Genomic DNA, 60,000 nt, shown 5'->3' on the forward strand with positions numbered 1-60,000 from the left:
GTATTTCACAAGAGAAATGAAGCTTTAGATCAAATGGTTAAGCAAATGATTTGGTATTAGAGTGCTCTCACCGCAAATTACATGACGACAGAAAGCAGAAAGCTTCAGCTGTCATTTAAACTATTGTACTCAATGCAAATAGTATGTTAATGCCTGCATGAGATTGTTATTATTGGCGTTTAAAGAAAAGAGAGCCAAATTTTGATGAGTCTGCTCTTCAAACACTTACACTGTACGTTATAACAGAAGTGACAGTGTCTGACACTTGCAGAGTGCAGACCCCAAACTACATGTAACCGTAACTCACAGTTATTGAAAGCTAAACGTTTGATTTAAAATGGGTGCTTAGACTTAAATACTGTTTACAATCGCTATTTGTAGACAGTCTGCAGTTGTCATACACCTTAGAAATTATCAGCTTTATTATTACATGTACCAGCATTTTTTTTTTTTGAGACATGTGATATTGAGTGTTCTTATCTGGATGAAATTCTTATGACATCTTTTATCTGTAAGTAGCAGTAATAATTTTTGTTTGGAAATGTGACTGAGATTATGAATTATTTTTTCCAAGAAAACTGAAACTTTTCACTATATTTATTTGTTGATTAACAGTTCAAATGGGAGGTGGGTACAGCTGGGAATTGGTTCATTAAAAGATTGCTGGGAAGTTTGGACAGAGAGTTGGTTACAGAAAGTGCTGAGGCTAGGCAAGAAGATGCCTTCTTCTTGCAACATACAGTACAAACCACTACATGTATCATCTATGGAAGAGGAGTTGGAGAAAACCCTCAGATAAAAGAAAAGGTTGGTGCAATGAAAAAATTCCTTTGAGGCATGTTTCTGTAAAAGACCTGTAATGCAGTCAAACAGCTGAAAGTCTGAAAGACTTACAGAAGCTGATTGTTGCTTTTAAACAAGTGATGCATATAGATATTTACAAATAACTCGCATAAATTACACTTAAACAACTAATTCTTGACAGTCACTGCAATAAAATAATTATAAAGCACTGTCTGAGTTACAGGCCTGTGTACGTATAGACTAGTAATGCCTAGCGATTAGCAGAAGATGATGCTGCAGTTTCATTTATCCATTGTCTCACCCAATATCTGCTTTCAGTTTAAAATTTGAAATACTGTTAAATGAGATAATTATAAATACCTCATCACACATAATTTTTTTTGGAAAAGTGTTGAAGACAAAGAAAGCATCTGGCAATATATTTTCAAGATTTGTTCCATGAGTTCCACCACTATATGTGTACTTTTATCATTATGACAAAATTAATTTGATAGTTAACTGAGTTACTCAATGAATCAAGAACAATGTTACAGATATAATCTCGTGCAAGTACCGGTATTACATCTGGTTCCATTTATTTGGTACACCAAAATTGGTGGCTGATGTCTTTTGTTTCTCAGGATTAGGGATGTATTAGATTTGTGCTCTCTTCCTATTTTGTTAGAATATTGTCGAATGATCTTAATTTTGGAAGGGGTGATACTAATCATTATTCTCTTTAATTACTTTTAAGGATGATGAGTCAATCAATGGAGAGGTTCTAAAAACAACATTTGCAAGGATTGTTGCTTCTGGCACACTAATTGAACTAGAGACATTTACCTTGTGGCAGAAAGCAAGGTTTTGTTAAAACTTTCATTCGCTGTAATTGTTTTGCTGGGAGCATACTTAATTATCAGCTTAATCTCAAGGGTTTTTTTCTTGTTTTTGGAAACAAAAAGTTTTTAGTTTTTTCTTAACGTAAATTATCAGCCTAAGTTCTGTGTTTTTTTTTCTTTTTGAAAGCAATTCTGTTGGAGAAAAAAAGAACACATTGGTAAAGGTCAATGATGGCAAAATGTTTGCATCAGTTATCCTAAGGCATGTTCCATTTTTTACGTTTGACTTCTTTCTGTAAGAACTGACTTGTATTACATGTACATAAAACCCATTTTGTTATACTGAGTCACATTTATCCAAGTATGTTGTATGCTTTAGTTTTTGTAATTGAAGTTATTTTGCAGCCATTCATTGTTATAATCTGTAATCAAAACACAAACCACTCAATTTATCTTTGTTTAAGGCAAGAACACATTCAGCTGATTGCCATTTTATTATTGCCCAAATAATTAGAATAAAGATAGCTTTGATTTTTGTGATGTATTTGTATGTGTATACAGATTGTATTTATCATTCATATCGATGGGCATTCTTTGCAATCTTATGATTAAAATTACCAGTATTAGATGCTTCATTGTCAACCTGGTCTTTTCTTTACATAATATTTAAAAAATGAACTTTTCATGGTTTTATGAGAAATCTGACTATAAATGAAGGTACAGTAGATCTAGTGAGGGTGAATGTGTTCTGTAGAAAGAGTAAATATTACTCTGACAAGGGGAGTAAAGTTTAAGAGGGTAAATTTTACTCTTGAAAAGGAGTGGTTTTGTACCTTTTTGTCTCACCCCAGTTTTGGAGTTAATTTAACTCTGTCAAGGGTAAATTGAACTCCATTTAAAGAGTTCAATTCACTCCAATAGAAGGATAAAATTTACTCTTGTATTGGAGTGAATTTTACACCACAGGAGGGGTAAACAATACTGGAGTAAATTTTTACCCCAACAGAAGAGTAAAAGTTATAAGAGTACATTTTACTCCAAAAACGGAGTAAGCATTACCGGAGTGAATTTTACTCCAAAAATGGAGTGGTTTTGTACCTTTTTTTTTAACTCCCTTTTTGGAGTTAAATCTACTCCTTGAAAATAACAGTGAACCAATTATGGCTTAACGCTCTACCCAAAATCAATCATAACATGGTTGGAGCTTTTTTTGCGGACAACGTTGCTTGCCTTGAGATCATTGCGAAGGAAACCTTTTAAATGCATACGGCATAAGGCAGTAGTTTGGTGCGAGTCAGCTCGCCAACACTTTTCTCTGAACCGCCATCCTCCGGCTTGTATGCCTCAACTCGCATGCATGGCGGTTCAGAGAAAAGTGTCCCGTGAGCTGACTCACACCATACTCCTAAGGCAGAACAGATCTTTTCAAATATGGAAATACAGCCTGCTGGAGTCAGCACATTCGTCTCGGCTGCATGGTGAAGCGTTACAAAAGTACTTTTTTTCATAAAGCCAGTGAAATTGTGTCAGAAGACAAAGTGGTACGTGACTTTTTGTGACCACACCAAACATCATTGGTGGTCACCCAAAGCAGAAATTACTTTTGCTTCATGGAACAAATGTTTTCTTGCCTTTTCTCTTTTTCTTGGCCCTCTTAAGTTTGGATGTGAGTCATTTGCTTAATTACTAGTAATAGTTTTCACTACATCTGCCCGCGGTTTGAATATCATGTCAATTCTGTAGTGAATCTCACGAAGTAATTGTCTTTACATGGCATTTAAAGGTGACCTAGTACGAGTATGTCTTTTTTTGGGGACTGAGGCCTTGATAATTATCGCTAACATGCGAAAACCGAATTCAATAATTGTTTTATTATGCATATTCCTGAGCTGAGCTCCGCCATGACAAAACTTCTGCATGCATAAAACTATTCTCTGTAGGTATGACGTCAATTCTACATATATAAAATCTATTGTTTGTAGGTATGACGTAAGAAAAACAGAGCAAGCAAGAATTAGCTGCGTGCTTATAGCCAATCAAAATCGAGCTGGTGACACCAATGTATAATAATAATTTTTGTTGGTTCAATTAAACTTCCCTTACACCTGGCTGCATTCATTTTCAAAACAGGAACTTGAAGATCCCGGCGACGTCTACGAAAACTGGCCCTCAAAATATAATTTGGCAGTATAGTAATTCTTTCGCGATTTATTCCATATCGTTTACATCGTACATTGTGGTTGAAGTATTTTCTTTAAATATAAATTTGGTACTAGCGGTTTCAGAGTAAAAATAGAAAATGAAAGGTTTGTAAGCCCTGTTCCAAGGGTCTTTTCTGGACGACTTTTTGAGAATACATGAAAAATTTATAAAATATTATAGAGCATCATTTCGTTTAACTTCACCTGGTACGGGATAAACTTGACCTCGCAAGCGACCAGCTCCAAACTGGCTTCATGGCTCAGTTGGTACAGCAAGTGCAGTTTAATCGCACGGTCATGAGTTCGAATCCCTAGGGGCTGCCCACTATCAAACGTACTCCATGGCCCCTAATCTCATTTAAGCCTAAATGTTTTCGAGCTTCCTTTGCAATTGCTTTAGTTTCCTGCGATGGTCTTCCCAATTTTAAATTTCATGCCTCTTTACGAAATCGTCCACCTGATGGTCAGGTCCGAAGTTCCCAACTGTTTGCATGTGACGAGCGATGCCAGTTAGTGTTGTCTTTTCCCGTTTAGTTTTAATTTACGGACCACTAGAAAGCCTTTCGTTTTGCACTGAGAAATAGCGCTGTGTTAACTGAGGAAAAGGAGGGCTTTAATCAGTCACACATGGCTACTGGCGCGCTATAAATTAAAAGGGGTTGAATTTGCCCTTCATGTGATTTGGTTGTTATAGATTGTGTAGTTGAGTTGTAGTCAGTAGTACTTGAACCGAGCAGTTTTGCGCTGTAAAGAAATGGATGCAAAGTCGGCATCATCGGCCAGAGTGTATTGAGATTTTCCCCTTTTCCGCGCTAAGTACTTAGAGTTGGTAGTTCAACGTAACACCTAAAAACTATTAGATTTTATAATGAAGGACATGAGAGTGTAAGATAGAGCGCAGGGATGGCGCAGTGGTGAGAGTACTCGCCTCCCACCAATGTGGCCCTGCTTCCATTTTCAGACTCGGCGTCACATGTGGGATGAGTTTGTTGGTTCTCTATTCTGCACCGAGAGGTTTTTCTCCGGGTCCTCCGGTTTCCCCTTTCCTCAAAAAACCAACACTTGACTTGATTTTATTGTTAAATTCAGTTTACAATGTCCCAATTAGTGCTCCAGCGCTAGAACGACTACACACTTACAATAAGCCAAGTTCCTTTCCTTTTTCATATAAAACTCAAAAGTACTTTAACTTCGGAAAACGTATTATAAGACAAGCACGACAGTTTCGATTCGCTCACGAGTTCTAGTAATGTCTAGTAATACAAAATATACCTTTTTCTCTTTTTTAAATGTAATGTCCACCTCAGGTGATCCTGGAGAAAAACTCTTAACCGAAACAAATCTCAGCGAGCGGTCGACTTGAGCATCTCGAAGCAGCTTGCATATATGCAGCAAAATCATATAGATAGTTTTCGTTTGTTTTCAGCTGTTTTCTTTCCGCGAGATTACTTGTCATATTACCTTATAGTTCAGTTTTCAATTGTCACCAAAAGGTAAACAAGGAGTCGAAACAACCGCAAAAAATCGCTTATTCCTCACAGATTAAGATGGGTTGAACTGAATTAAAAAAAATTAAAATGATCCACGCTTAATGCCATGCTTTTTGTTAAAAGCCATAATTTTAATTGAAAACATGTTGTTGTCAGACAGACACACGGTACCGACCGAGGCATTATAGTATATCATTTTTATTTTTTGGAGAGGAAATGACAAAATGTCAGTGCAGAGTACTGTTTCGAGCAACGGTGAATATAATCTAGGGTCTTTCTTTTCCTCAATCTATCGTGCATAACGCTTTCAAATTTACCAATGAGAAATGGAAGTAAGTTTTTCTTGAAGTGGACTCAGTTTGAAACTGCCAACTCTGTTGCAACTCACTGCTCATAGTTAACGCCGCAAAATCAAAAATGGATGATACAATAGACTATTTTCGTGTTTTCAGTATTGGACTGGAACTAGCTTGCAATGGAGGCTAATGCGGGGGAATCTTTTCAAATGCAAATGCTTTTTAATTTATTCCCCCGCATTAGCCTCCATTGCAAGCTAGTTCCAGTCCAATACTGAGAATACGAATATGGTCTATTAAGTACCTTTCATTTTTCAGTCATTGATTTGGGCCGAGTAATTCGTTTGCGTCTGAAATGATTTTACGTCCTCTATTATCGAAGATGCTACCCTGTGCTTTAATCGTGTTTCTTTTTAAAAGGAGTTCTGTATTTGCATTAAAGCTTGAGAGAGGCCGGAAACAGCATGTCATAATTCCTTGATGAGACTTCTGGAGGCTAAAAAAAAACTATAAAACCAAGTGGCCTGACTGCCTTCAATAAGTAATTAGTATGCAGTATCAGCCAATAAATATTAATTAATATTTTGGCATTACGGGAGTTTGTTTTTTTAGCCGGCTCCAAGCCTTCATCGGGACCAGTTTTTAAGAGGTTTGATTGCGGGTTTGGAAAAGAGCTGGTTTGGAGATCATACCAGCGAAACATAATGTAAACTCAGGTACCTAAACGTCAAGCCAGGATCTCGAGCAATGATTCAGAGCAGGATTTGGGGCCAGGATCTAAGCCAGTATCCTGTGAAATCCAGGTCTAAGCAGTCATTTTAGTGAGTAGGTCTACAAGTTCCTTTTAGTGATTATTAGGTCTACGTGCCCATTTTAGTGATTACAATGCAGGTCTACGCACTCATGATAGTGATGAGGACTAAGCGCTCATTTTCGTGATTAGGTCTACGCTCCCATTTTAGTGATTAGATCTACGCGCCCATTTTAGTGATTGCGTTTAAGCACTCATTTTAGCGATTAGGTCTAAGTACTCGTTTTAGTGATTAGGATTAAACACTCATTTTAGTAATTAGGTCACTAGAATGAGGGTTGGAAATCTTGACGAAAGATCCTGGCTGGGATCCTGGCTTGAACTCCTAGCTTTACTATTAGGCAGTATCTCAATCCAAACCTCCAGTAGTTTATTGAAAAATGACACAACATCACACATTTTGAGTGATTAAGTTCTGAAACTGGCTTTGATTTGAATGCTTTAGAGGCTGTTTTAAATGTTTTAGCTACTGCACAAAATTCAGAGCCTTAAAAATTGATCTGATACAAGACAGGCGAAATTTGGCCTTTCCGAGTTTTGCTTGTGTTTTCTTTTGAACGATACACTTAGACAAAGATAACATTCACATTTTGCTTCAGTAAATGCCAATTTGAACAAGCAGGGCAGGTGGTTTCAGACAACCAGCAACACCCACCACGTTGCCAATTGGAAAAGTGTTGATGACAAGGCAGCTAATGTAAACCAGGAACAGCTTTGCAGAGGTGTTGTACAACATTCCAACCGCGACACACAATCCTCAAGATTTGAAATGCAGACTAGACACAACCCCACTAACTGGGCCCCTACATAGGGGACACGAAGTTGTTCAACACCTTGCAAGTTCCTAAAAGGATAATCTGGAACACAATCAGAATCGTGTATAAAACGTATTGCACTTGAACATTCTCGTTCAAACAGCAAAAAGTGATTAGACTATTTGTTGAACCTTGCAATGAGTCAAAGTGGGTCAAATGTCATTATTTAAAATTAGCTCATCAAAACGATTGTAGTGATTGTTACTAACCGAAATTTCATGAGCTTCCTCAGGTTAAAAACAATAACAATCCTCCTCTTGTATTTAAAGAGGAGCGCAAGCTACAAAGTTTCTAAGTTTACTGTGAAATGATTTTTGAATGATAGTCTTGTAAAATTTGGCAAATGTTCTAATGTTTTTCAACCAATCACTGAATGAACTTATGGAAAATTAAAGCGCGCGCCGTCAAAAATTCACTTGTTTTGATTTTATCTTTTCACGTATATTATTAACGTGTATTAACATGCATATTATGTGTATTATTAAACAAGCGCTTGTAATATTTCGAAGTGCAAATTTGTGAAAAATCCAGTCGTGCTTATTTACTCAAAATCACGTGATTTCCTATACTTACATATTTACCTATGGGTTAACAAGAAACTCAGTTTGTGAATGAAAACAATAGGCCACTTTGGAAAATACCATAATACTCTTTGTTTGTCCCACCAAATTTTGCATAAGCATTGTTTCCAGTTTCTCTTGGGACTTACAATGGTCCCAAGAGAAAACAAAAACAATGCTTATGTAAAATTTGGGGGAACAAACAAAGAGTATTATGGTATTTTCCAAAGTGGCCTATAGGATGCTCTCTCCGCTTAATTTCCAGCATCAAATACCGAAATTTCGTTGTGATAGAGTACTAGAGATATTTAGTAAGGTTTCTGACGTGACGTCAGCAAGGGAGTTCTGACGTGACATCACGTTGCGTGGCAACCAAGGAGTCGATAAATAGTTAGGATGCTGCGGGTGACTCGCTTTCAATTGAAAATGCTTGTCACTTTTTTTTTTCAGGTCACGATGCAGGGATCAGCGAAAAGGCCATCAAGCTGAGACCAATCGCGGTTATTAAAGGATGACCTGAAGGTCGATGCCTTTAAAGTTTCTTTACGGTGCTCGTAACATTCTTCGGTCTGTCACGCAATCTTTTAAAAGATCACGTGACGATTCAAGAGGTGGCTCCGCGTCTAAGAAAACTCGTTCCAAATCAGTCGACGTAGAAAAGATTGACCAGCGGCTGACACAAAGAGATTCCCACTTGAAGAACCAGCTCAAATGCAAATCAGGAATAGAAGCAGTTTTATTGGGCGAAAACGCTAAATTCCTATTGTCTGAGAACAGCTACAGTCTGTGACAAAATTCGTTGGAACAGTCCACGACTATACAGATCTGAAACTTTCGCAGCTCACTCTCCCCTCACAATGTTGTTTTAACGCCAGTTTCTGAGCCCAATTGTCAAAACAACATTGTAGGAGGGCAAGGTATTGTAAAGTGTTTCAACAATTTTGTCCGGGACTGTATTTTTGAGGAATTTCAGTTATGAAAAGAATTGGCGGGAAATATGCTACATTTTAGGAGAAGGAAACCCTTGATTTCTAGCGGCCTGGAGTGTGATGTTGCGCCACATTTGTGATAAATTCGACAATAAATGAAACATACAACATGTTCAGGTTTTTTTGAATTCGGTTGGTTGTTTCTCGTTAAAAAAAAAACGCCATTTCATAGAAGGTTGACTGTGGCTGAGCATGTTCTGCTTAGGAACGACCTTAACCAGGATGAATTTGCAGAGGCCGTTCGAGTTTTGTTCCGTGAAGGAAAATATCGTAATATCTTGTTAACGGTGGTTGCTGGTTGCGGCAAAACACTTTATAATTCCTCTAAACTCTGTTTTCGAACCGTTTTGTAATCCTGGTACGACCACGATCGCTTTGGTTGATACTGTAAGTACAGACAGCGATGAAGTGATTTTCTCAAATGACGTTCGTTGGTGTCCCTAAATTAACGCACGACACGATTTTTCACTTCTTTTGGCAGGTCACAAAGTGCATTTACCTAGACTCAAAACACATTCCGCACGGGATGTTGACTTTTCACCCGATTCTCCAATATTTTGCACCAGCAAGGAAGAGTTCACCTTTGTTAGATACGCGATCGCTGGTCGAAAGTCTTGTCATTCATTTCATGCGGCACAAATTTCCGAAAAGGAACAACAGTGTATTTCCCCATGCTCCCGTTTTATTCGGCCTTGATCTTCTCACAAAGTTAATTAGCGTGCATCTGTAATTCAACGAGTCACCAACGAGTCACCATTTTTAAGAAAGCTTTTTTGGTGAGAAATATGCACAATTGAACCACGATGATGAAACAGTCAGAAAGGGCAGTAAACACAGAAGGTGAATCGATTGTTTTGGACACTATAGGAGAGAAAATAGCCATTTTTGAGGCGAATGTGCATGGTGACGCTGTCAATGTACTGAGGAAAAGTATCCTGCTAAATTTAATTAATATAGTGGTGACTCGTGCACTCTAACACAATGTCGTTGTTTTCTTCTCTTGTTGGTTTTGTGTAGCGAAATTCGACTCGAAAAAATGTTAAGCGATATCAAATTAGCCTACAATGGAGCTGTTATGAAAAAACAGTCAGTAGAAAGCGTCTAATACTGTTACGTTTTTAAACTGCGTGTCACCATTTTGGTACAAAGTTGCTCACGCAATGAACTAAAGTAAACAAGTTTTTACACCACGTGTCATGAGTTTCTATCCTTGTGCGAAATTCCTGTTTTTGATAGCTATAACTTGTGTTTCCTGCATTTCCATGTCTCCTACCGACAGAAATTGTCGAAGAGTTATAAAATAAAAACTGTACTAACATAAAAAGTATTCTTTTAAATTTTCCGGGTCTTACGAAGTTCTATAGCTACTCGCGTAACATTGGGCCGGGTAAAACATACATGTATATGTGCAAACTAATTTTAAGCCGTAACAATATTTGACAGTTGGCGATGCATCGTCATTTTATGTAAAATACCGCATCAGTTAGTATTTTATACGACCTCCTGAAGGAAACTACATCAAGGTAAAAGGCAACATCCTTCGTCCATATATATTCAATATGTTGTCATCTCATTTTTAGAGCAAATCTTCATCTTTTTAGCACATCCAAGAAGTCGAAAGTCCTTTTCTGTTGATTGTAGGTAGTAATATCCTTTAGACGTTAGAAAGCGACAAACTTTTCTCACAGATACAGCAATTGTCAAAACCCCGCCTTCTTCGCTCTTGTGGGCCTCCCTTGCATTCTATAACATAACTTCCATGGGCGTCCTGAATTAAACAATGGCTGGATAGGTTTTCTCTTAACTGTTAAACCTTTGTATGTGCTTTCCGTTCCAGGAAAATCGTCATTGATTAATCTCCAAGCGCTTTTAGGAGAAATGTAGCGCATTTTAGCTACTTTACGAAGAGAAAACCTTTGAATGCGAGATAAAACAAATACGCTCGTGCCCTTGTCACGCTATCAGTGGCAGCAAGAAAAACCATATTTCAGATCATGACTCTCTTCTTAACTAAATCTAAACAATTTCGCTTATTTTATCATTGTCCATATATAACAAAAGAAATTCGAACACTGTACATCAAACTCAGTTACGAATAAAAAAGTTACGCAGCGCTATCGTACCGGTTATGAAGGCGACTGCAAAGTTGTGTCACTTATGACCCTGCCAGCACGTCCTATAAATAGTTTAAATTCCTCACAAATACAGTCTGTGACAAAATTCGTTGGAACAGTCCACGACTATACAGATCTGAAACTTTCGCAGCTCACTCTCCCCTCACAATGTTGTTTTAACGCCAGTTTCTGAGCCCAATTGTCAAAACAACATTGTAGGAGGGCAAGGTATTGTAAAGTGTTTCAACAATTTTGTCCGGGACTGTAGTTGTAAAACAACGGAGTAAATTGAGCAGCATATTTAAATAAAATTACTTCATCTCTTTTGTACAACATCTAAAGTTATCTTTTCTCAACTGAAAGTCATTTGCATTTATCCTGTGTTGTCTCGAATTTCTTGCTTTCATTTATTCTACGTATGAACATTTCAATTGCATCATGGAAACGTTTTATCGAGCAAAACGCTAATCTAGCTTGAGTTACTGTTCATTATATCAGGGACGTTAAGTAAGAAAGTTCTGGTTTAAGTAAGTAGCCATGGCGGTCGTTAACGAGAACGTCACAAAACAACAGTATCATTTTCTATTTTTACTCCGAAACCGCTCGTACTAATTTATTTTTAGGATTCTTCGCCAGCATTGTACGACTTGAACGAGATGGAATCATCGCCAAAGACTTACGATTTCGCAAAGTTAGATTTGAAGTGACGTTTTCGTCGACGCGACGTAGCCGTCGCAGATCTAAAGTCCCTACTTCACGGAACAAAACAATAGCTGTGCACAGTGGGACCCCGCCTCACGGCCATCACTTCGTTATTGCGACCACTTTTTTTTGGCCCGGCAAAACGGCCCTCCATTCTCTTATAGCAAAACTCTCTTTAATGCGGTCACCCGTTAATACGGCCAACGGCCACAATTTTAAATCGCAAACGGTAGAATCCTCTATAATTTCACCCCGTTAATGCTGCCACTCGCGCTAAATTTTAGAAACGACTGTGACACGGTAATCGAACAGCCGATTTACTTTACAAAGTACTGTCAGCAACACTCCTCCCTGTTTTCATCTCAAACATGATCTCGACACTACTGTTACACTCAGTAAGGCAAATCGCGAAGGGATTAAGTCATTGTGCTTTCATCAAAAGCGCGATGAATACTCAAGTCTTTCGGTTTGGTAATTTTGGCGGCTTCCGTTTTTTAGGAGGATAGTAAGCAGGGCCTGTTCTTGTTTTGATTTTAGGCTCAGAACGTGCGGTACACTTAACAATTTTAAGCGTTTTACCTACTGAGCGAAGTTTCAAGTATTTTATTCAATTACTACGTACATTCCCGTTGTTCGTTAAAGAGAAAAATGCTACGGCCCCATAGCCATGAATTTCACCCTACCCCGGTTATACGGCCATTTTTTTAGGCCGGTTGACAGGGTTCCACAGTACGTTTCTTTGGCGTTCTGTCGACGAAAGCGTTTCAACATTTCACAATCATTCCATCTTTTCCATGTTGTACAACATGGGCGGACTATCCTATAACTGGATTGATACGAACAGATTTTAAGTAAAAAGAGCTCGAATGAAAGATTCACAGCCGTATGCACACGTTGTCACAATTCTGAAATCTGATCACGTGCTCAGTACGGGAGAAAAATGTACAAAAATGCGTGTCGCACGTGCAGCGCAGTAATATTTTATCATTTAGCCAATAATGGCCGTGTTTTCACCAGCGGTTTTTAAGGTCGCTTAGCAACTGACAACCGGAAATCGGGTGAAAATAGTTGCTTTTTCAACTCGCTTAATGTTAAGCGAGACGGCAAAATTCAATGGCATTCTCATTAAATTTAAGCCACCAAACCAAGGTAGCTTAAGCGAAATGGCAATTACTTTCGGCCAATGAGGAGTGGCTTGCGATTGTTCAAATGGGAAATAGTACAGGCGTGCCATTATTATTATTATTATTATTATTATTGTATTGGCACGTGCTCCCTCCTCATTTAACCTAACCCGTGAAAACACGTATCATTTTAAAGTCGCTTAACGAAGTCTGCAAACAAACCAATTTAAGGAAGGTTAAGCGAGACAACGGCTGTTGTGAAAACCCAGCCATCATTACTGTTTTAGGGCGTTGTCGTTGTTGGTGGCGACATAAGTACCCAACGATAAACTTTTTATCCACGCCGTTCATACACAGTTTAATCCTGGAAAGTTGATACACACGCGCACACACACACCATGCCAAACGACTTGGAATGGCAAAAATGATTATTTTAAGAAGAGGCTCTCGTTATCTTCATTGCTATCTACTTAATCTCGCTGGTGTTTACAGGTCATCGAAGCCGACAGTAAGAACTGGAAACATTTTAAAGTGACGTTTTCGTCGCCGGCCGTCGCCGTAGTAGATCTTAAATTCCCTCATATTTTTAGGCGACGTTTTCGTGACCGTCACCCTTGATTGAGGTCCCTTTTAAGGTTTTGACGACAACGCGAGCGTACAAATGTGAACCTTCCATCCTCTATTTTTACTCTGAAACCGCTCGAACTAATTGATTTTTAGAATACTTCGCCCACATTGTACGACGTGAAGGAGATGGAAAAATCGCCAAAGACTTACTATATTGCAAAGTTATCTTTTGAGGTGACGTCTTCCGCGTCCCAAGCGTTGCGTGGCGGCTATGCACGTGACAGGTTGCGTTACTGCGTTGCGAATTACTACTGCGAAGGAGACGTTGTAACTGTCATAACTGTTCTCCTTTCTTACTTTCTTAAAATTATGGCAAGTATCTAGTATAGTTTATAAAGAGCTTGTAACTTGACAAAAATCTGTTAATGTCACCGCCTTAGATGAAGCCCGTTTTGTGGATGTCTCCCGGAAGTTAAAGTGGCTTGTCGTAGACATGTGCGACAACGGAAGAGTGACCATTTTACCAAACTCCGCGCGAAACCGCTTCTTGAAGTAGATCAACATCCAGGGGTTGACCGCGCTATTGGCGTGTCCACACCAGAAACTCACCAACATGAAGTAGTGGAAAAAGGGAAACTTTCTAAACGCCCATACACGATCGACGGCAAACATCACGTGACTGATATGTACTGGAAGCCAACACAGTGCAAACGCAATTACAATAGCAATAGACGTCTTGATCATTTGCCGTTTTGTTTTGTTCATACGTAGGCGCGCTTCGTCATGGCTTACAGACGCACCCGGAATTTTATGTGAACGCAGTTTTTGGCAAATACATCCGTAAAGAAAGCTCATGATAGCCAAAGGGAATACATAGATTATGGCTACAACATAGAGAAAAACACCTCTCATGACTGAGTTTATATCGCCAAACTGCGAAAATTCTTGGTGAATTACAAAGGATTGTCCCTTTGGATTGCGAACTTTAATTATGAGTAGCCAAGGGGACATGGCACACATCGAAAAAAGCCAGATACTCGGTACGAGGATTTTTTGGTTCCGAAAGCGCGGAAATTGTCGCAGGGAAAGTACGATGCTGAAAAAGGAGTCGAACGCAATAGTAGTCAAGGAATAGACGGACGCCATGACCGCAACGAAGAATGTAAAAACTACAAACTTGGCAAGAAATTCGCTGAAGGCTCCACCAAACCATCTGTTGTCCATGAGAATGGCCTGCAATTGAAGAGGCATGGCAAAGCAAGTTACTAGCAAATCAGCCACCGCGAGGTTCACGTACATAAAACTTGTTAAGCGTCTTGTTTCGATTTTTCTGTAGAGTATGTAGATCACAAAAATGTTCCCAGCCAATGCTATAGTTATGATAAAAGAATACAGGACAATTGCTGCTGTTTTGACTGGCGTCCCGGGGGTGTTGCCGGTGTCTGAAAGAGTAACTAAAAACAAAAGCCGGAAATAAAGAAGTGCTATATGTCAAATTGTATTAGGTTTAATGTCCCCGCCTGGAAATTTAGTTAAATTAGCCAATCCCAATGAACCTAGATAAACAACCGAACCGAACCAATCATAATGCAGAGAAAGTTCGTGCAGCAGGCCCAAAGGGCGGGAAAGTCACCATTGGTTTTGCAGTTTTTGGCGCGAGATTTTGAAAGCAATCGCAAGTCGCTGCAACAACGTCTATTCTTAGGCGGCTCTTTTGGCTTGTGAAATCAAACTAGAAAAAGTGATTGCAATGTGGACTCAAAGCAAATGCAGGCTAAGCAGGCGCCTTGCAAGGAAAACTCTCTCGACCGATTCACATATGGTTCGTCAATCGCACTGCTGCTAAACGCTGCCTTTAAAGCAGCTCTACAATAAGTCGACTCTCTTGGTCTGCGTTCTATAAAAAGAATTTAAGTAAACCAACTGCAATCAAGGATCGAAGAAAACGCAGCTGTGCGTAGGTGACTCAAACCGCTGGAAAAGTCACAAATCGTTTGTTTCCGATGAGCGGCGCGAGCCAAGCACGAGGATTTTTGGCCAACTACTTGGCGTTATGAAGAGACAAATGATTGGGACACTCATCTGAAAAACAATGATGTGCAAGTCTTGATAGTCACTTTATCCTCAGTGGAGACTCAGACAGGAAGGGGCCAAACAAATCACGGCAAAATCGGGACCGGCGAAAGATTACCCGTGATTTCTTTTTCCTGTCCCGTCTCGTCCCGGAGGAGGTCTATTGAAGGGGGTGACCAACTTACCATTTGCTTCTGAAGACATGGTTAGAAGTTAATATTACTGGAAACAGATGCAAAGAACAAAATGTTAATAAGCAAAAAGAATTTTGAAAATTAGCCATAAAGACCAGTGGGCAAATCAAGTAACAAAACGGCAAAAAGTGTTGCAGGACTGAATATTACGTGACACCTACGTGCAACTTCCTATAATCAAACACTCTTAACCCAATTTGTTTATCTGAACTTTGGTCAGTTTGGTGAAAAAAAAACTTAATAACAATAAAAATGATACTGCTTTTTTTTCTATAATCCGGCGTGGTTGCACTTTGCTCGAGGCCAAGAAAGCGAATTGTTTAAATTTCAACTCTGATTTAAATTGATGCAATGCAGACTTGTAATCCACGCTTAAGATATTATATTGCATCAGTAAAGACACTTTACTGCGATTTTCGTAATTTTTCGGAATCTTACCTTCAAGCGCGAAGCGCTAATTTGGCTTCCATCAATCAAATTTCCGAACAAAACCGAGATGATCAACTCCTTCTCCGGAAATTGAATTGGAGTTTTTGTTCAGTTCACCTGGGGTCCATGTTTCGTATACGACCGTTTTTCCTCAAATCTATTATGAGCCGAAAGTGAAGGTGTCCAGCTGTTAACCCAAAAATTTAATAAAGTACAACCTTTCGTTTTGCGTAAACAAAGTTGAATACACGTTCCCTTCATAATGAGGATGTCGTGTTCAATGGTACTGGGCGTTAATTTTTCATGATCACAAAAGATGGTTTTCGCAGTGACGTCATCAAATTCTAAAATTAAAACCGCAAAGTGATTTCGGAGTTTGGAGGTGACCTGGAAATGAATCTTTTTTCAAGTTTCGAGTTCCATGACGTCTTTCTTCTCGAAAATACAGCGTTATGAATTTCTCTACATTAGGAGATGTGTTCATACACATGTATTTTATCTTCTTGAGCGAAAAGTAAGCGCTTTCATCGCTAAATGAATACCAGATGTTCGTGTGGATTTCTGGCCACCATATTGGTGCACAGCGGTAATAACTCAGAAACAATGTACCGCACGGACCTGAGAATTGGTGAGGTCATAAATAAATGTGTTCCCTATAGACTGCAAAACAGTCGTATTTTTTGCGAACACAAGAGACGCAGTAAATATTCCAACTAAAGGTCTGGAGCGAGTGTAGAAACGGCGAGGGAGAATGGGGAGAGACGCGAAAAAATACGACTGTCCGCTATGCATATATTAAATTCGTTCAAAATTACCCGTTCTTCCAGCAACGGGAAATTCCCATTGGTTTAATTCTGACACAGCCTGTCATCAAATGTCTATCACACCTCATCAAAAAGATATAGACGCCGTATCAGTTTCACAGTAAAACAGTAACCTCGCGGGAAAATGGACGACGTGGACTTGGTATGAAGAATGCTCGCCTCTCAATAAGCAGTGTTCTCCACAAGTCACAAGTTTTAATATTTTAGGTTTATTTAACACAATTTCTAGTGTTCTCAATCACTGTCAAAAATCCCACGTTATCGAAATATTATAAATTTAAATTCATGCCTAGATGATCACTTCGGAATTTCCGGTGTCTGTCACGTTCTCTAATTGATCTGTTGTTCATAAAGATTTAGGAAACGAAACCGACAATTACTTAAGTTCACGCAATCAACGACTATAATTTTCAGTCTCCAACATTGGGATGCGCTTGCGAGCGATTTAGGATATGTTTTGAAATCGGAGCAAAAAAAAGCTGTGGAATCGCCTCTCAAAGGAAGAGATGATTTTGGTGTGCTGCCAACGGGCTTTGCAAAAAGCCTGATATTTCAGCTGTTTGTTTTGGCGAAAAACAGAGCCTCCAACTCGTCAAATGCATCTTCAGTCGAACGCCCGACAATTATTGTCATTTGTCCGCTCAAAAGCATTATGGAAGAGCAGATAACATCAAATAAGTTTAGCTTTTCTGCCGCTGAACTAACATTTCCAAACTGCGTTTTAAAACAACCGCACAATCTGCAATTGTCAGACGCTGTCGCTTCTTTTGGTTTTCTTCCTCTACGTGGGGCGGGTTTTTTCGGTGTTGACTCATTGAACAGAAAAAACAAACACCTTTCCTTTCCAAAACACCACTGAATCGAACGTACGAAACTTCGCGCCTTCCGAATAGCGAAGAGAAAACGACTGAACATGACAACACAACTAATTTCCCGCGAAAATAAGGATCAAATTTAAGATGTGGTTGGAGCTGTAAAACAATTCTGACACCTTAGTGACATTATTCGAACCCCTGCTTAGAACAAATTTGTTGTATGAAAAGCCGACAGTCGGTTTCTCGCCTCACACGCCCGTCGCGCGCTTCACACGCGAGGATCACGCTTACGGCGCTTCGCGCCTTCCGAAAATGAAAGAAAACGACTGTTTTGCAGTCTATGTTCCCTACAACATTCGAAGTTTTTGACTTATTTCATTGAGCGGTTTCGCTTTTATTTTTTTGTTGCGTAACAGTGAAAACGATCCATAAGGTAAGGTGCCTTTTACTTAAAATGTTAAATTTGCTCTAAGAATGGTAGTATTCGAAACACATTTTTCAGTCGTAAACTGAGAATATTAACTGTGAGTTTGGACAACTGTATGGGAATGTTTTAGGACAGTAAATCATGGTGAACCCCTTTTTTTAAAGCAAAATTCAACGTCAGAACTTGGATGAGCTTGTTGTCTCCGTTTTAGTTTTATGTACAAGTAGGCCAAATAAATTAAGAGATGAACGTACAAGATACCTTTGGAAAACTATCTGGTCCTTATGTGTTTATCAAACCGGCTCAATCTCGGTTTCGACCAAACAGATTTTACAAACTTTATCACGAACAATCCGCGATGGAAGATGGCTTCAAGGTCAACATGACTTAGTTTTAATCAGTCGTCTCGAAAATATTTAACATGATTAAATATATCCACTTGATGCTCGATTCCCGGGGGGTGGGGGACTCTCATATAAAAATGACGGGGTGCTCGTCGGGAATTTTGAAAAGAACCCCTTAGAGGTACCAAGATCCTATTTTGTGGGCGTGGCATGAAATTTTTCCACCCCTAAGAGGTACCAAATTATGGGTTTTAATTAGACAAAATTAAAAATTAGTTGATTGTCAAATGTCTCGTGTCATAATTCTTCTGCAAAGGTTGGTCAAGACAACATGAACATAGGCGTTGTTGCAATATTTCGGCTGGCCAACACCAGCCTTCTTCAGGTTTATTGAATGGATAAATGCTTGTTACAAGATCTTTATATTTACCGGAAATGACATAAAAAGGCTAGGTGACGTGTTATAAAAACGGAAATGCATAAAAAAGAGGAGAAAGAATAATACATGATAACAAGATGAAAAAAACAAAAGAAAATTTCATCTTGTTATCATGTATTATTCTTTCTCCTCTTTTTTATGCATTTCCGTTTTTATAACACATTACCTAGCCTTTTTATGTCATTTCCGGTAAATATAAAGATCTTGTAACAAGCATTTATCCATTCAATAAACCTGAAAGAAGGCTGGTGTTGGCCAGCCGAAATATTGCAACAACGCCTATGTTCATGTTGTCTTGAGCAACCTTTGCACTATATTTTCTATTTTTAAAGAGATCTATTGCAAAGGTCAGATTGTTTCTAAGATACCAATCGAACGCCGGGGGGGGGGGGGGGGATGAGCCACGACAGTGGTTGGGAGAGAAAGGAGGAAATTGCATAGCAGCCCTTGGAAAATTTCTTTAATAGGACAAAAACAAATTTAAAACTTCGAACATGTCTCTGGTAAAGGAAGTCGTTCTTTAATCCATAAGGGAGTTTTTTTCTTGGGAAATTCAACCCACGCATTTCATACATTTCACAAAAAATAGAAATGGACAAAAGATGGAAAGACAGAACGATCTAGAAAGACGATTGGTTCATTCAAGGTGTTTTACTTAAATAAATCCCTTTGACATTTTAAGAGTTCATTTAATTGTGACATTTTGTTTCGTTTCCTTGAAACTTGATTCACCTGGGACGGGAAACTCAATACTACTAATTTACGAACACCAAAAGTAACTTGACGTTGTCTAGAGATATCCAAGACCCAAAAAAAATGAAACTATACGGAGACTACAGAAAGCCGGGTAACGTTTTGAGGGTTAGCACTGGAACTCTTGATATACATGTAACCGAACTTTCGTGAAACGAACTCCCTTACGTTAGCAAGTGCCTGACCTCGTTATCATCCTAAAAATATCATATTTAACAGTCAGGCGAAAAATAACCAGAAGATCTGTATGTAACACGCCTGCGAAAAAACGTTGTTTAAGATGAATCACGTTCACAAGGAACCACAAAATGCTTTGGATAAAAAATGAGAGCTGATGACACGTACTTACCACTTTGAGAGAGTGTGATTTGACTGCTCTCGGAAAAAAACTACCAGTTTTCAAGAGATTCGAAGCGCCTTCTTGTACTAAACAGACACGTCCAAACGGGCAACTGAATCCTGCAAAAAGGAAAGACGTTGTGGTTAAATAGCAAATGATTAAACAGCGGTATGTCGTCTGTCTGTCAAGCCAAATTGTTTCTTGGAGAATTAAAACTGCAATGTCACGGGAACCATTAGACTTATTGATTTTCTTGAAAAATTCAATGACAGGAATTAACATCGAGTCTGTGAATTATATTCGAGAGTTTAATTGAGGCAACGTTAATCGAAGACAATTTTTTCCCATCTGACGTTCTGTATCACCCCCACCAGCATGCGATTAATTAAAGATCGCAATGAACGTTTCCGGATAGCGGCATGATAATATTATTAGGCTGTATTTTTATAGGTGAAGCACCCATGAGTACAGCATAACCCAGTGTTTTGTTAGAGTCAAGATAATATTATTAGGCTGTACTTTAGGTGGCGCACCCACGATTGCAGTATAACCCAGTGTTTTGTTAGAGTCAAGATAATATTATTAGGCTGTTTTTTAGGTGGCACACCCATGAGTACAGTATAACCCAGTCTTTCATTATAGCCAAGACAATATTATTAGGCTTTGATTCACTGAAGAGATCATAATTACTCCTGCGCTGTTTTCTACGAAGTTTAAAGGAGGTTGTGTCCCGCTATTCTAGTCAAACATCAAAACACTAAAGGACGTCTTTGCAATAATGAATACCGTAAAATAATGCTGCAGTTTTGTTGCCAATAGCCATTGAAGTGCACGGAATCCATTCTTTTTTGTTTGCAGCCGAGGATGGAGTGAAGGATGGAAATGGATTGAAACTTGAAAAAAGCTGGCCAGTTTTATTTTTAAGTTTGGAGACCGTATGTTCAGAAGTGGTCAAAAATTAAATATGAATAGATAGCTCTTTGTGCCATAAATATATTTCATATCTTGTCAGTGGGTTGTCAGGAATGTTGTATATGTGAGTTAAAGTAGTATTGAAGAGATATTTTTACCCATTTTAAACATAAAAACAGCAAATTTTGCATGACAGTGGCTCTTTAATTATTTTGAAGTTTTTGGGTATAGAAGATCTGCCTTAGTCAACTAATGCGATGACTAGGTGATGACTTAACTCAAAGTACATGGGTCCGAAATAACAACGATGTTTCCTTGAGAAAAGTTCGAAATGTGTCATGATTTGGGCATCTAAGAATTAGGAACTAGTTGTACTTGGAAAAATTGAAATGCCATTACCCGACTAAATTTGCGATATTGTTAAGTAAGTCTATCTGTATTTTTGTAGGAATATGCCACTCCACTGGTAACAATGCGATATTCTTCTGATGGGTAAACTATCTAAATGTATGTACATCTTGCGCATCTGTAGAAAGTTTGTCCACTCCCTGGAAGCTATGTATCATTTTTCTCAAAGCCTTTATCGTTTCTGCTTTTTTTTTTTTTTTCAACTTGTGCTATCTGTGTGGGGTTGTGCTAGCTGCAATAAGTACCTGAGTAGAAGTCAGTAATAAATTCCGGCGCAGGGCTCACATCGTTCATTTTTTAAAGGCTAGTAATAGAAACGTTTGTAAATGCATGATTTGCATCGCTGATGTCTTGTTCAGGCTTAAAGGCTAACATTTACCTGATCAAATATTAAAGTGGTGAAAGTGTAAAGGAATCGAACAGGAACTAACCAGGGAGAGAACATACAAGGCCATGGATTTCTTTCACTCCTGAAGTGGAAGTAAGCTAAAAACAAGTATATAAGTGTCATTTTTGTGATCGTAAAATTGTTGCAAGAATATGCATTAGAAATATTTTCTCTCTTTTTTTTTAATGTGCTCGCCTTTTATCCCGACGCGCGCAGTTTTTTTGAAACTCTGAACTCGCTTATTTCACACATGCCGGATTATTGAAGCATGAACCTGTTCTTGATGGTTAATTGTCTCATTATGATAATGCCCCTCAAATTATTAACCAAGAAGCGCTGAAAATCTTTTGGTGATTCCTTTTTCGTGGATTTGTTCCTTTTTATTGATTATTAACTAATCAATCACTTAAAGATATCTCTAAAACTGTGCATGGGTATCAATTCAATTTGCTACACGGTAGACCGATGCTAGTTAAAACGTGCACCGAATTTTAGGACAATTCGCACTTCCTTTCGCTGCTTACCTCGGAACGATGTACTTTGATTTCCGATCCTAAAATCTTACTTCAGAAATTGTATTCGTAAAAATCTCTGGGCTAGGTCTCTCCCAAGGCCTTTCGGTTAATGTAGTAGAATCTCTTACCAGTGTTCGGACTCTTCGATAAGATCCCATCGTTCAGAATATTAATACCCGGGAGGATACCGCCTTTAGCATTCGTTCCAATAAAAAAAATGTCACTGGCAAAGCTGTAACGGCATTCACTTCTCACTTCGGGGGCTAAATAGCGTTTAGTGCTGAATTAACCACAGGCTTTCCTAGTTTGAGCCCAAACCAATTATGGCTTAACGCTCTACCCAAAGTCGATCATAACATGGTTGGAGCTTTTTTTGCGGACAACGTTGCTTGCCTTGAGATCATTGCGAAGGAAACTTTTTAAATGCATGCGGCATAAGGCAGTAGTTTGGTGCGAGTCAGCTCGCCAACACTTTTCTCTGAACCGCCATCCTCCGGCTTGTATGCCTCAACTCGCATGCATGGCGGTTCAGAGAAAAGTGTCCCGTGAGCTGACTCACACCATACTCCTAAGGCAGAACAGATCTTTTCAAATATGGAAATACAGCCTGCTGGAGTCAGCACATTCGTCTCGGCTGCATGGTGAAGCGTTATAGAAGTACTCTTTTTCATAAAGCCAATGAAATTGTGTCAGAAGACAAAGTGGTACGTGACTTTTTGTGACCACACCAAACATCATTGGTGGTCACCCAAAGCAGAAATTACTTTTGCTTCATGGAATAAATGTTTTCTTGCCTTTTCTCTTGTTTTTGGCCCTCTAAAGTTTGGATGTGAGTCATTTGCTTAATTACTAGTAATAGTTTTCACTACATCTGCCCGCGGTTTGAATATCATGTCAATTCTGTAGTGAACCTCACGAAGTAATTGTTATTACATGGCATTTAAAGGTGACCTAGTACGAGTATGTCTTTTTTTGGGGACTGAGGCCTTGATAATTATCGCTAACATGCGAAAACCGAATTCAATAATTGTTTTATTATGCATATTCCTGAGCTGAGTTCCGCCATGACAAAACTTGTGCATGCATAAAACTATTGTCTGTAGGTATGACGTCAATTCTACATATATAAAATCTATTGTTTGTAGGTATGACGTAAGAGAAACAGAGCAAGCAAGAATTAGCTGCGTGCTTATAGCCAATCAAAATCGAGCTGGTGACACCAATATATAATAATAATTTTTGTTGGTTTAATTAAAACTTCCCTTACACCTGGCTGCATTCATTTTCAAAACAGGAACTTGAAGATCTCGGCGACGTCTACGAAAACTGGCCCTCAAAATATATTGGGCAGTATAGTAATTTTTCCGCGATTTATTCCATATCGTTTACATCGTACATTGTGGTTGAAGTATTTTCTTTAAATATAAATTTGGTACTAGCGGTTTCAGAGTAAAAATAGAAAATGAAAGGTTTGTAAGCCCTGTTCCAAGGGTATTTTCTGGACGACTTTTTGAGAATACATGAAAAATTTATAAAATATTATAAAGCATCATTTCGTTTAACTTCACCTGGTACGAGATAAACTTGACCTCGCAAGCGACCAGCTCCAAACTGGCTTCATGGCTCAGTTGGTACAGCAAGTGCAGTTTAATCGCACGGTCATGAGTTCGAATCCCTAGGGGCTGCCCACTATCAAACGTACTCCGCGGCCCCTAATCTCGTGTAAGCCTAAATGTTTTCGAGCTTCCTTTGCAATTGCTTTAGTTTCCTGCGATGGTCTTCCCAATTTTAAATTTCATGCCTCTTTACGAAATCGTCCACCTGATGGTCAGGTCCGAAGTTCCCAACTGTTTGCATGCATGTGGCGAACGATGTCAGTCAGTGTCGTCTTTTCCCGTTTAGTTTTAATTTACGGACCACTAGAAAGCCTTTCGTTTTGCACTGAGAAATAGCGCTGTGTTAACTGAGGAAAAGGAGGGCTTTACTCAGTCACACATGGCTACTGGCGCGCGCGCTATAAATTAAAAGGGGTTGAATTTGCTCTTCATGTGATTTGGTTGTTATAGATTGTGTAGTTGAGTTGTAGTCAGTAGAACTTGAACCGAACAGTTTTGCGCTGTAAAGAAATGGATGCAAAGTCGGCATCATCGGCGAGAGTGTATTGAGATTTTCCCCTTTTCCGCGCTAAGTACGTAGAGTTGGTAGTTCAACGTAACACCTAAAAACTATTAGATTTTATAATGAAAGACATGAGAGTGTAAAATAGAGCGCAGGAATGGTGCAGTGGTGAGAGGACTCGCCTCCCACCAATGTGGCCCTGCTTCCATTTTCAGACTCGGCGTCACATGTGGGATGAGTTTGTTGGTTCTCTATTCTGCACCGAGAGGTTTTTCTACGGGTCCTCCGGTTTCCCCTTTCCTCAAAAAACCAACATTTGACTTGATTTTATTGTTAAATTCAGTTTACAATGTCCCAATTAGTGCTCCAGCGCTAGAACGACTACACACTTATAATAAGTCAAGTTCCTTTCCTTTTTCATATAAAACTTAAAAGTACTTTAACTTCGGAAAACGTATTATAAGACAAGCACGACAGTTTCGATTCGCTCACGAGTTCTAGTAATCTCTAGTAATACAAAATATACCTTTTTCTCTCTTTGAAATGTAATGTCCACCTCAGGTGATCCTGGAGAAAAACTCTTAACCTAAACAAATCTCAGCGAGCGGTCGACTTGAGCATCTCGAAGCTGCTTCCATATATGCAGCAAAATCATATAGATAGTTTTCGTTTGTTTTCAGCTATTTTCTTTCCGCGAGATTACTTGTCATATTACCTTATAGTTCAGTTTTCAATTGTCACCAAAAGGTAAACAAGGAGTCGAAACAACCGCAAAAAATCGCTTATTCCTCACAGATTAAGATGGGTTGAACCGAATCAAAATAATTAAAATGATCCACGCTTAATGCCATGCTTTTTGTTAGAAGACATAATTTTAATTGAAAACAAGTTGTTGTCACACCGATACGGAACCGACCGAACCATTATAGTATATCATTTTTATTATTTGGAGAGGAAATGACAAAATGTCAGTGCAGAGTACTGTTTTGAGCAACGGTGAATATATATAATCTAGGGTCTTTCTTTTCCTCAATCTATCGTGCATAACGCTTTCAAATTTACCAATGAGAAATGGAAGTAAGTTTTTCTTGAAGTGGACTCAGTTTGAAACTGCCAACTCTGTTGCAACTCACTGCTCATAGTTAACGCCGGAAAATCAAAAATGGATGATACAATAGACTATATTCGTATTCTCAGTATTGGACTGGAACTAGCTTGCAATAGAGGCTAATGCGGGGGAATCTTTTCAAATGCAAATGCTTTTTAATTTGTTCCCCTGCATTAGCCTCCATTGCAAGCTAGTTCCATTCCAATACTGAGAATACGAATATGGTCTATTAAGGCCGAGGAGTACCTTTCATTTTTCAGTCATTGATTTGGGCCGAGTAATTCGTTTGCGTCTGAAATGATTTTACGTCCTCTATTTTCGAAGATGCTACCCTGTGCTTTAATCGTGTTTCTTTTTAAAAGAAGGAGCACTGTATTTGCATTAAAGCTTGAGAGAGAGGCCGGAAACAGCATGTCATAATTCCTTGATGAGACTTCTGGAGGCTAAAAAAAAATTATAAAACCAAGTGGCCTGACTGCCTTCAATAAGTAATTAGTATGCAGTATCAGCCAATAAATATTAATTAATATTTTGACATTACGGGAGTTTGTTTTTTTGGCCGGCTGCAAGCCTTTATCGGGACCAGTTTTAAGAGGTTTGAATGCGGGTTTGGAAAAGAGCTTGTTTGGAGTTCATACCGGCGAAACATAATGTAAACTCAGGTACCTAAACGTCAAGCCAGGATCTCGAGCAATGATTCAGAGCAGGATTTGGGGCCAGGATCCAAGCCAGTATCCTGTGAAATCCAGGTCTAAGCAGTCATTTTAGTGAGTAGGTCTACAAGTTCCTTTTAGTGATTATTAGGTCTACGTGCCCATTTTAGTGATTACAATGCAGGTCTACGCACTCATGATAGTGATGAGGACTAAGCGCTCATTTTCGTGATTAGGTCTACGCTCCCATTTTAGTGATTAGAACTACGCGCCTATTTTAGTGATTGCGTTTAAGCACTCATTTTAGCGATTAGGTCTAAGTACTCGTTTTAGTGATTAGGATTAAACACTCATTTTAGTAATTAGGTCACTAGAATGAGGGTTGGAAATCTTGACGAAAGATCCTGGCTGGGATCCTGGCTTGAACTTCTAGCTTTACTATTAGGCAGTATCTCAATCCAAACCTCCAGTAGTTTATTGAAAAATGACACAACATCACACATTTTGAGTGATTAAGTTCTGAAACTGGCTTTGATTTGAATGCTTTAGAGGCTGTTTTAAATGTTTTAGCTACTGCAAAAAATTCAGAGCCTTAAAAATTGATCTGATACAAGACAGGCGAAATTTGGCCTTTCCGATTTTTGCTTGTGTTTTCTTTTGAACGATACACTTAGACAAAGATAACATTCCCATTTTGCTTCAGTAAATGCCAATTTGAACAAGCAGGGCAGGTAGTTTCAGACAACCAGCAACACCCACCACGTTGCCAATTGGAAAAGTGTTGATGACAAGGCAGCTATTGTAAACCAGGAACAGCTTTGCAGAGGTGTTGTACAACATTCCAACAGCGACACACAATCCTCAAGATTTGAAATACAGACTAGACACAACCCCACTAACTAGGCCCCTACATAGGGCACACGAAGTTGTTCAACACCTTGCAAGTTCCTAAAAGGATAATCTGGAACACAATCAGAATCGTGTATAAAACGTATTGCACTTGAACATTCTCGTTCAAACAGCAAAAAGTGATTAGACTATTTGTTGAACCTTGTAATGAGTCAAAGTGGGTCAAATGTCATTTTTTAAAATTGGCTCATCAAAACCATTGTAGTGATTGTTACTAACCGAGATTTCATGAGCTTCCTCAGGTTAAAAACAATAACAATCCTTTGAGTCTTAGCTTTTTTCTATTGTTAAAGAGGAACTTCCTTCCTTATGGTTCAACCACTCTTCTCTTATCCATGATAAAGATTTCGGGTCACCGACAAAGCCTGTTTGGTTTACCTGACTTTTCATCAAGTGTCGGAAAGCGTGAACTTTAATACATGTATGTCAACTTCAGACAAACGAAAACAATTGTTGCTTGAGACGGCATCTTGCTATATCTTCAAACTTGCAGAGAGGATCGACAGTGAGCGTTGTAATCCTTCTTTCATCGGAAACCCACTGTTACGTGTTTAAAACCCTGTTAAGAAGTCTGCAATCCTTGCAGATTTTTTTTCTGAATCATTCCTCGATTATCTTTTTTTTGTTCCCAGGCTCCTGAATCATACAAAAATGTAACTGATGTCATCAACACTTGTGAGTACATTTCAAAAAAATGAGTTAATGCCATTAATGAAGCCCTCCCAGTGGTTTTGGAGAACAAGGGAAGGTGCCTAATCTGAACTGGGGAACAGGAGAACAACGACACAATATCTTAGGGAACAAGGGAATATAAATCATTTTAGGGATCAAAAAGCTGCGAACAAGTTTTGAAGTAATTTCGGGGACAAGGGAACACAACCAAATTTTTAAAGGGAACAAGGATCTTCCCTCCCCCCCCCTCCTTCCGCCTGGGAAAACTCCATGAATAGTAATAATGATAACACTATACACGAAAAAATGACTCATTTCTGATTGGCTAAAATAGAAATCTATTGTCCATCTCAAAAAGATCTCGTGTATTTTAAGAGAAGTTCAAATTACAAAGTTTCCAAGTTTGCTGTTGAATGATTTTGTTAGTTTGAAACATCTACTTGTGCTTATTTGCTCGAAATCATATGATTGCCTATACTTATTTACCGACGGGTCAGTTTGTGAATGAAAACAATTGAATGCTCGCTCTCCGCTTAATTTCCTGCATAAAATACCGAAATTTCGATGTGATAGAGTACTAGAGATATTTAGTAAGGTTTCTAACGTGATGTCAGCAATAGAGTTCTGATGTAACGTCACGTTGCATGGAGTAGTTCGGATGCTGCGGGTGACTCGCTTTCAACTGAAAATTCTTGTCACTTTTTTTTTTTCAGATCACGATGCAGGGATCAGCGAAAAGGCCATCAAGCTGAGACCAATCGCGGTTATTAAAGGATGACCTGAAGGTCGATGCCTTTAAAGTTTCTTTACGGTGCTCGTAACATTCTTCGGTCTGTCACGCAATCTTTTAAAAAGATCACGTGACGATTCAAGAGGTGGCTCCGCGTCTAAGAAAACTCGTTCCAAATCAGTCGACGTAGAAAAGATTGACCAGCGGCTGACACAAAGAGATTCCCACTTGAAGAACTAACTCAAATGCAAATCAGGAATAGAAGCAGTTTTATTGGGCGAAAACGCTAAATTCCTATTGTCTGAGAACAGCTAGTTGTAAAACAACGGAGTAAATTGATCAACATATTTAAATAAAATTACTTCATCTCTTTTGTACAACATCTAAAGTTATCTTTTCTCAACTGAAAGTCATTTGCATTTATCTGTGTTGTCTCGAATTTCTTGCTTTTATTTATTCTACGTATGAACATTTCAATTGCATCATGGAAACGTTTTATCGAGCAAAACGCCAACCTAGCTTGAGTTACTGTTCATGATACCAGGGACGTTAAGTAAGAAAGTTGTGGTTTAAGTAAGTAGCCATGGCGGTCGTTAACGAGAACGTCACAAAACAACAGTATCATTTTCTATTTTTACTCCGAAACCGCTCTTACTAATTTATTTTTAGGATTCTTTAAACATTATCGTGTTTATATAAAGGTATATCTATCTATCTATCTTTCTTTGCCAGCATTGTACGACTTGAACGAGATGGAATAATCGCCAAAGACTTACGATTTCGCAAAGTTATATTTGAAGCGACGTTTTCGTCGACGTGACGTGGCCGTCGCAGATCTAAAAATCCCTACTTCACGGAACAAAACAATAGCTGTGCACAGTGGAACCCCGCCTCACGGCCATCACTTCGTTATTGCGACCACTTTTTTTTTGGCCCGGCAAAACGGCCCTCCATTCTCTTATAGCAAAACTCTCTTTAATGCGGTCACCCGTTAATACGGCCAACGGCCACAATTTTAAATCGCAAACAGTAGAATCCTCTATAATTTCACCCCGTTAATGCTGCCACTCGCGCTAAATTTTAGAAACTACTGTGACACGGTAATCGAACAGCCGATTTACTTTACAAAGTACTGTCAGCAACAGCTCCTCCCTGTTTTCATTACAAACATGAACTTGACACTACTGTAACACCCAGTAAGGCAAATCGCGAGGGGATTAAGTTATTGTGCTTTCAACAAAAACAAGATGGATACTCAAGTCTTTCGGTTTGGTAATTTGGCCGGCTTCCGTTTTTTAGAAGGATAGTAAGCAGAGCCTGTTCTTGTTTTGATTTTAGGCTCAGAACGTGCGGTACACTTAACAATTTTAAGCGTTTTACCTACTGAGCGAAGTTTCAAGTATTTTATTCAATTACTACGTACATTCCCGTTGTTCATTAAAGAGAAAAATGCTACGGCCCCATAGCCATGAATTTCACCCTAGTACCCCGGTTATACGGCCATTTTTTTTAGGCCGGTTGACAGGGTTCCACAGTACGTTTCTTTGGCGTTCTGTCGACGAAAGCGTTTCAACATTTCACAATCATTCCATCTTTTCCATGTTGTACAACATGGGCGGACTATCCTATAACTGGATTGATACGAACGGATTTTAAGTAAAAAGAGCTCGAATGAAAGATTCACAGCCGTATGCACACGTTGTCACAATTCTGAAATCTGATCACGTGCTCAGTACGGGAGAAAAATGTACAAAAATGCGTGTCGCACGTGCAGCGCAGTAAAATTTTATCATTTAGCCAATAATGGCCGTGTTTTCACCAGCGGTTTTTAAGGTCGCTTAGCAACTGACAACCGGAAATCGGGTGAAAATAGTTGCTTTTTCAACTCGCTTAATGTTAAGCGAGACGGCAAAATTCAATGGCATTCTCATTAAATTTAAGCCACCAAACCAAGGTAGCTTAAGCGAGTTGGCAATTACTTTCGGCCAATGAGGAGTCGCTTGCGGTTATTCAAATCGGAAATAGTACAGGCGTGCCATTATTATTATTATTATTATTATTATTATTATTATTATTATTATTATTATTATTATTATTATTATTGTATTGGCACGTGCTCCCTCCTCATTTAATCTTACCCGTGAAAACACGTATCATTTTAAAGTCGCTTAACGAAGTCTGCAAACAAACCAATTTAAGGAAGGTTAAGCGAGACAACGGCTGTCGTGAAAACCCAGCCATCATTACTGTTTTAGGGCGTTGTCGTTGTTGGTGGTGATTTAAGTACCCAACGATAAACTTTTCAGTATCCACGCCGTTCATACACAGTTTAATCCTGGAAAGTTGATACACACGCGCACACACACCATGCCAAACGACTTGGAATGGCAAAAATGATTATTTTAAGAAGAGGCTCTAGTTATCTTCATCGCTATCCACTTAATCTCGCTGGTGTTTAAAGGTCATCGAAGCCGACAGTAAGAACTGGAAACATTTTAAAGTGACGTTTTCGTCGCCGGCCGTCGCCGTAGTAGATCGTTAAATTCCCTCATATTTTTAGGCGACGTTTTCGTGACCGTCACCCTTGATTAAAGTCCCTTTTAAGGTTTTGACGACAACGCGAGCGTACAAATGTGAACCTTCCATCCTCTATTTTTACTCTGAAACCGCTCGTACTAATTGATTTTTAGAATACTTCGCCCACATTGTACGACGTGAAGGAGATGGAAAAATCGCCAAAGACTTACTATATTGCAAAGTTATATTTTGAGGTGACGTCTTCGGCGTCCCAAGCGTTGCGTGGCGGCTATGCACGTGACAGGTTGCGTGACTGCGTTGCGAGTTACTACTACGAAGGAGACGTTGTAACTGTCATAAGCGTTCTCCTTTCTTACTTTCTTAAAATTATGGCAAGTATCCAGTATAGTTTATAAAGAGCTTGTAACTTGACAAAAATCTGGATGTCTCCCGGAAGTTAAAGTGGCTTGTCGTAGACATGTGCGACAACGGATGAGTGACCATTTTACCAAACTCCGCCCGAAACCGCTTCTTGAAGTAGATCAACATCCAGGGGTTGACCGCGCTATTGGCGTGTCCACACCAGAAACTCACCAACATGAAGTAGTAGAAAAAGGGAAACTTTCTAAACGCCCATACACGATCGACGGCAAACATCACGTGACAGATATGTGCTGGAAGCCAACATAGTGCGAACGGAATTACAATAGCAATAGACGTCTTGATCATTTGCCGTTTTGTTTTGTTCATACGTAGGCGCGCTTTGTCATGGCTTACAGACGCACCCGGAATTTTGTGTGAACGCAGTTTTTGGCAAATACATCCGTAAAGAAAGCTCATGATAGCCAAAGGGAATACATAGAATATGGCTACAACATAGAGAAAAACACCTTTCATGGCTGAGTTCTTATCGCCAAACTGCGAAAATTCTTGGTGAATTACAAAGGATTGTCCTGTTGGATTGCGAACTTTAATTATGAGTAGCCAAGGGGACATGGCGCACATCGAAAAAAGCCAGATACTCGGTACGAGGATTTTTTGGTTCCGAAACCGCGGAAATTGTCGAAGGGAAAGTACGATGCTGAAAAAGGAGTCGAACGCGATAGTAGTCAAGGAATAGACGGACGCCATGACCGCAACGAAGAATGTAAAAACTACAAACTTGGCAAGAAATTCGCCGAAGGCTCCACCAAACCATCGCGTGTCCATGAGAATGGCCTGCAATTGCCAAGGCATGGCAAAGCAAGTTACTAGCAAATCAGCCACCGCGAGGTTCACGTACATAAAACTTGTTAAGCGTCTTGTTTCGATTTTTCTGAAGAGTATGTAAATCACAAAAATGTTCCCAGCCAATGCTATAGTTATGATAAAAGAATACAGGACAATTGCTGTTGTTTTGACTGGCGTCCCGGGGTTGTTGTCGGTGTCTGAAAGAGTAACTAAAAACAAAAGCCGGAAATAAAGAAGTGCTATATGTCAAATTGTATTAGGTTAAATGTCCCCGCCTGGATATTTAGTTCAATTAGCCAATCCCAATGATCCTAGACAAACAATCGAACCGAACCAATCATAACGCAGAGAAAGTGCGTGCAGCCGGCCCAAAGGGCGGGAAAGTGATAAACATATTGAACTTTTTCATTTTGATAATGACTTGACGTTTCGTATGTGCTCTACATACATTTTCAAAAGTAACCGTTGAAATTTAAAACAGCTATTTATATATAACAAATCGGATGAGGGGACTGGAACCTAGATTAAGCAAATACTTAACAGTAAAATATATAATAATAATAATTATAATAATAATAAAAACAGAAAAGATTAATAAAGCATCAGCTTTTCACTTCCGACGTTGACATTGAAAGCTGGCTCAAGTTCTTGAATAAAGAAGGTCTCTTTTACTTTACAATGATAGTCAGTTTTTCCCTTCGCTAAAATATCAAAATGATCCCACTTGATGTTATGTCCAGTGGCCTTGACGTGGTCAGCAATGGCTGAAGTATGTATAAAATCTTTCTTTCCTTACAAGGACCGTATTAATCGTTCACAACAATCCAGAGTTATTTACAGAGCAAATTGTTGGGATTGTAATGGTTTTTACATCGGTAAAACTAAACGGCGGCTTCACGATAGAAAAACCGAACATTTTAAGGCCCTAGCTAAAAATGACAATACTTCAGCCATTGCTGACCACGTCAAGGCCACTGGACATAACATCAAGAGGGATCATTTTGATATTTTAGCGAAGGGAAAAACTGACTATCATTGTAAAATAAAAGAGACCTTCCTTATTCAAGAACTTGAGCCAGCTTTCAATGTCAACGTCGGAAGTGAAAAGCTGATGCTTTATTAATCTTTTCTGTTTTTATTATTATTATAATTATTATTATTATATATTTTACTGTTAAGTATTTGCTTAATCTAGGTTCCAGTCCCCTCATCCGATTTGTTATATATAAATAGCTGTTTTAAATTTCAACGGTTACTTTTGAAAATGTATGTAGAGCACATACGAAACGTCAAGTCATTATCAAAGTGAAAAAGTTCAATATGATTATCACTGCTGTTTGTGTCTTATTTTTGATCAAACTACGATGGCCCAAGAACAAAAGTATTTAAGTCACTATTGGTTTTGCATTTTTTGGCGCGAGATTCTGAAAGCAATCGCAAGTCGCTGCAACAACGTCTATTCTTAGGCGGCTCTTTTGGCTTGTGAAATCAAACTAGAAAAAGTGATTGCAATGTGGACTCAAAGCAAATGCAGGCTAAGCAGGCGCCTTGCAAGGAAAACTCTCTCGACCGATTCACACATGGTTCGTCAATCGCACTGCTGCTAAACGCTGCCTTTAAAGCAGCTCTACAATAAGTCGACTCTCTTGGTCTGCGTTCTATAAAAAGAATTTAAGTAAACCAACTGCAATCAAGGATCGAAGAAAACGCAGCTGTGCGTAGGTGACTCAAACCGCGGGAAAAGTCACAAATCGTTTGTTTCCGATGAGGGGCGCGAGCCAAGCACGAGGATTTTTGGCCAACTACTTGGCGTTATGAAGAGACAAATGATTGGGACACTCATCTGAAAAACAATGATGTGCAAGTCTTGATAGTCACTTTATCCTCAGTAGAGACTCAGACAGGAAGGGGCCAAACAAATCGCGGCAAAATTGGGACCGGCGAAAGATTACCCGTGATTTCTTTGTCGTGTCCCGTCTCGTCCCGGAAGAGGTCTATTGAACAGGGTGACCAACTTACCATTTGCTTCTGAAGACATGGTTAGAAGTTAATTTTACTGGAAACAGATGCAAAGAACAAAATGTTAGTAAGCAAAAGAATTTTAAAAATTAGCCATAAAGACCAGTGGGCAAATCAAGTAACAAAACGGCAAAAAGGGTTGCAGGACTGAATATTACGTGACACCTACGTGCAACTTCCTATAATCAAACACTCTCAACCCAATTTGTTTATCTGAACTTTGGTGAAAGAAAAGCTTTATGACATCGAGATGCTTCCGTGAAGCATACACTGGGTTGCCTGTGGTACGTGTTACAGAAAATCAGAAGGCGCTGAATTGTGTGGTATTGAAATACAGCATTCCAGTCTCTGAAGAATAACAAATAAAAGAGAAGCGAGAAACATTGGCTTCTGGACTGACATGTTGATAATTTTCAAGTTCCCTCACAACTTCCTTGCACCACAAGTGTGCCCTCTGAGCATCTGACAGCTTTGTAATACTAAACTTCACTGAAGTCAAGCCCTGTTGCGCGGGGTTAGTGTTAGGATGGGAGACCAAAACAATGAACCCCGCATAAAAAACAGAAGCATCTGACCGAAAATACTATTAACGCTAACAAATGCGAACTCAGCAAGGTACAGATTTTGTTAGCTTGCTTATGCAAAACAAATATTGATGAAAAAGCAAATAACTATTGATACACAGTTTTTAGAAAGAGCAGAAGGAAGTTTCCGGGACGGTCGATCGAGAATGAAATATTTACGACATGAAAACAACATTAATTTTGAAACGTGAATATAGAATATAAAAAGTTACGATCAGCGACAAACATTTTGGGAGATTTTTGCTACGTTCAAGTAAATTGCAAAATCGAAAATTGACATGGCCGGAATTCAGCGGGCGCCGTGATTAAGTTACCGCGGCATGTTTACTCGTCAAACAGTGAAGCATCTGTGTCAAATGATGGCAAGATACCGGGTTTTTGTAAGTTTCTTTTTCTGTCAAGTGTTATAAAGTTTGACAATGAAATGAGCGAAGTCAAAACAAAAGGTTGTACTTTATTAAATTTTTGGGTTAACAGCTGGACACCTTCACTTTCGGCTCATAATAGATTTGAGGAAAAACGGACGTATACGAAACATGGACCCCAGATGAACTGAACAAAAACTCCAATCCCGGCTTTGTTCGGAAATTTGATTGATGGAAGCCAAATTGGCGCTTCGCGCTTGAAGGTAAGATTCCGAAGAATTACGAAAATCGCAGTAAAGTGTCTTTACTGATGCAATATAATATCTTAAGCGTGCATTACAAGTCTGCATTGCATCAAATTAAATCAGAGTTGAAATTTAAACAATTCGCTTTCTTGGCCTCGGGCAAAGTGCAACCACGCCGGATTATAGAAAAAAAACAGTATCATTTTTATTACTGGGTTGCCTATGGGCAAACCCAGTCGAGGTCTGCGTTTAGTTTGTTTGTTTTATTTTTTTTTTTTTCCGTGTCGGTAAAAGTCTTGCCTGTCACTCCCCTGGTAAGTGGTGTCTTTGTGCATAGAGCCTTCTGCGCGTATTTTCGTGTTGAATACTCGCTCCCTTCATAATGAGGATGTCGTGTTCAATGGTACTGGCCGTTAATTTTTCATGATCACAAAACATGGTTTTCGCAGTGACGTCATCAAATTCTAAAATTAAAACCGCAGAGTGATTTCGGAGTTTGGAGGTGACCTGGAAATGAATCTTTTTTCAAGTTTCCATGACGTCTTTCTTCTCGAAAATACAGCGTTTTGAATTTCTCTACATTAGGAGATGTGTTCATACACATGTATTTTATCTTCTTGAGCGAAAAGTAAGCGCTTTCATCGCTAAATGAATACCAGATGTTCGTGTGGATTTCTGGCCACCATATTGGTGCACAGCGGTAATAACTCAGAAACAATGAACCGCACGGACCTGAGAATTGGTGAGGTCGTTAATAAATGTGTTCCCTACAACATTCCAAGTTTTTGGCTTATTTCATTGAGCGGTTTCGCTTTTATTTTTTTGTTGCGTGACAGTGAAAACGATCCATAAGGTAAGGTGCCTTTTACTTAAAATGTTAAATTTGCTCTAAGAATGGTAGTATTCGAAACACATTTTTCAGTCGTAAACTGAAAATATTAACTGTGAGTTTGGACAACTGTATGGGAATGTTTTAGGACAGTAAATCATGGTGAATCTCTTTTTTAAAAGCAAAATTCAACGTCAGAACTTGGATGAGCTTGTTGTCTACGTTTTAGTTTTATGTACAAGTGGGCCAAATAAATTAAGAGATGAACGTACACGATACCTTTGGAAAACTACCTGCTCCTTATGTGTTTATCAAACCGGCTCAATCTCGGTTTCGACCAAACAGATTTTACAAACTTTATTACGAACAATCCGCGATGGAAGATGGCTTCAAGGTCAACATGACTTAGTTTTAATCAGTCGTCTCGAAAATATTTAACATGATTAAATATATCCGCTTGATGCTCGATTCCTGTGGGGTGGGGGACTCTCATATAAAAATGACGGGGTGCTCGTCGGGAATTTTGAAAAGAACCCCTAAGAGGTACCAAGATCCTATTTTGTGGGCGTGGCATGAAATTTTTTCCACGCCTAAGAGGTACCAAATTATGGGTTTTAATTAGACAAAATTAGAAATTAGTTGATTGTCAAATGTCTCCTGTCATAATTCTTCGACGCAATTCCCTAAAAAGTACCGCTAAAGCTCCCGCAGTAGACCTTTTGCGGCTAAACACCCTAAGAGGTACCAAAATCGCTTTTTTAATCCCTAAAAGGTACGACGAGTGCCCCCGACCTTTTCATATGGGAGTTCTCCCCCCCTTCCCCACCCCCCTTCCCCGGCGTTCGATTGGTATCAGAGAAACAATCTGACCTTTGCAATAGATCTATGTTAAACAGGAATTCATGATGAGCCTCGACAGTGGTTAGGAGAGAAAGGAGGAAATTGCTGAGCAGCCCTTGGAAAACTTCCTTGAGATGCGCTAGCCCTTGCAAAATTTCTTTCATGATAGGACAAAAACAAATTTTAAACTTCGAACATGTCTCTGGTAAAGGAAGTCGTGTTTTAATCCATAAGGGAGTTTTTTTCTTGGGAAATTCAACCCACGCATTTCAAACATTTCACGAAAAATGGAAATGGACAAAAGATGGAAAGACAGAACGATCTAGAAAGACGATTGGTTCATGCAAGGTGTTTTACTAAACCCCTTTGACATTTTAAGAGTTCATTTAATTGTGACATTTTGTTTCGTCTCCTTGAAACGTGATTCACCTGGGACGGGAAAGTTAACTCAATACTCCTAATTTACGAACACTAAAAGTAACTTGACGTTGTCTAGAGATATCCAAGACCCAAAAAAATGAAACTATACGGAGGCTACAGAAAGCGGGGTAACGTTTTGAGGATTAGCGCTGGAACTCTTGATATACATGTAACCGAACTTTCGTGAAACGAACTCCCTTACGTCAGCAATTGCCTGACCTCGTTATCATCCTCAAAATATCATATTTAATAGTCACTAGGCGAAAAATAACCAGAATATCTGTATGTAACACGCCTGCGAAAAAACGTTGTTTAAGATGCATCACGTTTAGAAGGAACCACAAAATGCTTTGGATAAAAAATGACGTCTGATGACACGTACTTACCACTTTGAGAGAGTCTGATTTGACTGCTCTCGGAAAAAAAACCACCAGTTTTCAAGAGATTCGAAGCGCCTTCTTGTACTAAACAGACACGTCCAAACCGGGAACTGAATCCTGCAAAAAGGAAGACGTTGTGGTTAAATAGAAAATGATTAAACAGCGGTATGTCGTCTGTCTGTCAAGCCAAATTGTTTCTTGGAGAATTAAAACTGCAATGTCACGGGAACCATTAGACTTATTGATTTTCTTGAAAAATTCAATGACAGGAATTAACATCGAGTCTGTGAATTATATTCGAGAGTTTATTTGAGGCAACGTTAATTAATCGAAGACAATTTTTTCCCATCTGACGTTCTGTATCACCCTCACCAGCATGCGATTAATTAAAGATCGCAATGAACGTTTCCGGATAGCGGCATGATTATATTATTAGGCTGTACTTTAGGTGAAGCACCCATGAGTACAGCATAACCCAGTCTTTTGTTAGAGTCAAGATAATATTATTAGGCTGTACTTTAGGTGGCACACCCATGAGTACAGTATAACCCAGTCTTTCATTATAGCCAAGACAATATTATTAGGCTTTGATTCACTGAAGAGATCATAATTACTCCTGCGCTGTTTTCTATGAAGTTTAAAGGGGGGTTGTGTCCCGCTATTCTAGTCAAACGTCAAAACACTAAAGAACGTCTTTGCAATAATGAATACCGTAAAATAATGCTGCAGTTTTGTTGCCAATAGCCATTGAAGTGCACGGAATCCATTCTTTTTTGTTTGCAGCCAAGGATGAAGTGAAGCATGGAAATGGATTGAAACTTGAAAAAGGCTGGCCAGTTTTATTTTTAAGTTTGGAGACCGTATGTTCAGAAGTGGTCAAAAATTAAATATGAATAGATAGCTCTTTGTGCCATAAATATATTTCATATCTTGTCAGTGGGTTGTCAGGAATGTTGTATATGTGAGTTAAAGTAGTATTGAAGAGATATTTTTACCCATTTTAAACATAAAAACAGCAAATTTTGCATGACAGTGGCTCTGTAATTATTTTGAAGTTTTTGGGTATAGAAGATCTGCCTTAGTCAACTAATGCAATGACTAGGTGATGACTTAACTCGAAGTACATGGGTCCGAAATAACAACGATGTTTCCTTGAGAAAAGTTCGAAATGTATCATGATTTGGGAATCTAAGAATTAGGAACTAGTTGTACTTGGAAAAATTGAAATGCCATTACCCGACTAAATTTGCGATATTGTTAAGTAAGTCTATCTGTATTTTTGTAGGAATATGCCACTCCACTGGTAACAATGCGTTATTCTTCTGGGTAAACTATCTAAATGTATGTACATCTTGAGCATCTGCAGAAAGTTTATCCACTCTCTGGAAGCTATGTATCATTTTTCTCAAAGCCTTTATCGTTTCTGCTTTTTTTTTTTTTTTCAAATTGTGCTATCTGTGTGGGGTTGTGCTAGCTGCAATAAGTACCTGAGTAGAAGTCAGTAATAAATTCCGGCGGAGGGCTCTCTCATCGTTCAGTTTTTAAAGGCTAGTAATAGAAACGTTTGTTAATGCATGATTTGCATCGCTGATGTCTTGTTCAGGCTTAAAGGCTAACATTTACCTGATCAAATATTAAAGTGGTGAAAGTGTAAAGGAATCGAACAGGAACTAACCAGGGAGAGAACATAGAAAGCCGTGGATTTCTTTCACTCCTGAAGTGGAAGTAAGCTAAAAACAAGTATATAAGTATCATTTTGTGATCGTAAAATTGTTGCAAGAATATGCATTAGAAATATTTTCTCTCTTTTTTTTTTAATGTGCTTGCCTTTTATCCCGACGCTCGCAGTTTTTTTGAAACACTGAACTCGCTTATTTCACACATGCCGGATTATTGAAGCATGAACCTGTTCTTGATGGTTAATTGTCTCATTATGATAAAGCCCCTCAAATTATTAACCAAGAAGCACTGAAAATCTTTTGGTGATTCCTTTTTCGTGGATTTGTTCCTTTTTATTGATTATTAACTAATCAATCACTCAAAGATATCTCTAAAACTGTGCATGGGTATCAATTCAATTTGCTACACGGTAGACCGATGCTACATAAAACGTGCATCGAATTTTAAGACAATTCGCACTTCCTTTCGCCGCTTACCTCGGAACTATGTACTTTGATTTCCGATCCTAAAATCTTACTTCAGAAATTGTATTCGTAAAAATCTCTGGGCTAGGTCTCTCTCAAGGCCTTTCGGTTAATGTAGTAGAATCTCTTACCAGTGTTCGGAATCTTCGATAAGATCCCATCGTTCAGAATATTAATACCCGGGAGGATACCGCCTTTAGCATTCGTTTCCATAAAAAAAATGTCACTGGCAAAACTGTAACTGCATTCACTTCTTACTTCGGGGGCTAAATAGCGTTTAGTGCTGAATTAACCACAGGCTTTCCTTTTGAGCCCAAACCAATTATGGCGTAACGCTCTACCCAAAATCAATCATAACATGATTGGAGCTTTTTTTGCGGACAACGTTGCTTGCCTTGAGATCATTGCGAAGGAAACTTTTTAAATGCATGCGGCATAAGGCAGTAGTTTGGTGCGAGTCAGCTCGCCAACACTTTTCTCTGAACCGCCATCCTCCGGCTTGTATGCCTCAACTCGCATGCATGGCGGTTCAGAGAAAAGTGTCCCGTGAGCTGACTCACACCATACTCCTAAGGCAGAACAGATCTTTTCAAATATGGAAATACAGCCTGCTGGAGTCAGCACATTCGTCTCGGCTGCATGGTGAAGCGTTATAAAAGTACTCTTTTTCATAAAGCCAATGAAATTTTGTCAGAAGACAAAGTGGTACGTGACTTTTTGAGACCACACCAAACATTATTGGTGGTCACCCAAAGCAGAAATTACTTTTGCTTCATGGAATAAATGTTTTCTTGCCTTTTCTCTTTTTTTTGGCCCTCTAAAGTTTGGATGTGAGTCATTTGCTTAATTACTAGTAATAGTTTTCACTACATCTGCCCGCGGTTTGAATATCATGTCAATTCTGTAGTGAACCTCACGAAGTAATTGTCTTTACATGGCATTTAAAGGTGACCTAGTACGAGTATGTCTTTTTTTGGGGACTGAGGCCTTGATAATTATCGCTAACATGCGAAAACCGAATTCAATAATTGTTTTATTATGCATATTCCTGAGCTGAGCTCCGCCATGACAAAACTTCTGCATGCATAAAACTATTGTCTGTAGGTATGACGTCAATTCTACATATATAAAATCTATTGTTTGTAGGTATGACGTAAGAGAAACAGAGCAAGCAAGAATTAGCTGCGTGCTTATAGCCAATCAAAATCGAGCTGGTGACACCAATATATAATAATAATTGTTGTTGGTTTAATTAAAACTTCCCTTACACCTGGCTGCATTCATTTTCAAAACAGGAACTTGAAGATCTCGGCGACGTCTACGAAAACTGGCCCTCAAAATATAATTTGGCAGTATAGTAATTCTTCCGCGATTTATTCCATATCGTTTACATCGTACATTGTGGTTGAAGTATTTTCTTTAAATATAAATTTGGTACTAGCGGTTTCAGAGTAAAAATAGAAAATGAAAGGTTTGTAAGCCCTGTTCCAAGAGTCTTTTCTGGACGACTTTTTGAGAATACATGAAAAATTTATAAAATATTATAAAGCATCATTTCGTTTAACTTCACCTGGTACGAGATAAACTTGACCTCGCAAGCGACCAGCTCCAAACTGGCTTCATGGCTCAGTTGGTACAGCAAGTGCAGTTTAATCGCACGGTCATGAGTTCGAATCCCTGGGGGCTGCCCACTATCAAACGTACTCCATGGCCCCTAATCTCATTTAAGCCTAAATGTTTTCGAGCTTCCTTTGCAATTGCTTTAGTTTCCTGCGATGGTCTTCCCAATTTTAAATTTCATGCCTCTTTACGGAATCGTCCACCTTGTGGTCAGGTCCGAAGTTCCCAACTGTTTGCATGTGGCGAGCGATGTCAGTTAGTGTTTTCTTTTCCCGTTTAGTTTTAATTTACGGACCACCAGAAAGCCTTTCGTTTTGCACTGAGAAATAGCGCTGTGTTAACTGAGGAAAAGGAGGGCTTTACTCAGTCACACATGGCTACTGGCGCGCTATAAATTAAAAGGGGTTGAATTTGCCCTTCATATGATTTGGTTGTTATAGATTGTGTAGTTGAGTTGTAGTCAGTAGTACTTGAACCGAGCAGTTTTGCGCTGAAAAGAAATGGATGCAAACTCGGCATCATCGGCGAGAGTGTATTGAGATTTTCCCCTTTTCCGCGCTAAGTACTTAAAGTTGGTAGTTCAACGTAACACCTAAAAACTATTAGATTTTATAATGCAGGACATGAGAGTGTAAGATAGAGCGCAGGGATGGCGCAGTGGTGAGAGTTCTCGCCTCCCACCAATTTGGCCCTGCTTCCATTTTCAGACTCGGCGTCACATGTGGGATGAGTTTGTTGGTTCTCTATTCTGCACCGAGAGGTTTTTCTCCGGGTCCTCCGGTTTCCCCTTTCCTCAAAAAACCAACACTTGACTTGATTTTATTGTTAAATTCAGTTTACAATGTCCCAATTAGTGCTCCAGCGCTAGAACGACTACACACCGTGATAATAAGTCAAGTTCCTTTCCTTTTTCATATAAAACTTAAAAGTACTTTAACTTCGGAAAACGTATTATAAGACAAGCACGACAGTTTCGATTCGCTCACGAGTTCTAGTAATTTCTAGTAATACAAAATATACCTTTTTCTCTTTTTGAAATGTAATGTCCACCTCAGGTGATCCTGGAGAAAAACTCTTAACCGAAACAAATCTCATCGAGCGGTCGACTTGAGCATCTCGAAGCAGCTTGCATATATGCAGCAAAATCATATAGATAGTTTTCGTTTGTTTTCAGCTATTTTCTTTCCGCGAGATTACTTGTCATATTACCTTATAGTTCAGTTTTCAGTTGTCACCAAAAGGTAAACAAGGAGTCGAAACAACCGCGAAAAATCGCTTATTCCTCACAGATTAAGATGGGTTGAACCGAATTAAAAAAAATTAAAATGATCCACGCTTAATGCCATGCTTTTTGTTAGAAGACATAATTTTAATTGAAAACAAGTTGTTGTCACACCGATACGGAACCGACCGAACCATTATAGTATATCATTTTTATTATTTGGAGAGGAAATGACAAAATGTCATTGCAGAGTACTGTTTCGAGCAACGGTGAATATAATCTAGGGTCTTTCTTTTCCTCAGTCTATCGTGCATAACGCTTTCAAATTTACCAATGAGAAATGGAAGTAAGTTTTTCTTGAAGTGGACTCAGTTTGAAACTGCCAACTCTGTTGCAACTCACTGCTCATAGTTAACGCCGCAAAATCAAGAATGGATGATACAATAGACTATATTCGTATTCTCAGTATTGGACCGGAACTAGCTTGCAATAGAGGCTAATGCGGGGGAATCTTTTCAAATGCAAATACTTTTTAATTTATTCCCCCGCATTAGCCTCCATTGCAAGCTAGTTCCAGTCCAGTACTGAGAATACGAATATGGTCTATTAAGTACCTTTCATTTTTCAGTCATTGATTTGGGCCGAGTAATTCGTTTGCGTCTGAAATGATTTTACGTCCTCTATTATCGAACATGCTACCCTGTGCTTTAATCGTGTTTCTTTTTAAAATGAGCACTGTAGTTGCATTAAAGCTTGAGAGAGGCCGGAAACAGCATGTCATAATTCCTTGATGAGACTTCTGGAGGCTAAAAAAAAACTATAAAACCAAGTGGCCTGACTGCCTTCAACAAGTAATTAGTATGCAGTATCAGCCAATAAATATTAATTAATACTTTTGACATTACGGGAGTTTGTTTTCTTGGCCGGCTCCAAGCCTTCACCGGGACCAGTTTTGAGAGGTTTGATTGCGGGTTTGGAAAAGAGCTTGTTTGGAGCTCATACCGGCGAAACATAATGTAAACTCAGGTACCTAAAAGTCAAGCCAGGATCTCGAGCAATGATTCAGAGCAGGATTTGGGGCCAGGATCCAAGCCAGTATCCTGTGAAATCCAGGTCTAAGCAGTCATTTTAGTGAGTAGGTCTTCAAGTTCCTTTTAGTGATTATTAGGGCTACGTGCCCATTTTAGTGATTGCAATGCAGGTCTACGCACTCATGATAGTGATGAGGACTAAGCGCTCATTTTCGTGATTAGGTCTACGCTCCCATTTTAGTGATTAGATCTACGCGCCCATTTTAGTGATTGGGTTTAAGCACTCATGATATGATATGATATGATATTTTATTATTTATGCACGGTAAAATCATCAGCTAAGATTACAAACAATGCTAAAATCTAAATTACAAAAGGTAAAATTTTAAAATGATTACAATAAAATAAAACTAGTTAAAATATAAAATATTTAAAAATATTTAAAGTTCAAGCTATAAACTAAAAGCTGTTTTCCGTGAATGCCGTGCGTTAGACTTAAAGAATGTCATTAATCTTGCGTTTAAATACCCCCAGAGACTCTGTGTTCCTTATATCGCATGGTAGACTGTTCCATAATGTGGCGCCATTGTAGCTAAGGCTTTTTCGGTAATAATCAGTGCGCGGTAATGGCGATTAGGTCTAAGTACTCGTTTTAGTGATTAGGATTAAGCACTCATTTTAGTAATTAGGTCACTAGAATAAGGGTTGGAAATCTTGACGAAAGATCCTGGCTGGGATCCTGGCTTGAACTCCTAGCTTTACTATTAGGCAGTATCTCAATCCAAACCTCCAGTAGTTTATTGAAAAATGACACAACATCACACATTTTGAGTGATTAAGTTCTGAAACTGGCTTTGATTTGAATGCTTTAGAGGCTGTTTTAAATGTTTTAGCTACTGCACAAAATTCAGAGCCTTAAAATTGATCTGATACAAGACAGGCGAAATTTGGCGCCTTTGAACGATACACTTAGACAAAGATAACATTCACATTTTGCTTCAGTAAATGCCAATTTGAACAAGCAGGGCAGGTAGTTTCAGACAACTAGCAACACCCACCACGTTGCCAATTGGAAAAGTGTTGATAACAAGGCAGCTATTGTAAACCAGGAACAGCTTTGCAGAGGTGTTGTACAACATTCCAACAGCGACACACAATCCTCAAGATTTGAAATGCAGACTAGACACAACCCCACTAACTAGGCCCCTACATAGGGCACACGACGTTGTTCAACACCTTGCAAGTTCCTAAAAGGATAATCTGGAACACAATCAGAATCGTGCATAAAACGTATTGCACTTGAACATTCTCGTTCAAACAGCAAAAAGTGATTAGACCATTTGTTGAACCTTGTAATGAGTCAAAGTGGGTCAAAATCCATTTTTTAAAAGTGGCTCATCAAAACCATTGTAGTGATTGTTACTAACCGAGATTTCATGAGCTTCCTCAGGTTAAAAACAATAACAATTTATGTACATGGGCCAATGTTCAGGATAAGGCTCTCCACAATGTATTGTTATTGTATTATTAATGTATTAAATATTTTTAATAGTGATCAATGCTTTTCATTGAACTTTTATGGTCAAGTTTTAGTTAAATTACATGTACTGTACTACCAGGAAAAGATTGAAATCCAAGAGCTTCCTCTGGTGCTTGAGTAAGGAGAGTGCTGTTCATACCAAAATAACTAAAGAAATTATTTGAATTAATTGCTCAACTTTCCCAATCTCTAAGATATTCTTGGACTCGTCGAAAACATGGAGAATTGATTGTCTAATAAATGTTATCACAGACGGGATGATTTGCAAAGAGCGTACAATTTACCAAGGAGGCCTTGTTAGGGGGGGTGTCCATGTCCTCCGTCTGAATTTCACAGCTACCTATGTCGCAATTTCGGACATTCTTGTGTCGCCTGTCGGAATTTCATTAATAAATTTTAGCTTGTTGCCCCTCTGACAATCCCCATTCACTGGAACGACGCCAACAAAACATACGGTCTCTATCGTCCAGGGTTTTGAGACCTTTTTTAATGTTTAATACCTATTCAGACTACTTGGAATAGTTGTTTAAGTCAATGAAATTCCATCTAGTAAACTATACAAGTGAATAAAGGCCTAATCTGGCAAAGCAATCGAGCTATAATAGCGTTTCTATAATTCTGGTAGTGCAAGAGTCTAATGTTTCTTCCGAGTTCAACTCTGATTTAGTTGTCAGACTGTGCTTTTCTGTAACTATAACAACCCAGGAGGAAGGACATTATCGACCATTCATTATCCGCAAGGCATCCGTTTACAAAAGGTCTGTGAAAAATCATAGTTAGTAGAGGGGACTGGTTATGAAACTCGGCAAACTTCAAAGGGTTAAACAATAGCGCGGTCTCTGATGTTGAACAGACCCGTCACGTGACTCTGACCGTGCACAAGTTCGGCACTCCGACGACTCGCTTATGACTCTCATAGTGATGTGTTTCAATAACTCGCTTCCGATTTGGAACACCGAGATGAACGCGATCAATAGAGATAGAAGTATCTCTCTGACAGACTGATGGAGTGCGCACGTGGGTCATGCAGGGAGAACATGATACGCAAAGCGGAAAAGTCCTCAAAGGGAGTGATGCACTGAATACGTCAATTACATGAAATGAACAATCAAAACAGCAGTAAAATGAGATGTATTTCTGTTCGCCTTTATTGGACCCTTATTAGCCATAATTGGCCATTATTGTTAACAATGATCATTATTAAGTAATTACGACGAATTGTGTACGCGCAAATGTTCCGCAGTCCGCAAAACATTCACAATTCTAAAATTCGCTGTCGGTCAGTCTTGACATTTGTGTCGCTTACGCTAATTCGTTGTTATAGTCTGTCGGTCGTCGCCAGTTCGTGGCTATCATGTCGCCGGTTCAAGGCCATGTCGCTTGTCGGAATTTACCCCTAACAGGGCCTCACCAAGGGCCATGTCGTTTCTTGATATTACAGTGAGGTAAACTGAAAAAATTCTTTTGCCTACAGAAATTACACCGCAAATTAAAGAAACCTTCAATGACACTTAAATGATTATGCACTGTTTAAGTAAGCCTTAAAAAAAGAACCAGCTAGATATATCGGTAGTTTAACTGCTACGTTTAGTACAGCTTAAACTTTTACAACTTTAATAATGGTTAGGAATGTACTTAATCTGAACTTAAATTGGAGAGAGGCATTTAATAAACATTAAGCAAAAATTAATTTCTTCTTAAATTCATTTGTGCCTTTAAGTCCCGTTTAACTCAGTTAAATGTAACTTAAATTCGACAAAGGCATTTAATACACATTAAACAAAAATTAATTTCCTCTTAAATCTATTTTTGCCTTTAAGTCCCGTTTTAGTCAGTTAAAAGTGACTTAAATGTTGTGCTATATTTAATGGTTGTTTAATTTGTCTTAAACGGAAACTAAATACCTTTTTTCACCTAGTGTATCTACTTAATCTCGCTGGTGTTTACAGGTCATCGAAGCCGACAGTAAGAACTGGAAACATTTTAAAGTGACGTTTTCGTCGCCGGCCGTCGCCGTAGTAGATCGTTAAATTCCCTCATATTTTTAGGCGACGTTTTCGTGACCGTCACCCTTGATTAAGGTCCCTTTTAAGGTTTTGACGACAACGCGAGCGCACCAATGTGAACTTTCCATCCTCTATTTTTACTCTGAAACCGCTTGTACTAATTGATTTTTAGAATACTTCGCCCACATTGTACGACGTGAAGGAGATGGAAAAATCGCCAAAGACTTACTATCTTGCAAAGTTATATTTTGAGGTGACGTCTTCGGCGTCCCAAGCGTTGCGTGGCGGCTATGCACGTGACAGGTTGCGTGACTGCGTTGCGAATTACTACTGCGAAGGAGACGTTGTAACTGTCATAAGCGTTCTCCTTTCTTACTTTCTTAAAATTATGGCAAGTATCCAGTATAGTTTATAAAGAGCTTGTAACTTGACAAAAATCTGTTAATGTCACCGCCTTAGATGAAGGCCGTTTTGTGGATGTCTCCCGGAAGTTAAAGTGGCTTGTCGTAGACATGCGCGAAAACGGAAGAGTGACCATTTTACCAAACTCCGCGCGAAACCGCTTCTTGAAGTAGATCAACATCCAGGGGTTGACCGCGCTATTGGCGTGTCCACACCAGAAACTCACCAACATGAAGTAGTGGAAAAAGGGAAACTTTCTAAACGCCCATACACGATCGACGGCAAACATCACGTGACAGATATGTGTTGGAAGCCAACACAGTGCGAACGCAATTACAATAGCAATAGACGTCTTGATCATTTGCCGTTTTGTTTTGTTCATACGTAGGCGCGCTTCGTCATGGCTTACAGACGCACCCGGAATTTTGTGTGAACGCAGTTTTTGGCAAATACATCCGTAAAGAAAGCTCATGATAGCCAAAGGGAATACATAGATTATGGCTACAACATAGAGATAAACACCTCTTATGACTGAGTTCTTATCGCCAAACTGCGAAAATTCTTGTTGAATTTGAAAGAATTGTCCCGTTGGATTGCGAACTTTAATTATGAGTAGCCAAGGGGACATGGCGCACATCGAAAAAAGCCAGATACTCGGTACGAGGATTTTTTGGTTCCGAAACCGCGGAAATTGTCGCAGGGAAAGTACAATGCTGAAAAAGGAGTCAAACGCGATAGTAGTCAAGGAATAGACGGACGCCATGACCGCAACGAAGAATGTAAAAGCTACAAACTTGGCAAGAAAATCGCCGAAGGCTCCACCAAACCATCTGTTGTCCATGAGAATGGCCTGCAATTGGTGAGGCATGGCAAAGCAAGTTACTAGCAAATCAGCCACCGCCAGGTTTACGTACATAAAACTTGTTAAGCGTCTAGTTTTGATTTTTCTGTAGAGTATGTAGATCACAAAAATGTTCCCAGCCAATGCTATAGTTATGATAAAAGAATACAGGACAATTGCTGCTGTTTTGACTGGCGTCCCGGGGTTATTGTCGGTGTCTGAAAGAGTAACTAAAAACAAAAGCCGGAAATAAAGAAGTGCTATATGTCAAATTATATTAGATTAAATGTCCTCTGGAAAGCCAATCCCAATGATCCTAGATAAACAACCAAACCGAACCAATCATAACGCAGAGAAAGTGCGTGCAGCCGGCCCAAAGGGCGGTAAAGTCACCATTAGTTTTGCATTTTTTGGCGCGAGATTTTGAAAGCAATCGCAAGTCGCTGCAACAACGTCTATTCTTAGGCGGCTCTTTTGGCTTGTGAAATAAAACTAGAAATAGTGATTGCAATTTGGACTCAAAGCAAATGCAGGCTAAGCAGGCGCCTTGCAAGGAAAACTCTCTCGACCGATTCACACATGGTTCGTCAATCGCACTGCTGCTAAACGCTACTTTTAAAGCAGCTCTACAATAAGTCGACTCTCTTGGTCTGCGTTCTATAAAAAGAATTTAAGTAAACCAACTGCAATCAAGGATCGAAGAAAACGCAGCCGTGCGCAGGTGACTCAAACCGCGGAAAAAGTCACAAATCGTTTGTTTCCGATGGGGGGGGGGGGGGGGGGGCCAGTCAAGCACGAGGATTTTTGGCCATTTACTTGGCATTATGAAGAGACAAATGATTGGGACACTCATCTAAAAATCAATGATGTGCAAGTCTTGATAGTCACTTTATCCTGAGTGGAGACTCAGACAGCAAGGGGCCAAACAAATCACGGCAAAATCGGGACCGGCGAAAGATTACCCGTGATTTCTTTGTCCTGTCCCGTCTCGTCCCGGACGAGGTCTATTGAAGAGGGTGACCAACTTACCATTTGTTTGTGAAGACATGGTTAGAAGTTAATATTACTGGAAACAGATGCAAAGAACAAAATGTTAGTAAGCAAAAAGAATTTTGAAAATTAGCCATAAAGACCAGTGGGCAAATCAAGTAACAAAACGGCAAAAAGGGTTGCAGTACTGAATATTACGTGACACCTACGTGCAACTTCCTATAATCAAACACTCTCAACCCCAATTTGTTTATCTGAATTTTGGTGAAAGAAAAGCTTCATGACAATAAAAATGATACCTTTTTTTTTTCTATAATCCGGCGTGGTTGCACTTTGCTCGAGGCCAAGAAAGTGAATTGTTTAAATTTCAACTCTGCTTTAATTTGATGCAATGCAGACTTGCAAGCCACGCGTCAGATATTATATTGCATCAGTAAAGACACTTTACCGAGATTTTCGTAATTCTTCGGAATCTTACCTTCAAGAGCGAAGCGCCAAACTGCGTTTTGGCTTCCATCAATCAAATTTCCGAACATAGCCGGGATGATCAACTCCGTGTCCGGAAATTGAATTGGAGTTTTTGTTCACTTCACAGCTCGAGATACGTTTTTAGAAATTCTTCAGTGAAAAGATTTGTACAGATTCCATAGCTTTCCATCGGCCTCAAGTTTGGATATACGAATGTACCTTGGGAACCAAAGATGCTGATTGGTGGGTTAGTCACCCATCAATTGATTTCGTCATCTGTGGTTGGCGTTGAAAGTTTGATGGAAGCCAAAACGCAGTTCGGCCGTTGGCGCTTGAAGATAAATTCCGCAGAATTATGAAATTCAACAGATAAAAAATGAAGCAAGATTTGTTGACTCGCTGATGCGGGATCTTCGATGATGCTGAGCAGTCTTTTGAAATAAGGTTGAGGAAAGAGTTTTGTATTGAAGTCGAAAGGCTAAAATGAACTTGTCAACCGTTGTGGTCTGGTGTAGATTTTATTTGTGCTTGCCATGATTTTCCTCGGACGTATGCAAAACATGGACCCCAGGTCCATGGACCACCCCTGTGGACCCGGTCCATGGACCCCTGGCAGGAGGCAACCAGTTGGCTATTTACAAAGCGTGGTAGAGTTGAATCCGGGACAACCGGAAACAAATCCTAACCAGAGGTTAGAACGGGATTTGAACCCGGAGCAGCCGTATGCAAACCCAACGCCCTATTAACCATTCAACCATTCTGCCTCCTGCCACCGTGAAGGTGTCCAGCTGTTAACCCAAAAATTTATTAAAGTACAACCTTCCGTTTTGCGTAAACAAAGTTGAATACACGCTCCCTTCATAATGAGGATGTCGTGTTCAATGGTACTGGCCGTTAATTTTTCATGATCACAAAAGATGGTTTTCGCAGTGGCGTCATCAAATTCTAAAATCAAAACCGCCAAGTGATTTCGGAGTTTGAAGGTGACCTAGAAATGAATCTTTTTTCAAGTTTCGAGTTCCATGACGTCTTTCTTTTCGAAAATACAGCGTTTGAATTTCTCTACATTAGGAGATGTGTTCATACACATGTATTTTATCTTCTTGAGCGAAAAGTAAGCGCTTTCATCGCTAAATGAATACCAGATATTCGTGTGGATTTCTGGCCACCATATTGGTGCACAGCGGTAATAACTCAGAAACAATGTACCGCACGTACCTGAGAATTGGTGAGGTCATTAATAAATGTGTTCCCTACAACATTCGAAGTTTTTGGCTTATTTCATTGAGCGGTTTCGATTTTATTTTTTTGTTGCGTGACAGTGAAAACGATCCATAAGGTAAGGTGCCTTTTACTTAAAATGTTAAATTTGCTGTAAGAATGGTAGTATTCGAAACACATTTTTCAGTCGTAAACTGAGAATATTAACTGTGAGTTTGGACAACTGTATGGGAATGTTTTAGGACAGTAAATCATGGTGAACCCCTTTTTTTTAAAGCAAAATTCAACGTCAGAACTTGGATGAGCTTGTTGTCTACGTTTTAGTTTTATGTACAAGTAGGCCAAATAAATTAAGAGATGAACGTACAAGATACCTTTGGAAAACTATGTGCTCCTTATGTGTTTATAAAACCGGCTCAATCTCGGTTTCGACCAAACAGATTTTACAAACTTTATCACGGACAATCCGCGATGGAAGATGGCTTCAAGGTCAACATGACTTCTAAACATGATTAAATATATCCCCCCCCCCCGAATCAATCCGACCTTTGCAATAGGAATTCAGGATGAGCCACGACAGTGGTTGGGAGAGAAAGGAGGAAATTGCTGAGCATCCCTTGGAAAATTTCCTTGAGATGCGCTAGCCCTTGCGAAATTTCTTTAATAGGACAAAAACAAATTTAGAACTTCGAACATGTCTCTCGTAAAGGAAGTCGTGTTCTAATCCATAAGGGAGTTTTTTTCTTGGGAAATTCAATCCACGCATTTCGTACATTTCACAAAAAATGGAAATGGACAAAAGATGGAAAGACAGAACGATCTAGAAAGACAATTGGTTCATTCAAGGTGTTTTACTCAAATAAATCCCTTTCACATTTTAAGAGTTCATTTAATTGTGACACTTTGCTTCGTTTCCTTGAAACTTGATTCACCTGGGACGGGAAACTCAATACTCCAAATTTAAGAACACTAAAAGTAACTTGACGTTGTCTAGAGATATCCAAGACCCCAAAAAAATGAAACTATACGGAGACTACAGAAAGCCGCGTAACGTTTTGAGGGTTAGCGCTGGAACTCTTGATATACATGTAACCGAACTTTCGTGAAACGAACTCCCTTACATTAGCAAGTGCCTGACCTCGTTATCATCCTCAAAATATCATATTTAACAGTCAGGCGAAAAATAACCAGAAGATCTGTATGTAACACGCCTGCGAAAAAACGTTGTTTAAGATGAATCACGTTTACAAGGAACCACAAAATGCTTTGGATAAAAAATGACGTCTGATGACACGTACTTACCACTTTGAGAGAGTCTGATTTGACTGCTCTCGGAAAAAAAACTACCAGTTTTCAAGAGATTCGAAGCGCCTTCTTGTACTAAACAGGCACGTCCAAACCGGCAACTGAATCCTGCAAAAAGGAAAGACGTTGTGGTTAAATAGCAAATGATTAAACAGCAGTATGTCGTCTGTCTGTCAAGCCAAATTGTTTCTTGGAGATTTAAAACTGCAATGTCACGGCAACCATTAGACTTATTGATTTCCTTGAAAAATTCAATGACAGGAATTAAACATCGAGTCTGTGAATCAGTTATATTCGAGAGTTTAATTAAGGCAACGTTAATCGAAGACAATTTTTTCCCATCTGACGTTCTGCATCACCCCCACCAGCACGCGATTAATTAAAGATCGCAGAACGTTTCCGGACAGCGGCATGTTTTTTTGTTCTCAGTTTCATCTCATTAGCTGCCATTTGCTTAACTTTCGCTTAGCTGAACGAAGAGTAAGAAATATGTAGACCAATCGTAAACATTGTTGTAACTCTTTTACCTTTATGTCATTCTCTGTTTAACAATAAATGAATAATAATTAAAATACAAATTTCAAAAAGGAGTCAGAGAACCACAACAGTGTTTACGAACAACCCGCGACCAAAACAAAACAAAAAACTTGAACGAAAAGACAGGAGAAAGCGAACCCAAACGCATTTCTGGAAACTGCCGGACAGACTAAACTTTTTCATATTTTTAAGCAATGTCTTCCGCTGAGAAACATAGGATATTTCATCAACTTGTGGAAACAAATTGGGTCTAGTTTCCGATCATCCACATATTAAAAAAAAAATTAAAATTGAAACTTTGGCGAGTGTGTTAATGAAAACGAAGTAAAACTTATTCACTAGACTTAGAAATGGTAACTGATTATTTGATTGATATTTTAAATTATTGAAACCTTTCGACTCATGAGTTTCTATGCCAGATTTTCTTCCTTAAGTTTACTTTTTTGTAGCCCCACAAACAATAAAGCATATCTTTTAAAAGTTTCTCTAGACTTACCGACTGAATTGTCAGTAACAGAGTACGGTTTTCTTCAGAAATGAAGTTGAAAATAATTTACGACAGGTGGCTCTTGTTATATAGCTTTAAAAGATTTCTTCACATTGATTATTTTTTTATTTGTAGCCCTGCAGCTTGTATCATTCCTAATGCAAGGATCTCCTATCCTTCAGTCCACGAAAACAGTTCCTACAAACAGTTAATATCTCACGGACCTCTTATCTTTAGCCTAGCTAGTTCCTTCCTTGATACATTTTATTTTCAATTCAGGCTTTTTTTCTTTTTAAAATTTTGTCAAGACTTGACTTATTCAATTTAATTCCGAGTACTGTCGCCAAAAGATATCTCTCATTTTGACTATTGATCGAAGAGCTCGAATTGAAACTGCACTTACCTAAATAGTTTGTGACAACTTTTACTTCAAAGGTTTTCCTCTTCAAGCACCAAGTGCACTTTCTTTTATTTCGGCATCTGATGAGTTATTATGTATAATGAAGTAACGTATATAAAGTTAAAATCAACAGCCCCTTTCTCTCATAACTCATCAATTTTTCATTTTTGTCAGCCGGAATGATTTTCCGACTAAAATCAAATTTGCGGAAAGCACCTCAGCCAACTGTCGCCATTAATTAAACCTTTATGGGCGCAAAATTCGTGTATGGTTTGTCTGAAGCCTGAAAATGGAAGTATAATGGAACGATTACCATTACTAACGGAAGGAAATTTAAATGGAAAATATACTTCAATTCTATTTATAAGACAGTGTAACCGGAATTGGGTTTCTTCTTGAAAAACTGTCGATAGAAAGTTACCTCATTTTGTAATTACTTTTGGTTGATTATTTAGCTCATCACGTATAAACAAACATTTGCACGATCCTCATGAATTGTCATTGGTTCCTTTGAGTTTTCTTCCAGGCCAACCACCCACCGAAACGCCCGCTATTAGCAGTTTTTTAAATTCATAGCCAAAGCTGATACGTGATTTATTTCTAGCCTCAATGAAAACACGACATTATTAAAAAGCGTTTAAGACAGCAAAAAGATGCGGGAGGGCAATTTTGCCTCCCTGATGAAGTCTGTATAATTAATTGACATACTTGCGTTTTTGCATCTTTTCATTGTCTTTAAAATTAGGATTGTTCAAAGTTTGAAATCTCATTCAAACCTAGAGTCTTCGGAAAATTGTACTGACATCAATTGATATCAAAAGTGATTATTAAGACTCCCAGAGCAATTCGCTTTTGTTATCAATATATTTTTTTCTATGCGGCAGATTGCTTGCATTGATACCTAGGGGCCGGGTGCTCGAAGCTTGGTTTGCGCTAACCGTTCGTTAAGAGGTATCAAAACCTATAGGTTTCCGTGGTATTTAACGCTGGTTAGTGTGCTTCGAGCAGTGTAACCCGGGCCTGGCTGGTACATCAGTGTGAAGGGAATTTCTACGTACATTGGTTGGAATCCCGTTCGAGAAAAAATTCTCGGTATCTATATCTGGAACTGCTAAAGTGAAATACGGGAGGAGGAAAATTTTGAACGTTTTAAGTCTAAATTAAATAATATTTTTGTTATTATTAAGTTTTGAGTCGCTAGCTTCGGTGACTTTTCGCTCAGAAAATCTGGTTTTTTTTTTCATATATATATGTTATATGTATGTATATTCTCAGTTCCAATATGTCTTTAATATTTTCAGGTTATCATTACTTCACTTCTCACGAGATATAGAACGAACACGTTTCCATTCATTAAGTATTTTGCTGCGCTATAAAAGTAATCAAACGAAATAACGTAATAGTTCCTCAATTTGGATTCCTCATTCATCGTTCTCTTACTTTTGTTGGGCGGGGTTATTTATCACGCAAACAGTGTGTCTATTTTGATCCAACGTAGAGCAAGTTTTGATCGTAAACGGTTTTTGCAGTGGTTTAATCCTTAAAAAGTAATTAATTAAGCAAAGCCACTATTTAGGAATATAGTTGAATCCTAAAATTAGTCTTTCCTCTTTACGTTTGGTATTCAAAGGCTCGTCTTGATATCTGAACTTTGCAGAATGAATACAACCATTTCAATCAACTACAATACGCTGCAATTGTAGGCAATGAGTCGGCTTCCAGCTTATCAGGAATACTAAGCACTTAATGACAGACCCCAAAGGAAACAGTGAGTTTTAGCCCGGTTTACACGACAAACATTTTGGGCACGGCACCCCTCCGATTTGGAACCCGTGCCTATATTTTTGGTCCACCCATTGCCCGTTCACACGACAAAATTTTCTTTATTTGAGGTACCACAATTTTTTTGGGGGGCACCGTTAGAATTAAAAATGGCACCTTTAAAATTGTTGAGCATATCGATGCATTTGTCAGCGGTTTCACTACTTTCAAGATGGCGGACATGAGAACACGAGGCACTCAACCGTGCTTTCTTCTTTTGGTTTTTCATGAGAAAGCGAAGAAATTTATATTTTCAGGAATATTTAGTGGAGGGAAGAAACCACTCATACACTGCTTTTTATAACAACGTTAAGAGGTGCAGAATGTTTGTCCAAGCCGTGCTAGCCGCGGTAAACCAGCCAAGAATCGAATAAGAAGTATTTGGGTGCGTTTGTGATCTGATGCCTGGTTTGACGTGGTTTTGGCAACGTACAGTGAAGTGCAGGGGCCTCCTCCGACCACCTCACATTGCTGTGTGTACGTATTTTATGTATTGTATTGTATTGTATTGTATTGTTGGAACTCGACGCCATGTTGGATTTGATCCATAACTCTCAGCGAGAAGAGAAAACAATCTCATTCCCAGGGACTCTGGTTTTGGTCATCAAGATGTTGGCAGCTTCGACCAGAAAATATGGGCACGGCACCCCTGAAACCGTACCTAAACCGTACCTAAAATGTTAGGCGTGGGTGCCAAACTGTAGGGGTGCCGTGCCCAAAATGTTTGTCGTGTAAACCGGGCTTAAGTTTCCCCGAGACACTCAATGTTCAAAACTCACTGTTTCCCGTGAGGCCAGTCATTAAGTGTTTTGTTATACCTCCCAACTCAAAAAACAACAATAGACGGATTTAAGGACGTTCGCGCCAAAATCTTCCTACGGTGAGATTTTCTTCATTTCTCGCCTAGAGTTAGGTCATAAAGTACTTACTCCAAAAATGGAAAAAAAAAATGGGGGTCACCGACTTTGTTTCGGAGAAAATGGCAGTGGAAAAATGCCTTAATCTCGAGAAATCAGTCATAATAGCGAGATGTAGCCTCATCTGCTCATCCATCGAAAATCATAAAAATAAACTGTTGAAGTGAAAGTTTCCGTGCATAGGTTTTTAGGACTGAGATTTTTAGATAATTGTATGCCGCTAGGGATGTGGTAAACAGTAGAGTTCGTCCTCGACGAACGTTTTCGTAAAATTAAAGCTCTATCCGTTGCAACAACTACCGGAATTCGATTGCACGAGGAAAGAAAATGTTAAAAAAAGATAACTTCTTACGGTGAGAATTTTTTTATTTCATCATATTTTGTAGATAGTAAGTAAAGTAAGTGATTCATGATTAAAAAAATGGGGGTCACCGATGATCTGAACGAGTAAAATCGATGTGATTTTGCAAAGCTCTTGGAAAATTTCGTTTGTCACGCTTTTGCGTGACCTGTCGGGCAAGGGCTGGAACCAAAGAGAGGATCGATCGTTGAAGAGATGAAAGGTTTTTACCGAAAAAAAAACCTTTCTTGAGCATAGCAACGAAGTTTTAAGCAGGGATCATCTTCATTTGGTTGGTCTTTTGTATAATATCTCTCCATTGCCGTCATGCTCATCCTCTGGAGTGTGTTTTTTGTGAAATTTAATCGCTGGTTGTTTCCACGAAGGTCCGCGCTATTCAAGCTGACGAGGACTAAAATACTGCTCTATTTTCTGCTCTATTTTCACGAAAGTAAAGGAAAAGAACTTTAAAAACATGCATTCACTTTGAACTTAAGTTCGTAGGGTAATAAAAACATTAAAAAGAAACAGCCCCATTAAATTTACGCAACGGTTCGTCCTCGAGGTTTCCAAACCTTCAGCCACTAGTCTACTCGATCAGCAACCTTTTCCAGAGCTTTTCCATCCTCCCGCTCACTTCTCTTTGAAGTTTCATGATGATTCGAAAATAAATGTGCCATTCTTTTGCCGGCCTGGAATTTTTTCCTCGGCGTTTTTGTCGCCATGTTATTTTAACTAATGCTTGAAAAATATGTAAAGTCAAGTAGACTAGTGCACGACTGATAAAACCTCGCGAATATCAGTAGTGCAGTAGTCTACTTGACTTTCATAAATATTTTGAATCAATTTTGACTGATCGCGATCTTCTTTGATCCAACGCTGTGCAAGACTTATCGTCCACGGTTTTTGCAAAGGTTTTAAAACCTCAACTTCACTATTAAATGCTCGAAGTAATGCGTGACATATTACAGTCGCGTTACCTGCGCAGTAACGTTGCGCACAAACAATTAGCGCGAACGTCCTTAATGCAAAATGTTACAAATTTGCCACTGTTTCAAAAATCCACGACCTGATCACGTGCGAATCGAAAGTTCAAGTCGTTGTTTCCCTAGGGAGTTAGTGAGTTGGAGTTATTGAGTTTTGACCCATGCCACTTGACACGTTCAATCTCCTGCAATCGAAAAACGTATTTGAGTTGAGGGGTATCAAAATCCTTTGTCTTCGTTTATTCGTCCCGATAAATAACAGAGCGCAATCATGATTTCTGCCACGGAGATCGTGTTTGTCTTGCAGTATTCATGTAAACCAATTTGTAAGTAGACCTTTTGGATGATATTCTCAGTTAAAATCGAAATAATCCGGAGCTATTGCTGGTTATTTCCTGTTAAAAAAGGAAACGAGATTTGCCCACGACGGGTTTTTTTTAAATGGTAAAAGAATACGGCGAGTTTGAAACCCGCCTTTTGTGACTGTAGTAGTAGTATATAAATTCGCCGTATTTCGTGAAGTCAAAATCGTCCCGATAGACGAAATGAAGTCGCTAGCAGTTCCTCACTTTTCGCAAACTGAAGTGAACGCAAAAAACAATAATTCACCTAAATCGGCGCACAATTCATAACTCGTTGCCAAAAGAGAGGAAACCTAAAACCTACCTTATGCGCAAAATTAACCACGGAGGCTTTCTTCAAACTGAAATTGAATCTAAAACGTTTTCTGATAAAATTCCGCCTTTTATAAATATTAAATGTTGCTCCCTTTTCTGAGACATCAGGTAAATTAAGTACTTTCTCAATCAATAACCCATTTGTTTGCTTTTAACCCACTGTCTCTCAGTGTATTTACGTGAGTAGATCAATCACTTCTTGAACAAACGGAAATATCGCCAATGCATGTTAGGATCGTATACCACCAAAGTCTTTCTTGTGAGAGAATAATTGATTTGACAGCAAAAAAGGTACCTCAAAAACCAGCATTTGATTTTTGTTAATCGTTGATTTTAGTTGACAACGTACCCAATTAATGCTCCAGCGATAAAAGACTAGGCACTGAAATAAAGTTCTTTTCCATTTCTTTAAGTTAAATGGTTAAAAACCAGCTGTCAGCTGACATGCAAAGAAAAGCAACACTCAGCAGATCCCTGTACTCTTGCGAAATCTCACGTTAGACTATTGAGATCCGAATACAATTAAGTATAAACTTGATTGTTAGGAAACAAAAGTGTCACTGGGAGATGTCGTGTGAAAGAGAAATCAATGATTTATTCGTGAATTAAACAAAAATCAACGGCTTATTTTTTTTACTGATTTCTTTACCACCAAAACACTTAAAAATCATAATTGGTCTCTTTACCATCTGCTCCAATTATTGTTCAGCCTCATATATTTCCGAAGACGAAAAATTGGTTTAATTTTGCACAAGGAACTTCCAAAAAAGTGACTGGCTTGATATAATGTCGGTTAATTACTCCTGAGAAATTAGAAATAAAAATTCAGCTTCCTCCTTCTATTAAATGCGTAATTCAAAAAGAATAATGTAATTGGACTGACGTATGTTTGAGTGGGAGCTTGTAAAAAAAAACTGTCAACTTTGCGTTTAAAAGGTAAACAGTCCTGGTCCCGAAGACACGTTTGTTGCGACCAACTCTTCAAGGGTTGTAGCTGTTTTGAGGGCACGATTTCCTAACACACTTCTCGTCATGACTTTTGCCAGTTAAACATTCACCATATGTTTCATTACGAAAGAGAGAATGCTCCAATACTACAACTGAGGTCTTAGCAGTATAGTGGGTCATTTCTGTCTGCTGCATCCTGTAGCTCAGTAGAAAAGAGCACCCGAACTAATAATCGGAAGGAGAAGAAGTGTTGTCTATTAAAAGGACAAAACGATCGGAATTTTCCTCCAAATAGAACACTACAATTTTTCCCAAATAAAAAAGCG

The 60,000-nt window shown here is 38.9% G+C and overlaps 5 protein-coding genes across 12 annotated transcripts in view; 2 read left to right on the plus strand and 3 right to left on the minus strand.

Moving 5' to 3' along the window:
- LOC138057746 (uncharacterized) overlaps nt 1–2,241 on the plus strand; it is a 2,885-nt gene extending 644 nt beyond the window's left edge. The window contains exons 2-3 of the mRNA XM_068903668.1: nt 616–807; nt 1,538–2,241. Of these exons, the coding sequence (XP_068759769.1) occupies nt 616–807; nt 1,538–1,654 (309 nt within the window). The 3' untranslated portion in view covers nt 1,655–2,241. The remainder of the gene's footprint in view (nt 1–615; nt 808–1,537) is intronic.
- The window catches only part of LOC138056484 (RNA-splicing ligase RtcB homolog), a 48,102-nt gene extending 39,525 nt beyond the window's left edge, over nt 1–8,577 (plus strand). The window contains exon 20 of the mRNA XM_068902290.1: nt 8,246–8,577. Coding sequence (XP_068758391.1) covers nt 8,246–8,310 — 65 coding nt within the window. The 3' untranslated portion in view covers nt 8,311–8,577. The remainder of the gene's footprint in view (nt 1–8,245) is intronic.
- Nucleotides 8,578–11,309: 2,732 nt separating this feature from the next.
- LOC138056486 (neuromedin-K receptor-like) lies at nt 11,310–37,878 on the minus strand. Of its 4 annotated transcripts, none has more exons than XM_068902294.1 (3): nt 37,778–37,878; nt 15,550–15,586; nt 11,310–14,745 (listed from the first exon to the last, which is right to left on the minus strand). In XM_068902294.1, the coding sequence occupies exons 2-3, from the start codon at nt 15,566–15,568 to the stop codon at nt 13,682–13,684; spliced, it is 1,083 nt and encodes a 360-aa protein (XP_068758395.1). In that variant the 5' UTR covers nt 15,569–15,586; nt 37,778–37,878; the 3' UTR covers nt 11,310–13,681. The 4 variants fall into 4 exon arrangements, with proteins under 4 accessions (XP_068758395.1, XP_068758393.1, XP_068758394.1 ...); XM_068902292.1 differs by lacking the exon at nt 37,778–37,878 and adding an exon at nt 19,939–20,266; XM_068902293.1 differs by lacking the exon at nt 37,778–37,878 and adding an exon at nt 15,997–16,208.
- Nucleotides 31,247–32,354, minus strand: LOC138055788 (neuromedin-K receptor-like). The gene has a single exon (XM_068901660.1). The coding sequence runs from the start codon at nt 32,141–32,143 to the stop codon at nt 31,247–31,249; it is 897 nt and encodes a 298-aa protein (XP_068757761.1). The 5' UTR covers nt 32,144–32,354.
- Nucleotides 37,879–46,462: 8,584 nt separating the features above from the next.
- The window catches only part of LOC138056489 (neuromedin-K receptor-like), a 40,400-nt gene continuing 26,862 nt past the window's right edge, over nt 46,463–60,000 (minus strand). For 3 of the 5 annotated variants that reach the window (XM_068902305.1, XM_068902301.1, XM_068902304.1), the window contains 3 exons: nt 52,559–52,669; nt 49,607–49,643; nt 46,463–48,807 (listed from right to left, as the gene is read on the minus strand). In XM_068902305.1, the coding sequence (XP_068758406.1) occupies nt 48,783–48,807; nt 49,607–49,643; nt 52,559–52,669 (173 nt within the window). In that variant the 3' untranslated portion in view covers nt 46,463–48,782. Of the gene's footprint in view, nt 48,808–49,606; nt 49,644–52,558; nt 52,670–53,988; nt 54,117–58,715; nt 58,816–60,000 lie in introns of those variants that run through there. The other 2 variants (XM_068902302.1, XM_068902303.1) reach the window with 2 other exon arrangements.

The sequence above is a fragment of the Montipora capricornis genome, chromosome 7 (assembly GCF_036669925.1).
Source record: "Montipora capricornis isolate CH-2021 chromosome 7, ASM3666992v2, whole genome shotgun sequence".
NCBI lineage: Eukaryota > Metazoa > Cnidaria > Anthozoa > Scleractinia > Acroporidae > Montipora > Montipora capricornis.

Coding starts and splice junctions, on each gene's coding strand:
- LOC138055788 (XM_068901660.1), bottom strand. CDS start 32,143: ATGTACGTGAACCTCGCGGTGGCTGATTTGCTAGTAACTTGCTTTGCC.